The 60,948-nt window shown below is 39.6% G+C and overlaps 2 protein-coding genes and 1 pseudogene across 8 annotated transcripts; 1 reads left to right on the top strand and 2 right to left on the bottom strand.

The window, feature by feature from the left end:
* Positions 1-5,873: 5,873 nt before the first annotated feature.
* On the bottom strand, positions 5,874-8,604 carry LOC131241543 (uncharacterized). The gene is made up of 4 exons (XM_058240302.1): positions 8,236-8,604; positions 7,465-7,687; positions 6,503-6,669; positions 5,874-6,321 (listed from the first exon to the last, which is right to left on the bottom strand). The coding sequence occupies exons 1-3, from the start codon at positions 8,430-8,432 to the stop codon at positions 6,586-6,588; spliced, it is 504 nt and encodes a 167-aa protein (XP_058096285.1). The 5' UTR covers positions 8,433-8,604; the 3' UTR covers positions 5,874-6,321; positions 6,503-6,585.
* A 3,395-nt stretch (positions 8,605-11,999) lies between these two features.
* Positions 12,000-35,822, bottom strand: LOC131241489 (autophagy-related protein 16-like). 7 transcript variants are annotated; one of them, XM_058240280.1, is made up of 4 exons: positions 35,420-35,819; positions 34,926-35,077; positions 33,496-33,845; positions 12,000-12,131 (listed from the first exon to the last, which is right to left on the bottom strand). In XM_058240280.1, exons 2-4 carry the CDS (start codon positions 34,998-35,000, stop codon positions 12,098-12,100), a joined length of 459 nt encoding a protein of 152 aa, XP_058096263.1. In that variant the 5' UTR covers positions 35,001-35,077; positions 35,420-35,819; the 3' UTR covers positions 12,000-12,097. The 7 variants fall into 7 exon arrangements, 3 of the variants coding, with proteins under 3 accessions (XP_058096263.1, XP_058096266.1, XP_058096257.1); XR_009169086.1 differs by lacking the exon at positions 12,000-12,131 and having other exon boundaries at positions 32,735-33,538; positions 33,732-33,845; positions 34,852-35,077; positions 35,420-35,822; XR_009169084.1 differs by lacking the exon at positions 12,000-12,131 and having other exon boundaries at positions 32,735-33,538; positions 33,640-33,845; positions 34,852-35,077; positions 35,420-35,816.
* On the top strand, positions 28,157-31,064 carry LOC131241455 (G-type lectin S-receptor-like serine/threonine-protein kinase At2g19130; annotated as a pseudogene).
* Positions 35,823-60,948: the final 25,126 nt, after the last annotated feature.

Raw genomic sequence — 60,948 nt, 5'->3', positions numbered from 1 at the left:
TCCTGCACGTTCCAGCTATGCCTCCACGGCTGCCAACCCCTGTCCTCTCTCTCTCTCCCTTTTATAGGTAAAGGAAGTCGGTTGGTTTGCTGGAGTGCGAAACTCCTGGAGTCGGTGCGGAAGGTCGGGCGTTTATGCGGAGATAACGCAAAACTGTTTACTTTTTGGACTGTTTTGGAACGGACGACCATCTATCTCCTTTTTTGGCCTTCATGGTGATGGTCACGGCTCCATGTTGATGAGTTTGAACGGTTTGGATTGCTGATCCGATGACAATCTTGATCAAGGAACGGCCCGGAAGTCTCGATTGCGGGCAATAGAGCTTGCGCACTTCTTGCGCTGTGATGTCGGTGGAGTCCATGATCGAGTTCGGTTGAGAAATCCATACCGTCCATTGAAATACTTGCGAAAAACCATTAGGGAATGGTGATTTTTGGAGTGAAATCGGTGGGGTACACAAGATCTTCTACTCGGCCGTCCATCCTGCGTTTAACGGATGGGATCGTGAATACGCTTGCATAGTGGAAAAAAGACACCTAGGCGTTGGTCTTGGCCATCTTATAAGACATGTGAACGGGTCGGATCATCGAACTGAGGAGCGAGTGGGGCCCACTGCTGAAAAACGGACGGACAGCGTCCGTCCGCTGTTGCTGCGGAAGAAGAAGACGGGTCAGCCCGTCTTTGACCAGGCTGACCGTCCCGTGCACGGCCGGTGCGTGTACACTATGTACACGTACTGTATATATAGGGTCCACTGTGATTTTCGTTCGACATCTGCTCCGTCCATTTGCTGTGTCACTCCATTTAAGGCGTTGAGAACAAAATTGAAGCATTTTCAGATGCCACGCGGGCCCTAAATCACTGATTTATGGGCTGATCTGTCCATTGGGCCACTTCCAGAGGGATCCAATGGTTGAAATTTGATGTGTACGGTTAGTTTTTAGTCCTCGATCCATGTATAAAGTTTCAAAATGAAAAGATGACGAAAACCTAGTGATCTTGCATTCTGGCTGACTTTCAGGCCGCTTGAGCTTCAGTTTCTCGATTTTCGCGGATCCCTGGCGTGTAATTCCATCGATCTTGGTCCCCTGGAGTCCATCCCTTGCCTTTAGTGTCATCAGAACGTTAAATCCATGGTTTAGACACCCTTTTTCAGTCCATGCTCGTAAATACACTCTGCATCACAAACACGATTAAATCGGGCCATTGAACGGTATTATGCTTGTAAATCCAGGTAATAATTGGGTCTGATATGCAATATTTGACCCACAACAGATTGGCTTCACCTTGGATGGGGGACAACTGAAAAGTCTCCCATTTCGAATTCCATTCCTTTAATCATCGAACTTTAATCCATTAAATGCAGGATGTCTCTTAGCTTTTGTTTTTTTTTTTTTTGCTGGGGCCATTCTTTTCAAAAGGTTATGATCTTCCAATCTGGAAGATTTTCAAGGCATTCCACATTAGCTGAATGTCTTATCAGATTAATGGTTTGGATCACAGAACCATTGCCCACATGTACAGAAGTTTGCAGTTCAACAAACTGTCCCTTCGCCGAAGAGAGGGATCCTATAATTCCCCAGCCATAATTTTAATGTTTGCAGTAGTTGCTGCCTTTTCAGTTCCATTGAGATGCAATTATGTTTAAAAGAAGGATAAGCAAACACAGCTTTTTAGTTAGATTGATATAAAAAATAAGAGCTTCTTTTCATTCAAGCTTGTACATCTATGGATGCTGCAGCTTTGATGTGTTAGTTGGGTTTTATATTTTGCGCAATGATCATAGTCATATTGTCATAATCTGTTCTTGTATGAATCTTCTCCAAAAATAGACGCTGACATCTTCTCTTACCATACCAATTACTTGACGTTATGAGGTCTTCTCAACCAAGATTAAGAACACTACAAGAAAAGAGGGCTTTAGCCTCGGTTCAAAATTGAGGCTAAAAAGGTTAAAAACTGAGGCTAAAGCCTTTAGCCTCAGTTTTGCCTCAGTTATCCAAACCGAGGTTGAAACCCCCGTGGCTAAAGGCTTTAGCCTCAGTTTTAGCAACCGAGGCTAAAATGACTTTTATGGCCTCAGTTCTTCAAGTGAGGCTAAAAGAACCTTTTTAGCTTCAGTTTTCTCAAAATGAGGCTAAATCAAAATTTTAGCCTCCATTGTTTCCAACTGAGACTAAATCTAAATTTTAACCTCAGTTGCCTCCAATTGAAGTTAAATCTATTTTTAACCTCGGTTCTCAACAACCGAGGCTAAAGCCTTTAACCACGGGAGTTGTAGTCTCAGTTTAGGTAATTGAGGCAAAACTGAGACTAAAGATAGATTTAGCTTTTGTTGGCATCAACCGAGGCTAAATTCGATTTTTAACCTCACTTCTCTATCAACCAAAGCTAACAATATCATAATCAACAAATGATTGAACCTGTGCATATTTCACCCATTTAACATTCATCAAGACAACAATCAGCACAATATCAACAAAACAATTAATGGTCTATTTAAAGTTTTCAAAACAAGATACAAATGCACATGAACTGCCACATAGCCTTCCACATGAACTGTTTCAGTAGGGTCCCCTTCTAGCTCTCCTCTCTCTGCAACCGTTGTCTTTCAGCCTCTCCTTTGACAAGCTCCCCCTAAAAGAAATGGAAAGTAAAAGCTACTTAAGAAAACTTTTAAGTGAATTAAAGCTAATGCAGGAAACGTTTTGAATATATCCCAGTAACCATTGATGAGCTGACTTTGTTTTCCAATACATTTATAGTATATTCTAGCTCTTCCACAGACTTCTCTAACAGCTTCACCTCCTCCTCCTCCTCTTCAGCATAGTTCTTCCTTGCCTCAGCCATCTGAGATCGAAAGGGAAAACATTGAGAATCAAACATGACACAAGTAGGGGAAAAAATCAGAAATAAGGTAATGATAACAAGAATTAGCAAGCACCTGTCGAGCTTCTATAGCAATTGCTTCATTTTCTTCAGCAACAGCTTGTACCATTTCTAGCTGCTCTTTCAAGACAAGTACCTCAGAATCAAGGCAATCCCTTCCCTTAGTAACTTCATTCAGATCACTCTTCAAACCTTCAAGGTTATGATTCATTTGCCCAAGTGAATCACTCATTTCAATAAGTTCTCAAATAGGATTCCTTCCAAATGTCAAATCGATTAAGCATTTTATCAGATTCCAAAAGGAATTCTGATGTAATTGAGCTCATAGCAAGAGTCTCCTGCCAATTGCAAAGCAGAGATGATGGCAGCGATTCTCTGACCCTTTTTGCTACACAGTGTCCCCAAGGGCCATGGCCGTCAAACACACCACAGAACATCATGTCTTCTTGGCATCCGAATTCCTACAACCCATATAGAACCCACATTTTTAAAAAAAATACATAACCTTTGCTAGAGAAGAATGCAGAGCAACCCTTTGCTCAGTTATGGCATCTCCCAATTTTGGTAATTCAAGGGAGCACAGGAAGCATTTGCGCAAGTATCTCATCAGGTCATTTATTGCACCAACTATAGCTACCATATCGAAAAAGAACAAAGTCTTGCACAAATCTAACTCGGGTTAAGTAGAGGAAGAATGCACAACTGAGTTTCTTTATTATAATTCCAAGCCCAAGAGATAATATTGAACCAAAAGGAACCATCTGAAAACAGGATAAATAGGCCAATGTTCAATTGGTATTTTATAAACCTTTTTAACTTACAAATCTGTTCTAATTTATTAGACAATGACAGTTGTTCCACGACCAATATTCAATAAAAAAGACAGTTGTTCCACAACCAATATTCAATAAAGAAGACAGTTGTTCCACGGCCAACGTTCAAGAAATCATGATGGAAATTACATTCAGTTGACACAAGTACCAAAACATTAGATGAGTTAAGAGCAGAATTGAGACACAAGTACCAGAACATTAGATGAGACACATTCAGTTGACAAGGTAGTTTTGGCAACAATTGACTAAATACTAGAGACCAAACCTTTTCATGAGATACAGATTGTTCAGTACTGCTGTTTTGATCAAAACAAAGTTCAGAGATAGGAGATTGCACAATCCTGCATTAAAACAAATCTACAAATACCCCACACTTTCAGAAAAAAAAAAAGAGAGTAAAAAATATAAGTACAGGAGTACCAAACTGATTTTAACTATGTCCAAGATGGTAGGACACGACACAACGCATACTCGACCCCATTTTGATCAGGCTTGGTCCATTGGGTACCTTTTGGACGAAATCCAAATCAAACAGGAGGTAAAGCAATCAAAAGTAGAACATCCATATTGGAGACTGCAATACCTGAAAATGAAGCATGGGCACCTAAAATTAAGCAAACATATTAAAATGTTAAAGCCAAAAACACCAAGCTCTTTGCCAAATGACCAAAAAATACTAAACTGCATGAAGATATTGCCAAATGCAAAGGCAGTCTGAATCCAAGAAAAATGAGTACAGTAGCTCAGGAAAATAGCGAATATTAACAAAAGATATATGATACTTTTGCAGTGTAAGAATATGCTTTAGGATCTAAACATTCTTTCAAAACATTTAATAATATATTTGAGACTCATGAATATGAGTTTCTACTTTCTAATTTTTGTAAAAAGCAGGAGCAGAGAAACAGACCAACCTGATTTTTAGGCCAAGTTATCTACATGTGTTTCACCTGATGCACGCCTCCCATTTCACCTGATTTTTAGGTCCTGCTACTATCTTATATTCTAGTATAAATTGGTCGCCAAGGCTTCAGGACTCCTCTAGAGTCACCAACACATCCCTTAGCTACTACTAAGGGAGCACGACACCTAATTAAATTACAAAACCCCTAAACAACCACACCATGAATGATTGCCATCTCAAAAAAACTAAGTGTACATGTGGCAGCTATGTACATTTGTCTTTCGTTTTAGTTTTGTTAAAACTTACAAAGGATATCCCAAATCCAATATTAATTTTTCCATAACAGCCGTTACGACACCGTAACGAGGGACGGTTACCACCATTACTAAGGATACCTTGAGTTGGAAGCATAACTACTTAACTTGAAACCACAAAGAAACTCAGGATCGTAAGTTGAAGAATAATCATTGAATAGCATTTCAGCCAATGGAAAGGAAACATAGACTTCAAATAGTTTTTAGCTGCAAAAAACAACAATGACAAATTGGCCATCCATGCTCCTAACAATATTTTTGTAGTTCCCATACCTCTTGGATTGCTACTAAAGCTTCAGTCGTCCAACAATTAACTCCCCTAGAATAGAAAGCAGTTAGCTCCCTTACCTAAAACAAAAAAAAACAAAAAAAAAAAAGAAGGACCATGAGACTAATACATGTGCGAATATTAAGACTCTTCAATGTATGAAAATCCATATAAGATTCTTAAAAGCATGGATCGCCCAGCAATAGAAAGGAAAAATGCTCAAAAGTAAAAGCTCATTGAGAACACAAACATAACATATTCCTAAATTTGCCTAGTATGTGTTTATATTATTACATTGTTGTTTAATCCCCACTGGATTCATAGAGAGTAGCCGAAGACACTCATTGATTTCAGGGGGCCTAAGTTGTATAAGCCAGCCATGTTGTAGCGGTTTGTACACCTCAGAGCTCTAACCTTTTGTAGAGTTCTCAAGTTCTTTTAATATAAAATGTTCTTGTGCTTTGATATTTCTAACATGTAAAATGGTATCAAAGAAGTTTAATTGTGTTTCACTATGATTTTGTTTTGAGTTGGATTGAGGTTGACTAGATCAGTAGTAGACATAAGAAGACGAGGAAGAAGAAATTAACAAAATAAATAAATGAATGAAATTACAAGGAAAAAAGAAACAACACAATTGCTATCTTCAGAGAGTGCATAAAAAATTGGCAGAAGCATCATGATATAACTTACAAGTGGGTCACAATAAGTTTTTCTTTTCTTTCTTTCTATAATATGACTGTATAAAAGCTAAAATGATGGAGTTCCTTTTTTTCTCTTTACTCATAGCTAACAAGAGTTAAATGATTAGGCAACAAAATCACAAATGCTGAACATGGAATCCAGTAACAATGTATCATGAATATAAAAGACATCCTATGCAAATGAATTGACTAAATGTCAGCTTGCCAAGTTTGAACTGCATGACCCATACATGTATGTAAAAATGCAGTATATCTGATTAATGTGTCGGGATTTTCCCTTAAGAACAGCTATGTCAAATGATCACATTAAGGTCTGGATTGTTGAGAGCCTTTGGGTTCAAACCTGGGAATGATTTTCCTACCCCAAGTTTGTTCTGTTCTTCTGTTACTTTATGCTCCAAAGAATTATCTGCTCAATCAAAAGAGAAACAAAGACTGTGATGAGGATTGCATATGAAGAAAAAGAAGAAGATGAAGAAGAAAACACCATGAAAAACTCTCTCTGCATGTTTGTTTTAGGCTTAAAATGTAGTTCTGAAGTCGTAGAAAGAAATACATTTTTGAAACCATAAATGTTTGTTTGAGCTTACTTAAGAAATCAAAACAGTCAGCTGCTCTAGGACTTCCCATCTCAGGAATTTCATTGCCAACTTCATTGCAAAAATTCTAGCCTTCAAATGCCACTCTCAATCCATCTCTTCTCATGCCTGGACCACCCACTGCTGAAATATACCTTTGTTCTGTAAAACAAAAGAAACTGAAAGAAAGCATTTTCATCATAATAAACAATACAAAAAAAATGGTTTTCCCTGGATCTTTTCATGCAAGTCTGCTGAGAAAGAGGGTCTGAATACTTCAGAAAAGGGATGCAGCTTGCAGGTGTTGGCCTCTTTTTGATTTTTTTAGTCCTTTTTATCATATGTAGATCTTTGTTGTGTTCTTTCTTCTTGCATTGGTTTCTTTCCTAACACTCTTATTAGTATCTACAAGCAAACAATTGAGAAAATTCATGAAAGATAGCCCCTGATTTTTATTCAAATAAATAAGATGTCAAGTAAAGGCAAGAACTCATCTGTTTTCATCAGACTAATGCAAAACCAGCAGATTCAACACCCTCACACTCATAAGCATCCTAAGCTAGTAATATGAGGCCCACCCCTATAAAACCCTAACAAATAGCACCAAATATAAAATTTTCAAAAAGATGTAAGTGCATTACCTGTAATCTGAAGTAATATCAACACTGATTTCAAATCCTTATGATCTAAAACTCTGCAAACTCTCAATACTAATTAAATGGAAGACCTAAAAATGGCACTTCCCTTTTCTCACTAGCTGTGCATTTAATTGCACCTAATCATGAAATTTCATGATATTTGATGCAACCAAATGCACTCTAAACCGTAAACCATAAACCGATAAAAAAGAAATTTCAGATGAAAGAAAATGAAATTTGTGGCCCTCCCCTATAGTAGCCCCTTTAAAATGAGAATTCAGAATTACAGACAAAATCACATATAAAAACAGGAAATTCGGAACATAGAACCCATACCATGAAGGACCTGAGCTCATTCTTCATGTCAGCAATGCCATTCAGAATCTCAATCTTTTGGACATGACCAAGTTTGCTGAGAAAATTTAACTCCACTCCTTCCTGTTGCTCCAATTTCTCCTTCCTCTTTTCCTTTGCCACCTTTTCATATTCCTCAATTGAGTCCTCATCAATTAGATAGCCAATGCCCTTTTGGACATAGAATTCTGTGCAAGCATTACACCTGCAAAGCAGATTTCTCCATTTCTTAGAAAGAAACATGGGTTTTTTTCTTCTCTAAAACAAATGAGGCTTGACATGGATCCACTCCAAATATACAGTTGGGATTTGAAATGCTACCGTGGGCTGCATCCTGCTTTAAAGCCACATTTTTCTCCAAATTCACTCCAAGCAGAGGATCTCTAAGGAAACAGTTATTAAAAAAACCTAACTATCTGATTTGGACTGAATAGAGCTCACTCTATATTGGCCTATTTATTTTATAATAAGAAATAGGCCTTGGACCGTTCTAGAGGCCGGTCGATTTTGCCCTCCATGTTTTCAGTGAGAACAGCGTATCCCAAATCGGTGCTATCAAATTGACGTGAACAAACTAACAATATTAACAATCTAGATTTAAAACGAATTCCTATTTCTGTAATCCGCACTCAAATTCGAATTCAACAGCATGTATGAAGCCCCATAAACAATCACAAACCTTCAGAAACACTAAATCTACAATCATCTCAAAGCAAAAACCCAATCACCGACGAAAGAAACGAAAATTCATACCGATCATGCGAGCTTTCAAGTTCGTCTCCCTTGGATAGTTTCTGCATTATGCTCGAGAGGGTCCAAGCTCCAGCATCGCCATCTGCTGAACATCTGGATGGGAGAACCCGACCCCGGGGCTTTTCTGGCGGAGTCTCCGTCCCAAAGGCCTTCGGCGGGAGGTCTCTTGCAGTCGGAGCAACGGATTCCGCTGCCATGGAAGGGTTCTGCTTTAGCTGCTTCGGTGGAAACTGCGCCAGGCGGCGGCGTTGGAGAATCTCAGTATAGGAAGAGGAGCCGGAGCTAGGGTTTTCTATGAAAAGAAAGGATGGACAATCGAGGTGTGAAAATCCCAAGGGAAAACCTAGAAAGAGAACGAAGATCTCTCTCACTCGAGTCGGGGAAAAAGCAGCGCGCCTGCGAATTTATATTTCGAAATTAGACTTTTGACCTCGGTTCCTATACTGCCGAGGCTGAAAAGCAGATGTTTGGCCTCGGTTCCTATGCAATCGTGGCTAAGAAGTCCGGTTTCATTTTGACTTTTATAATTTTTTTTCAAAATTTTCAATTATTTGAAAATTCTCAATCTTAAAAAAAATTCTAACTTTTTTCAAGATTCTCAAGTTCAAAATTCTTTTTTTTTTTTCAAAAATTTCAAAGACTTTCAAAAATTTTAATTTTTTTAAAATTCTCAATTAAAAAAAAAAAATTCATACTTTTTCATGATTATCATTTTTTTATTCTTAATTTTTCAAAAAAAATTCTTAATTTTTTAAAAGTTCTCAAAAATTTTAAAAATTCTTAGTTCTTAAAAAAATTCAAAATTCAAACCTTTTTCAAAACTCTCAATTTTTTCACAATTGTCAAAAATTTTAAAAATTATTAATTCTTTCAATATTCTCAATTTTTTTCTTTTAAATATTCTTAAATGTACACTTTTGGCCTCGGTTCTTATGCAACAAAGGCTAAAAAGTAGACTTTTGGCCTTGGCTACTGTGCAACTGAGGTTAAAATGTAGACTTTTCGTCTCGGTTCTTATACAATTGAGGCTAAAAGGTAGATTTTTAACCTCGGTTCCTGTGTAATCGAGGCTAAAAAAATAGACTTTTCACCTTGGTTCCTATGCAACTGAGGTTAAAAAGTAGACCTTTCGCCTCGGTTCTTATGCAACTGAGGCTAAAAAGTAGACCTTTCGCCTCGGTTCCTATACAACTGAGGCTAAAAATTAGACCTTTCGCCTCGGTTCCTATGGAACTGAGGTTAAAAAGTAGACCTTTCGCCTTGGTTCCTATGCAACTGAGATTAAAAAGTAGACCTTTCGCCTCGGTTCCTATGCAACTGAGGCTAAAAAGTAGACCTTTCGCCTCAGTTCCTATGCAACTGAGGCTAAAAAGTAGACTTTTCACCTCGGTTCCTATATAACTGAGGCTAAAGAGTAGATTTTTTACCTCAGTTCCTATGCAACTGAGGCTACAAATTAGACCTTTCGCCTCGGTTCGTATACAACTGAGGCAAAAAAGTAGATTTTTTACCTCGGTTCCTATGTAACTGAGGCTACAAATTAGACCTTTCGCCTCGGTTCCTATGCAACTGAGGCTAAAAAGTAGATTTTTCACCTCGGTTCCTATGCAAATGAGGCTAAAAATTAGACCTTTCGCCTCGGTTCCTATGCAAATGAGGCTACAAATTAGACCTTTCGCCTCGGTTCCTATGCAACTGAGGCTAAAAAGTAGATTTTTCACCTCAGTTTCTATGCAACTGAGGCTACAAATTAGACCTTTCGCCTTGGTTCCTATGCAACTGAGGCTAAAAAGTAAACTTTTCGCCTCGGTTCCTATGCAACTGAGGCTAACAATTAGACCTTTCACCTCGGTTCCTATGTAACTGAGGCTAAAATGTAGACCTTTCGCCTCGGTTCCTATGCAACCAAGGCTAAAAAGTAAACCTTTCGCCTCAGTTCCTATGCAATTGAGGCTAAAAAGTAGACTTTTCACCTCGGTTACTATGCAACTGAGGCTAAAAAGTAGACTTTTAGCCTCGGTTCTGTAGCAACTGAAGCGAAAAATGAACTTTTAGCCTCAATTCCATAACAACTGAGGCTAAAAAACACATTTAGCCTCCATTTTTTCAACTGAGGCTAAAAAATTGAGGCTAAAGGCCTACTTTCTTGTAGTGGAACCTGCATGTTTATGGGTAAGCTTTATCCAGGTTCTTCGATTGGAAATGGAAATCGGATAGATGCCAAGAAAGAAAATTGATGATTCCTCTTACTTGAATTGCTTCCATCATAGTCTTCCACATTCAATGGGAAAAGGCCAAAAGAATGGAAGGTTAGGATCTTCCTATCTGGGATATTTTTGGCAAATCCCTATCCATGATGGGGAACCATCAGATGAACAGTTGGATCACCAAGATCTATGCTCAACTTGTACAAACTTAAAGCTTCAGGGTGGTATGCATACCTGCACCTCTGAAGATCCTACTAACAGTTTAAAAAATGTTGTACATGCTCCTAAAATCCGTTGATGGAATGTGAAAAAGTCTTTCAGAATCCAAACCATTTTCTGGAAGTCATCATTTCAAACTGAAATCATGGCGTCGATGCTTTGAGACCAACATTTCATATCGAATATAGAGCCAAATCAGCAGCATTGATAATTCTCTCGGATGATGTATGGCGTGAATGCCGTTGTGACACATCCCAGTATTCGAGTTCATGGCGCATCAATGTCTCTATATGCTTGACCATTGGAATAACCGCTAATAAAGTAGATTCATGGAAAAACAGAAATTTGTTACAAACTCAATCTGAGAATATCTACAGTATGCTCCAGGTTTTTGGTTCGTACAAGCGGGGGCCATGTTTCAGTGATCCAAACATTAATACGATGGGCCACAGTGGACTGCCCATGCACCAAAATTCTCCTATGTGTGAAAATCCTAACCCTTCAATTGGTCGCCAGCAAATAACCTGTTAAGAAAGCAAATACGGCAATGGGCCACATTCAACTGAAAGGAAATGCAACAGTAGCCATCCATGTTGGGGCCCATATATCAATGATTTCATCTCAAAACCATGAGCCCAAGCTGCATAAATTGAAAACACAAGCATACCATAGTCCTTTATGGGTTCACCATTGTATAAAATGTAAATACAGGAAACCCCATTCATGCATCAGCAAGAAGAGGAAGAAGACATTACTCAATAAAACAGATCTTCCCTTCATCTGATTACTACATAGTGTTGTAGTTATAATATAATAAAATAATGCCACCGACAAAGGGCATAATGGGAAACACATAAGACACAAATGTCTTATTACAGTTATTACCACATGTTCCATTCTCATCAGTGAAGCAAGGGACATTCCCAGCCCACTCCATGAACATGAAAGAACAGGAGCTGTGTGGCCCGTTAAGGTACCCACTCTCTCCCATTTTAATCTCGACCAGACATAAATAGACCCATTGGCCTACCCCGCTGCAACATAATTGTCATCTGGGCTCATGCAGGAACGACTCTGATTTGATGCCAAGCTATGTCCTTTGACTCTAAACTTGCCACAGACTTTGAAAGTTCGTATGTCGAATAACTTGTGCACATTGTCCCTTCCACTCGTCAATAAAATTTGTCCACATCCAGACTGAGAGATTGATGTGATGGAGCTGTGATGAGCGGCAATTTCACGGATACACCATGCTGTCTTTGTACCCCACAAACAAAGCTTCCCATTGGCATGACCCGACCAAAGGATCCTTCCATCATTGCAACTGCAAAGAGGCAGTGTTGTTGTAGTAACCACCCTGTATGTCCCAAATTTTTAGTCATTGATCCTGACCAGCACTGACCACATAGTGCTTTGAAGCATCAACAGTGCAAATCTTATCTGTGTGCCCCTTTAGTGTATGAAGGATCCTACCAGAGCTACACCAAACCAATACAAGTTTGAGCCGCTTGCTGCAATAACAGAATGATTATCATGGGTTATTGCAACATCATTAATAGAACCACAGCACGTAAAAAGAGTGTTGCTCAATGTCATGGTTTTTGTGTCCCACATATTGATTATTCCATCCTTCCCTCCAGTAATTAACTTATCAGAATTGTAATCGAACAGTATAGAACCACATCCACCTTCGTGGGCGTTGACCTTGTGCTTGTGTTCAGAGGGAATAGATGATAAATCCACCACGAACCACACTGTCATCTTCATTGTTGCCGTTGAGCCAATCTATCTTGTCTTTGTACATTGCGTTAGGCTGACAGTGCAATCAGAAGTACAATTAGTTGAAATATAGCAGTTACCTCCTTCTAGGCACACCAGTTAGCAAACCCACTGAGATATAGAAAATCCACATCGGATGATGAAATTCCCAAATGAATGCAGTGAAAAAATAGAATTTGATGATATGAGAAGGCCCAGCAAGAGATGCAAAGCAAAAGAGTGACTCAAGCAGCACAAAGAAATATACAAGAAAACAGAACAAGGCTTTTTGATCCCACATGAGCATATAAGGAAGCTCATCTAGATTCCACAACATGTGCCATTGTGGCACATTGGATCAGTATCAAAGCTGCCACACGGCTTCTGCTTCTACTTTTCATCACAAGGATCATAGATTGAGAAACATTGGATTTCAACATTGAGGTCACAGGTTCTAGCCAAGCTTACCTGTCCAAAAAAAAAAAAAAAAAGAAGGAAAGAAACTAAAAAGAAAAAAAGAAGTGGATAGCCGAAAAGAGAAGAAAAGAACAATATTAAGCTGTCCATTTATTTCTAACATTGTGGTCCACATAAATGACTTGGCACAATTTTTTAGCTAGGGCATCTATAGAGTGGGATTCACATTATGGATAGCTTGGATTTTGCATTCATGTGTCACATGGAAACGTGGCGGAGTGTAGATATGCCACGTTTCTTCAAATTTCAAGCAAATTTCAGAAGATTGAAAAGGATACAATCCAAATGCAGTTTGTAATAAAATAAAACTATAACATGAGTTGATGATTGAAACCACATTGGTCCCAGTAGGAGTACAGAATGCACCATCTCTTTGCTACGTTGTTACACAACTCTCATATGAGCAGATTCATCTCAAAGACATGAAATGGAATTATTTGTTTAACATGAATCTGAATGGTTGATACAAATAGAAATGCAGATTCATGTGATTAGGGATTATAAAGATTTATGACACAAGTATGAATCTTAATGGTTAACATGAATTGAAAATTCACACACCAGAATCAACCATTTTGAATCTGGCATCTACTAGCCTCTACCTTTCTGGGTTTTAGTGTGCCCTCCACTGCTTCTGCTTTGATTATCTGGTTCTTGCTTATCAATCGGTCCATTTCCATATCATCTTCTAAAGTCTCCCTTAATTGGGAGCTTTCTCCCCAGCAAAATCTTGGAATAGGTCTTGATCAATCATGCGGTTCACTGAACAATCAGAAATATGTCACTTGCATGGCTACAAAACGGGCGAGTTCAAACATTTGAAATTCTCTTTTTTTGAAAATTCATGAGCTTCTACTAAAAATTCACATGAATAGTGCAAACAACTTGTGATCTGATCATTATTCCTGAATGTTCAATCAGTAGAGAAAGAAAGAACCAGAAAAATCCATAAAATTTGTATTGTTCCTGTTTCCTCTGAAAATTTCTTGAAATCAGCCTTGTACTTTTTTCTTATTGAATTTTCTGACAACCACAGATGTTTGACTCATCGAGCTTTTCTGAAATCCAGACTTAGTAACAGTGCTACAAGCCTACAAACACCACCTTGCTTGGGTAACTTCATTTGGTAGATCTGGGAACACTTCTTCTTTCTCTTGATCCAATGCTTCTGAGGTACTGGGCTCAACTTCCACTGCAAGCTGCTCAAACAATGTCTTCAAGCTTAGAGACATTGTTCTAGTTGAAGATTCTTCTCCTTTCTCTTTCCACTCTAAGCCCTGCATGGATGTAAGAATCAATTCAATCACAACAGTATGAAATAATAAATCAATAAAACTGTATTCCACTGAAGCATAAAAGACTAACCATGACAGATTGAAAAAGATAGTAGACAATCCAAATTTTATTGGATTAGAATATTTTCCAATCATTTCCCTCAATATCTTGTAGAAAATGAGGGAGACAGTAACTTACACTGAAAGCAGGACTAGATAGTCTACCAAGAATGCTTTCCACCATTCCTTAGTGGTGACTCATCCACTTCACAGAGCATACATGCATGGGTCAAATTGCAGTTGCCAGAGATCACACTGTTCAAACGATCTGTCTAAATTGGTGGTCCTCAATTGGACAGTTTAAAAGGAAAATGGTCAGCTTCCACATTCAATGGATAATATCAGATGGTCTAGCAATCTAATCAGTGTGGTTTCTTTTGCTATGCTCCATCCTAAAAGGGCCCATGATCGATTGTTTATGTCATGGGCTTCACCTTGTACATTCGGTGACATTTTTCAATGTGCCAAACTGTTTATATGATGGGCTTCACCTTGGATAGGGGACAACTGAAAAGTCCCCCATTTGGAATTTCAATCCTTTGATCATTGAACTCTAATCCTTTGAATACGAACATCTCTTTACTTTCTTTTTGTGGCGTCATTGTTCAAAAGGTTATGATCTTCAAATCTGGAAGATTTGCAAGGCATCCCCCATTAGCTGAATGCCTCAACAGATTAATGGATTGGAATACAGAAACATGGCCCACATGTATAGAAGTTTTCAGTTCAGTAAAGTGTACCTTTGCCGAAGAGCGGGATCCTATAATTTCCCAGCTATAATTTTAATGTTTGCAGTAGTTGCTGCCTCTTTCAGTTCCTTTGGGATGCAATTATGTTTAAAGTAAGAGTAAGTAAATACAGCTTTGTTTTTGTGAGATTGATATAAAAATAAGAGCTTCTGTAGGGCTTCTTTTCGATGCTCATGCAAACTTGTACATCTATGGATGCTATAGCTTTGATATGCTAGTTGGGTTTTATATTTTGGGCAATGATCATAGTCTTATTTTCTTGATCTGTTCTTGTATGAATCTTCTACAAAAAGTGACATCTACGTCTTCTCTTACCATACTCATTACTCGACGTTATGAGATATTCTCAACCAAGATTAAGAACCTGCATTCTTTTGCCTAAGCTTCATCCACGTTCTTCAATTAGAAATGGAAATGGGAAAGATGACAAGAAAGAAAGTTGGTGATTCCTCTTACCTAAATTGCTTCCATTATAGCCTTCCACATTCAATGGGAAAAGGCTAAAAGAATGAAAGGTTATGATCTTCCTATCAGGGATAATTTTGGGGAATCCCCTATTGGTGATGGGGGAGGCTGAGTTTTGGACATTGAATGGATTAGCTTATGAACAAAGCTTCATTTTTGTCAGTCCGGCAGGTCTTGACTTGAATGAAGTTCAACGCAAATGCAGCATGTGGGTCAGGCCACGAAGCCATTAGGGATTTCTGAACACAACACTCTGCCCAACATAGTAGCATTTTTTTCTATGATTGTAAAAAAAAGACACAAGGGAGAGAAACTGATCTACTTTGGTAGATCATATGAATGTAGAAAAAACTTCTGATTTGGAGGAATTGGAAACATCTCTTTTCCATTTCCATTTACCCAGTTCATATCTTTGCTTCCTGTGTTCCTGGCAGGAATTCGATTGTCGACCAGCAGATCTTCCAGTCTCCTGACACTCCACTCCCCTGAGAACTGGAAGGCATGATGGGAACCATCGGATGAACAGTTGGATGACCAAGATCTGTGCTCGTCTTGTACAATCTTAAAGCTTCAGGGGAGTACACATACCTGCACCTTTGAGGATCCTACTTACAGTTGAACAATGTTGTACATGCTCCTAAAATCCATTGATAGAATGTGGAAAAGTCCCTCAGAATCCAAACCATTTTCTGGAACTCATCATCTCAAATTGAAAATCATTCTGTCAATGCTTTGAAACCAAAATTTCATATCGAATGTAGTGCCGATCATCGGCATCAATAGGTCAGTGAGATGGTGTGGAACAAATGCCATTACGACATATCCCGGTATTGAGTCCATGAAACAACAATGTTTCTATAAGCTTGACCATTGGCATAACTTCTAATAAAGTAGATTCATGGAAAAACAGAAGTATGATACAAGCTAAATCTGAGAATTTCCACAGTATGCTCCAGGTTTTCAGGTCCTACAAGTGGGGGCCATGTTTCAGTGATCCAAACATTAATTCGATGGGCTACAATTGACTAGCCATGCACCAATATTCTCCTATGTGTGAAAATCCTAACCCTTGAATTGGTTGTCTGCAAATAACCTGTTAAGAAAACAAATACAGCAATGGTCCACATTCAATAGAAAGGAAATACAACAGTAGCCATCCATGGTGGGGCCCATATATCAATGATTCTATCTCAAAACCATGAGCCCAAGTTGCATAAATTGAAAACACAAGCATACTATAGTCATTTATGGGTCCACCATTGTATAAAATATAAATACAGGAAACACCATTCATACATCAGAAAGAAGAGGAAGATGGTACAACAGATCTGATTATCACATAGCGATGATTTTATAAGATATAAAACACATTAGACATAAATGTCTTATTACAGTTAGTACCATATGGAAAATGAAGAAAAATGAAAACTACCATGTCCATATGCATAATTTTCCATTCTCATCAGCAGAAGCAAGGGGCATTCCCAGCCTACTCCACGAACATGAAAAAACAGGAGCTGTGTAGCCCTTTAAGCAGAAGCAAGCAGCGGTGCCCCCGACAAGCTCTTCCTTAACTGCGCTGAGCTTCCCAGGCCCATTAGAGGATCCATGGTCCTAGACAAAACAGGGGTAGGCCTCATCAGACACTATCGAGTTAAGCAAGGGATCGGTTGATCTGCCTCTCCCTGGCCCGTTTTTCAGGCCAATTTTCCTGGCCCTGTCGCCCCGCCTTTCTCTCAGCTTTCTCCTTGCGCCCCTGCCCGATGCTAATACTGGTTCCAATTTTTCTGCTGTCTACCTGTATGTTTTTGGCCACCATGGTAATGCCGATCTCTGGGCGCTGCTGGCTCTTCCTGTGCCAATCTGCTGCAGCTGCTGATTTCGCCTCTCTACAGCTGATCCCTGCTGTTGCAGGCCCCTGCCTCCCGCCTCTCTTGTTCCCCTGGCCCTCCTCTCCTTCCATTCTGTAGTTTTTTTCATCATACGATAGGCAGGACCCGTTCACCTTTTTGTATCCAGGTATGCCCGAATGTCCGTACACTCTGTTTACTTAATTCAAAGATGGTGGCTCTGCCCACTTACAAAAATAAAAAAAATTAAAAAAATTAAAAAAAAATTGTGCTCACTCTATCCCCTTTTAATTGCAACCAGATATAAATAGACCCATCAGTGTACCCCGCCATGACATAATTGTCATATGGGCTGACGCATGAACGGCTCTGATTTTATGCCAAGCTATATCCTGTCACTCTAAACTTGCCAGGTTCGTATGTCGAATACTTGTGCACATTGTCCCTTCTGCTCATCAACACAATGCGTCTGCATCCAGATAGAGAGATTAATGTGATGGAGTTTTGATGAGCGGCGATTTCACGGACATGCCATCCTGTCTTTGTACCCCACAAACAAAGCTTCATGTTGGCATGACCCGAGCAAAAGAACTTTCCATCATTCCAAGTGCAAAGTGCATCGCAGTTGCTGTCTAAGAAGGTGGTCGTGTTGCAGTAACCGCCCTATATGTCCCAGATTTTTAGAATTTGATTATGAGTGGCATTGACCACATGGTGGCTTGAAGCATCAATGAAGCAGGTCCAAGTCCGAGCTGCTTGTTGCAATAACAGATTGTTTATCCTGGGTTATTGCAATTTGCAAGATCACCAATAGAACCACAGCAAGAGAAAAGAGTGTTTCTTAATGTCACCGTTTTCATGTCCCACATTTTGATTGTCCCATCCTTCCATCTAGTAATTAACTTATTGGAATCGTTTTCAAGCAGTATTGAACCAGATCTGCCTTCATGGGTGTTGACCTTGTGCTTGTATTCAGAGGGAACCGTCTAACAGATGAATCCACCACGAACACCGTCATCGTCACTGCTTTTGTTGAGCCAATCTACCACGTCCTTATACACTGCATTAGGCTGAAAGTCAATCAGAAGTACAATTACTTGCAATACAGCGTTTACCTTCTTCCAGGCACACTGGTTAGCAAACCTACTTAAATATAGAAAACACACATCAGATGATGAAATTCCTAAGGGAATGCAAGGTAAAAACAGAATTTGATGATATGAGAAGACCCATCAAGAGATGCAAAGCAAAAGAGTGACTCAAGCCCCACAAACACATATACAACAAACAAAACAGAACATGGTTTTCTTGATCCCACCTGAGAATATAAGGAAGCTCATCTACATTCAACAACACGTGCCAATGTGTCACATTGGATCAATATCGATGCTGTCGAAAAGGCTTCGGCTTTTTTATACATTGTTGTCCCGGCCATTCCTTTCATCACAAGGATCATAGATTGAGAAGCAGTGGATTTCAACATTGAGGTCACAGGTTCGAGCAAAGCTTACCCGTTCACACGAAGCTTGGATTCTGCATTGTTGTGCTACATGGAAACATGGCAGTGTGTAGATGTGCCACATTTCTTCAAATAAATTTCAAGCATATTTCAGAAGATTGAAAAGAATACAATCCAAATGCAATTTACAATTAAATAAAACTAGAACATGAGTTAATGATCGAGAAGTAGTTGGTTTCCAAGTAGGTGTTCAGAATTCTCCATCCATCATATGAGTGGATTCATCTCAAAAACATGAAACAGAATTATTTGTTTAACATGAATCCAGTGGTTGATACAAATACAAATGCAGATTCATGTGATTACGGATTAGAAAGATTCATGACAAAAGTATGAATCTTAATAGTTAGTACAAATTGAAAATTCACACACCTTAATAAACCATTCTGTATCTGGCATCTCCCAAGGCATCCCATGATCAATCAACATATATATATATATATATATATATATATATATATAGCCTCTACATTACCAGCTTTCAGTGTAACCTCCTCCGCGTCTGTTTTGAGTATCTGGTTCTTAGCTATCAATCAGTCCAAAATTCGATTTCATCTTCTGAATTCTCCTTTAGTTGGGAGCTTTCTCCCCTGCAAAATCTTGGAATTGGTCTCAATCAATCATGCCGTTCCCTGAAAAGTCAGAAATAATCAGTTGCATGGCTACAAAATGGGGCGAGTTCAAACATTTGAAATTCTCTCTTCTTCTTCTTCTTCTTCTTCTTTTTTTAATTCATTAGCTTGTAATAAAATTTCACAAGAATAAGGCAAACAACTTGTGATCTGATCGTTATTTCAGAATTGTTCAATCAGTAAGAAGGAGAGTAAGAAAGAACCCAGAAAAATCCATAAAATTTTGTATTATTATTGCTTCTCTGAAAATTTCTTGAAATAATGCTAATATTTTTTTCTTATTGAAATTTCTATAAACCACATATGTTTGACCAATCGAGCTTGTCTGAAATCCATGTTGTTAGAGAAGATGTCTTGAATCTTCTAGGTCGCTCAACCGGTCGTGTGGATTGCTCGACCGGTCGAGTGGGCCGCTCGACTAGTCGAGGCCTACTCGACTCAAAAGTCCAGTAACCTATGTTTTTTGGTGTCCGGGCTGCTCGATCAGTCGAGGGGATGACTCGACCGGTCAAGCGGGTTGCTCGACTAGTCGAGGCCATCCTTCGACCAATCGAGGTTACGCAGATCCTGCGCGGACTGCGTAAATTTGAGGCGGTTTCCGGACTTTTCCGGACTAGGTGCGTAAGTGAAGTTTCCTAAACTATAAATAGGGGTCCCTAGGGCTATTCTAAGATATTCAAAAGCTTTCTAAAAGTTTTCCAAGGGTTCCTAAAGGGTTCTAGGATTATCAAAGGGTGTAGCAAGTGTGAGATTCGAGGTTGTTCGAATCGGGTAAGTCTTTTCTCTTATAATTTCTATTTCATAGTGGATTTCTGTCGCTTTGTGCCATGGTTTTTTCCAGCAAGGGTTTTCCACGTTAAATCTTTGTGTTCTTTTGTGATTGCTTAACATTATTAGATTGCTATCCTAGATCTAGATCTGTGTGATTCCACAGTACAAATCCCCAACAAGTGGTATCAAAGCAATTGATGGGGTACAGATCTGAATCTGCAGGATTAGTAATAATGGGAAATGACAAGTTTGATATTGAGAAGTACTTAGGCAAAAATAATTTTGAGTTATGGAAGGTTAAGATGATTAGCTTATTAACCAAGCAATGCGAGATTAAGGCTCTTGAGGAGCGAAAATCTACCATGAAAGATGATGAATGAGAAAACCTTGATAGTAATGCTTTAGCCTCTATCCATTTATGTCTCATGGATTAGGTTCTCTATAATGTTTTAAGGGAGAAAACTGTGGCTAGTTTGTGGGCAAAGTTAGAGAACATCTATGCAAAGAAGTCCCTTGAAAATCGCCTACACTTGAAGCTACAGTGTTATACCTTCACGATGGTAGAGGGTGGAGATCTAGAAGCCCATATCAGCAACTTTAATAAATTGATATGTAAATTGCTAGATATGGAGGAAGTGGTCAAAGATGAGGAACATGTATGTATATTGTTGAATTTTCTTCCTGCATCATATGAGTCTTTTAGGAACACATGTGCACCGCAAATAAAACCCTAAGTGTTGACACCGTTATCTTAGCCCTTCAAGGGAAGGCTATGAGAAAGCTAAATGGCGACATGGGGGCATCTTCCGATGCACTGATTACGAGGGACAGAGATTTTGAGCGAGGTACAGGATCCTCAAGACTTAAATATAATCCTAGGGCAAGGGCAAAGGAAAATTAAAGTGTTAGAATTGTGGGTTGTCTGAACACATGAAGAAGGATTGTAGAAATCCTAAAAGTGAAGAAAGAAAATTTAGCGGCTTCTTCCAAAGAGGCCAATGTTGTCACATCTGATGAAGAGACTAGTGGTGGTGAAGTTCTGTCTGTGTCCATGATCGGACATGTTCACGACAATCATGCAGATGAGTGGATCCTAAATATAGGAGCGTCATATCACATGACTCCTCATCGGAGTTGGTTCGTCAGTTACAAGGAATGCGATGGTGGACAGGTTTTTATGGGCAATGACAATGCCTGCAATGTTGTGGCTATTGACACGGTGAGCATTAAGATGTTTGATGGGATGGAGCGTACCCTAACTGATGTCAAGCATGTTCCTGGTATGAAGAAAAATCTGATTTCTCTCGGTGCAATCGAGGCTATAGGGTGCAAGTTCACCGGTATTGATAGTGTCCTCAAAGTTTCAAAAGGGGCACTCATGATTATGAGAGCACAAAGGTACGGAAACCTTTACAGGTTGATTGGAAGCACTTCAGCAGGTGGAGTAGCAACAGCTATTGCAGACTCCACGTTTCTGCATATGTGGCATGCTCGTCTGGGCCACATGAGCGAGCAGCGTATGAAGGTACTTTCTGATCGATGTTTGATTCTAGTTTTTAAAAATTCTAATTTAGATATATGTGAGCATTGTATATATGGTAAACAATCTAGATGGTCTTTTAAATCTGAAAAATATGTTTGTAAGGGAGTGCTTGATTATGTGCACTCTGACGTATGGGGGCCATCGCCAGAGGTTTCCATTGGGGGGTCGTCATGGTTTGTTTCATTCATTGACGACTACTCCAGGAAAGTTTGAGTTTACTTCATGAAACATAAATCCGAAGTTTTCACCATATTCAAACAATGAAAGACAATGGTGAAAAAATAGTCCGGGTGAAAAATAAAGGTTTTAAGGACTGACAATGGTGGAGAATTTACTTCCACTGAGTTTAATGAGTATTGCAAGAATAAAGGGATCATCAGGCATAACACAGTGTGCCATACGTCCGAGCAAAACAGTGTGGCTGAGTGAATGAATCGGACTCTCCTGGAGAGGGCCAGATGCATGTTAAGTAATGCTGCGTTCGGCAAGGACATATGGACTAAGGCCATTAACACAACCTGTTATTTGGTGAACCGGTCTCCTTCAATGACAATTGAATGTAAAATCCTAGAGGAAGTATGGAGTGGTCAGAAAATCGACTACTCAGATCTATGCATATCTGGTTTGAGGCTTACTCTCATGTACCGTCAGTTGAAAGAGATAAGCTAGACCATAGAGCCAAAAAGTATATCTTTGTTGGCTATGGCATTGGTGTAAAAGGTTACAGGTTATTTGACAAGATCACACGCAAGGTCATCACTAGCCGTGACGTCAGATTCGATGAAAGCTTCTTATTTCGCAAGAATGATCAAAAGGAGCAAGAGGAACCAGAAAGGGTGATCGTAGACGTTCAGATTGACACAAATAATACTCAGGCAGAGACAGATGCGAAGGCAGAGGTACAGGATCAGGTGGAGCAGCCACTTGTGAGAAGGAATCCATCGTGTGATCGCAGGTTACCGGCAAAATACAGGGACGATTCTAATATTGCATATGCCCTCATTACAGATGAGGGGGACCCGTCTACTATTCAGGAGGCTCTTGATGAGCCTGATGCAAAAAAGTGGAAGGCGGCTATGGACGATGAGATGAACTCGTTACATAAAAATCATACATGGGAGCTGGTGGAGCTCCCAGTGGGCTGAAAAGCAATCGGATGCAAGTGGTTATTCAAAAGGAAACAGGATAGATACAAAGCAAGGTTGGTAGTGAAGGATTATACTTAGAGAGAAGGAATAAACTTCACAGAGATATTTGCGCTGGTGGTTAAGCAAGTACTTATCAAATTCGTGTTGGCGCTGGTTGCCCAATACGATCTCGAGCTGGAACAGATGGATGTGAATACTGCATTCCTCCACGGGAAATTGGAAGAGCAGATCTACATGAAGCAACCAGAGGGCTACGAAGTTAAAGGGACAGAGAAAAAGGTTTGCAGGTTAATGAGGTCGTTGTACAGCTTGAAATAGTCGCCTAGGCAGTGGTATAAAAAATTTGATTCTTTCATAGTGAGTCAAAAATTTACTCAGAGTGAATATGATTATTGTGTCTATTATAAGACATTGAGTGATGAAAAATTCATCATCCTAGTACTGTATGTTGATGATATGTTGATCGCCTATCATGATATGTCTGAAATCAATGTACTGAAGACTCAGTTATCAGGGACATTTGAGATGAAAGATCTGGGGGCTACAAAGAGGGTTCTCGGCATAGATATTCATAGATATAGGAAGAAGAGCAGGCTATGGTTATCATAGGCAAAATACCTTGAAAAGGTATTGATCAAGTATGGGATGGACCAAGCAAAGCCGGTGAGCGTTCCCCACGCGGCTCACTTTAAGCTTTCCTTAGAACAATGTCCTAAATCAGATGAGGAAAAACAGGTTATGTCTCATGTGCCTTATTCGAATGCGGTTGGCAGTTTAATGTATGCCATGGTCTGTAAAAGACCAGACATTTCACAGGCAGTCGGTGTTGTGAGCAGATACATGTCAAACCCTGGCAAGCAACATTAGGAAGCGGTAAAATGGCTACTTCGATACATTCGAGGTACGAAAGACTACGTCTTAACTTTTGAGAAAATAGGGACAAAGTTGGTAGGGTAAGTGGATTCCGACTACGCAGGCAGTGTGGATTCCAGAAAGTTTACTTTTGAATACTTGTTTGTACTAGCGGGTGGAGCAATCAGTTGGATGTCGAAGCTTCAGTCTGTGATGGCTCTTTCCACGACCGAAGCAGAATATATGGCAGTGACGGAAGCGTTTAAAGAAGGTGTTTGGCTCAGAGGCATGATAAATCAATTGGGATTTCAGCAGGAGGCCGTGCCGGTTAACTATGAAAGTGAGAGTGCTATCAATTTGGCTAAAAATTCTGTTTATCACTCACGTACTAAACACATTGATGTTCGTCACCACTTTATCCGACAGGTGCTTGAGGAAAGAGGCGTAACACTGGAGAAGATTCATACCAACGTGAATCCAGCAGACATTCTCACCAAGGTCGTTCCTACAAAGAAGTTCAAGTTCTCTGCAACTTCTCTGGGCTTAGCGATGGCGTAAAAGAAGGATGAAGTGTGCACGAGAAGCATTGATTGAAGCTATGATGTGATGTAGAGATAAGAGAAGAGGTCAAGGAGCTACACGTTTGAAGATTGCAGACATGGTGGAGATTGTTGTCAGAGAAGATGTCTTGAATCTTCTGGGTCGCTCGACCGGTCGTGTGGACTACTCGACCAGTCGAGTGGGCCGCTCAACTAGTCGAGGCCTGCTCGACTGAAAGTCCAGCGACCTATGTTTTTTGGTGTCCGGGCTGCTTGACCAGTCGAGGGGATGGCTCGACCAGTCAAGCGGGTTGCTCGACCAGTCAAGGCCATCCTTCGACCAGTTGAGGTTACGCAGATCCTGTGCAGACTGCGTAAATTTGAGGCGGTTTCCGGACTTTTCCGGACTAGGTGCGTAAGTGGAGTTTCCTAAACTATAAATATGGGTCCGTAGGGCTATTCTAAGATATTCTAAAGCTTTCTAAAATTTTTCCAAGGGTTCCTAAATGGTTCTAGGGTTATCAAAGGGTGTAGCAAGGGTGAGATTTGAGGTTGTTCAAATCGGGTAAGTCCTCTCTCTTGTAATTTCTATTTCATGATGGATTTCTATCGCTTTGTGCTGTGGTTTTTCCCGCAAGGGTTTTCTACGTTAAATCTTTGTGTTCTCTTGTGATTGCTTGACATTATTAGATTATTATCCTAGATCTAGATCTGTGTGATTCCGCAGTACAAATCCCCAACAATCAAGACTTTATAACAGTGCTACAAACAACACCTTGTTCAGGTAACTTCATTTTACAGATCCGGGAACACTTCTTTAATTCTCTTGATCCAATGCTTCTGAAGTACTGGGCTCAACTTCCACTGCAAGCTGCTTAAACAATGTACTTAAGCTTAGATACATTGTTCTAGTTGAAGGCTCTTCTCCTTTCTCCTTCAACTCTAAGCCCTACATGGACATTACAATCAATTCAATCACAGCAGTATGAAGTAATAAGACCGGTGGTCCATCTGTTCACCTCCTCCTTCCATTTTAAAAACTATTTTTGGCCATTTTTTGCCCAAAAACCTCAATTTCTCCCGCTTTCTTTCCAAATTCCTCTTCTTCTTCTTCAATTTTTTTAATTCCCTCTCTTTTCCATCATTTTCATCCTTTCTTCTCACCTTTTTTGAGGTCATGGACGGAACTAAATTAATTCCAACTTACTGCTGCAATTCACTAGAGAGAAGTGGACGGCCTAACTAAGCTACACTAATCAATCCAGACTTGTTGCAGTGGAGAGGCTAAGTTATGCTAAGATAAATGTCCATGTTGGACAAAAAGATTTGATAGATAGCATTGAGCTAAATAAGAGATTTGTTGTATCTAAATTGGCAATGGCCTAGAGTTCTTTGTTCTCTGCTGCTTTTTATCAACTTATGTTAGGTGATGGCCTTGCATATGGTCCCTTGGCTTTCGGGATCAACGGTTCAATCAGTTAGCAGCCTTGGCGTGATATGCTTCTATTTTAAGAAGTGGCAGGTCAACAATTACATTATCGTGTATACTTATATCTCCAATTTTAGATAGCCTTCTCTACTTAGTGCACCCCTTAGTGATCCATGGGTGTGTGTGACCAATTAAATCTTACCATGTGTCTCTAGATATCATCGCCATTAGGGTTATTCTAGATTATGCATGCTCTCTAGGTGCTTTCTGTCTATGTAATTTGTGTCTTTTGGCCATGTGTCATTAGCGGAATGACCGCCTCTAGGGTTTCGGTCGTGCTTATGTCTCTGATGTTATAATCCCAACATGACACACGTGTCACTAAGAGAATGAGTGCCCCTAGAGTTTCAGTTGTGTGTATGTCATTAGCGTTATAATCCTGGTGTAACACACGTCTTCAACAGAGGCATCATTCAATTCCTTGCGATCTCTCGGCGCTCTATAAATATTATTTCCTAGTTTTTGTACTAGTGTTCCAACACATGGCAACATCTTATTCACTGAAGTTGGCCATGACAAGTGGGGTGCAAACATATGTTACAACGTGTGTGACCTGAACCACCCAAACTGTGGAATCCATGGTGTACGTGCTACCGTGATGAAAGAACGTTGAACAAATGGTCTTGACTATTTCCATCTTAAGGTGGCACTTACAACAAAGGAAATTTTCAATGGCTAGTAATTTAAAATTTAAAAGTTAGGATCGCCACGGAAGCATAATTATGGGACTATGGAGTTGTTTGTTTACCACTTAATATGTCACTGAAATCTTAAAATCAGATTTCAACCACTTAATATGTTATTTTGGATTTTCATTTAACACACTTAAAAAGGTTCTTAATGAAAATTAATCACATAATTAATTCAGGGGTGGTGTATGCGGCGAAGGCGGCAAGTAATTTTGACAAGATGCAGTAAGTGATTTTAAGCCAAAACATTTTTTTATAAAGTACTGCTTTACCTTCGTTGAAGTAACTTCCAATGAAAGCTTTTAGGGCTAATTGCATAGTTGTTGTGTGAACGTGACAAAGGTTTTTGGGCCCTCCATTTTGTATGTGTTATATCCACCAGGTCCCTCTATTTTGCCCCATCATTTTAGGGTATTAACCAAAAATGAGAAAGCTCAAGTGGACCACACCACGGAAAGTTGTGGGGACAAGGAAGCGGATTGGCTACCACACACCAGCTATATAGCTGCTGTATGTACATGTTGTGCAAAGACGATCACTGACACTCCTCGGGCTTCAAGTTGTTGGAACAATTCAAAGGAGATCAAAGTTACATGGCCCCACAGTGATGTATTTATTATATCTACACCGTTCATCTATTTTAAGCAGAATCCAAAAAATGAATCATATCCAAAGATCATCTAGACCACACTACAAATAGTAGCGGATATAATGATTTTCACCGTTAAACAATTCGTAAGGCCCACCATAATGTTTATTTTCCATCCAATCTGTTCATAAGGTCACAAAGACCAAAATTAAGAGGAAAAACAAATTTCATATTGATCCAAAACTTCCGTGACCCCAAAAAGGGTTTCAATGGTAGACGTTCAATCCCCCACTGCTTTTTGCACTGTGGTCCACTTGATCATTAGATCTATCTTATTTTTCGCCTGAAGCCTTAAGACAAGCTCGCCAAATGTATGGATGGTTTGGATATAACACATACCTCATGATCAGACCCACAGAACTTGCTGACGTCAATACAAGCAGCTATATAAATGGTGTGAGGTACACTAGCCAATCTGCTTCCATAAGGAATGGGCCGTGTTTGTTACCTAATGATAACGAAAGTTTGAAAATTGGAGTCTAAGTTTGAAAAATGGAGTCAGTTAACCATAAACTCTGGGTGTTTGGATTGAGACTGAAATTTCTTCTATTGACTTGAGTTTCCAATGTTGGTTGATTAAAATGGCATCAAGCCTAAGAAATGGGGAAGGACAGCTTTTCGTGCTCCTCCTGCGTACAACATCAAAAATTCACGGTCGAGATCTGCTGCAGTTATATGCATTGCATCAATGCAGGAATCAAACTCATTTCTTCAAGTGGATAAAGGGATGCATGGATCCAAAATGATCGGCACTCGTAGCTCACCTTTTGATATGCGTGTCTACAGATTTAGCATTTCCTATGGACTACCATAATTCGAACGCGGCGTTTGTCTCTCTCCGAAATTTCGTTGGAAATACCCAAACAGTGGAAAACGCGGTATTTAACTGTCGTTTTCCTCCCTTGAGCCAAGACGCAAAAGAGGTTATCATTCACAATCATTTTAAAATCAAAATCACCAAAATTAATTTTCTCCGCTCAGGAAATATCATCCATAATTCCATTTAAGACTTCCTATTCTTCTTGTTCTTATATCTTTCTTGTCTGTTCTTCTCCTCTTCATGAAAAGATGGAAACCACAAGCAGGCCATGGTTCTTTCTTGCTGTTTTTCTCTCCTTCACTTTCAAGATCCATTTCTCCATGGCAGCTGATACCATCTCTCTAACCCAACCTCTCTCTGGAAATCTCAACATAACCTCCAAAGGTGGCAAATTTGAACTGGGTTTCTTCACACCAGGCCACTCCCAAAAATACTATATAGGCATCTGGTTCAAGAAAGTCTCCCACAAACCATCGTTTGGGTGGCCAACAGAGAAACACCCCTTCCTGATGCTTCGTCGCAGCTAAAAATATCAGAACAAGATGGAAATCTAGTCCTCATCAACCACACCAAAATCCCAACTCGGTCGTCGAATTCAACCTCTAAAATCTCAAATCCCACTGTTGTTGTCCTTCTCGATGCTGGAAATCTTGTTCTGAGAGAAGTGTCCAATTCGTCTGCTGTGATTTGGCATAGCTTTGATCACCCAACTGATACATGGCTACCTGGTCAACGATTTGGATTGAACAAAATCACTGGACTACGCCAGCGCCTTATTTCTTGGAGGAATTCAGAAGATCCTGCTCCAGGTGCCTTCTCTCTTCAGATAGAACAAGATGGAACCAATCAGTATTTTATGCTGCAGAATGATTCTTATAGGTACTGGAGTAGTGGTATATGGAACCGTAATTACTTCCCTTCAATGCGAGCACGCGGCTACTGTCTAATTATAGACTGGGTCAGCTTCAGTTACATCACAAACAGAAACGAGAACAACTTCGCCTTTCTCTGTAGTAATGCTTCCATAATTGTAAGAACAGTGATGAGCACGTCAGGGCAGTTGAAGCAATCGATGTGGTCTAAGGACAACAGGAAGTGGACTTGGTTTTGGGTCCTTCCACAAGAACAATGTGAGGTTCATGGTTCCTGTGGATCTTTCGGTGTGTGTAATGCAAACAGCTTGCCCTCCTGTCACTGTTTGCAGGGTTTTCGCCTGTGCTCTTCGAAAGATTGGGGAATGGAGGACTGTAGTGGCTGGTGTGTAAGGGAGACTGATTTGCAGTGCAGTGATAACAGCTCCATTGGTGGAGAAAACGATGTGTTTCTTCCAATACCCAACATGCGATTGCCTGTAAATCCACAATTCTTAACAGTAGGGAGAGCTGAAGAATGTGAACTAGCTTGCTTCGATGACTGTTCTTGTACTGCTTATGCCTACAACAGTAGTGGGCGTTTTATATGGAATGGAGATCTGTTGAATCTTCGACAACTATCCAACAATGATGTTGAAGGAAGTGATCTTTATCTCCATCTTGCAGCATGGAGCACTAGAGCTAATAAGGGAGTGGCGATTGGGGTTATTGTTGGCAGCATCATTGGGGTGGTAGCATTTTTTGTCATTGTTTTGGTGATAATTTGGAGATGCCAAAGGAAATTACTGAATCGTGCATCAACAGCGGTTACTGGTTCTTTGGTTGCATTCAGGTATACAGATTTACGAAGCACAACCAATGATTTCACAGAGAAGTTAGGAGGAGGAAGCTTCGGTTCTGTTTTCAAAGGGACTTTGCCGGATTCTTCTGTTGTAGCTGCGAAGAAACTGGAAGGCCTTAGACAAGGGGAGAAGCAGTTCCTGTCAGAAGTGAGCACGATTGGGATGATCCAACACATTAATCTGGTTCGCTTTCATGGGTTCTGCTCTGAAGGCAGTAAAAGGTTGCTGGTTTATGATTTCATGCCAAACGGGTCTTTAGATTCTCATCTGTTTAGGAAGGATTCCGATGTCTTAGACTGGAAGACGCGGTATCAAATTGCACTCGGAACTGCTAAAGGATTAGCTTATCTCTATGAGGAATGCAGAGAATGCATAATACATTGCGACATAAAGCCTGAGAACATACTTCTGGAAGCTGTGTTTTGTCCGAAAGTGGCGGATTTCGGCTTGGCGAAGCTCGTCGGCAGGGATTTCAGCTGAGTACTGACGACCATGAGAGGAACCATAGGGTATCTTGCACCGGAATGGATTCATGGGGTAGCTATAACAGCAAAAGCTGATGTTTACAGTTACGGAATGATGATTTTCGAACTTGTATGGGGAAATAGAAACATCAAGCATTCTGGAATTTCTGGGGCTTCTTATTTCCCTGTTTGGGCAGCAGGCAAGATCAAAGAAGGTAATGTCCTCTGCTTATTAGATCACAGATTAGAGGGTAATGCTGATATGGAAGAACTCAACAGAGCTTGCAGAGTTGCTTGTTGGTGTATTCAAGAGAACGAGGCATCTCGACCGTCAATGGGTCAGGTTGTTCAAATTCTGGAGGGAGTATTAGAGGTAAGTGTGCCGCCAATTCCGAGATTTCTTCAAAATCTTGTAGACAATGAGACAGTAACTTAACTTACACTGATAGAAGGGTTATATAGATTACCAAGAGTGTATCCACCATTCCTTGGTGGTGACTCATCACTTCAGAGAGCATACATTGCCAGAGTTCACACCGATCTAAAGATCTGTCTAAATTGGTGGCTGTCAATTGGATGGTTAAAAGTAAATGGTCAGCTTCAGCATTCAATGGATAATATCAGGTCTGGTAATCCAATCAGTGTGGTTTCTTTTGGCTATGCTCCATCCTAAAAGGGCCCATGATTTGGACAATCTGGATTGATTTCCATAGTCCATTTATGTCATGTGTATGGTGGATGAATCACCATTATTCAAGATAAGGGTAGCAAATGCATACAGTTGTCTAGTCCATTTGCTGTTTTTTTAATTTTTCTTTTTTCACTTTCCATTTAAATCAATGAGGAATTATAAGGCCCTGATCATCAACAAATGTAGTGTTTACTGACATGCAGGATTCCGTACACGTGGTGACATTTTTCAATGAGCCAAACTGTTTATATGATTGGCTTCACCTTGGATGGGGGACAACAGAAAAGTCTCCCATTTCGAATTCCATTCCTTTGATCATCACACTCTAATCCATTGAATACGGGATGTCTCTTAGCTTTCTTTTTGTGGGGCCATTGTTTTCAAAAGGTTATGATCTTCCAATCTGGAAGATTTTCAAGGCATTCCATATTAGCTGAATGTCTTATCAGATTAATGGTTTGGATCACAGAACTTACCCACATGTACAGAAGTTTGCAGTTCAACAAACTGTACCTTTGCCGAAGAGAGGGATCCTATAATTCCCCAGCCATAATTTTAATGTTTGCAATAGTTGCTGCCTTTTTCAGTTCCATTGGGATGCAATTATGCTTAAAAGAAGCAAACACAGCTTTTTAGTTAGATTGATATAAAAAATAAGAGCTTCTGAAGGGCTTCTTTTCATTCAAGCTTGTATATCTATGGATGCTGCAGCTTTGATATGTTAGTTGGGTTTTATATATTGCGCAATCATCATAGTCCTATTGTCATGATCTGTTCTTGTATGAATTCTCCAAAAATAGATGCCGACGTCTTCTCTTACCATACCAATTACTCGACGTTATGAGGTCTTCTCAACCAAGATTAAAAACCTGCATTTTTATAGGTAAGTTTATCCAGGTTCTTCGATTGGAAATGGAAATCGGATAGATGACAAGAAAGAAAGTTGATGATTCCTCTTACTTGAATTGCTTCCATCATAGTCTTCCACATTCAATGGGAAAAGGCCAAAAGAATGGAAGGTTAGGATCTTCCAATCAGGGATATTTTTGGCAAATCTCTATCCATGATGGGAAACCATCAGATGAACAGTTGGATCACCAAGATCTATGCTCAACTTGTACAAACTTAAAGCTTCAGGGTAGTATGCATACCTGCACCTCTGAAGATCCTACTAACAGTTGAAAAAATGTTGTGCATGCTCCTAAAATCTGTTGATGGAATGTGAAAAAGTCTTTCAGAATGCAAACCATTTTCTGGAAGTCGTCATTTCAAACTGAAATCATGGCGTAGACGCTTTGAAACCAACATTTCATATCGAATATAGAGCCAAATCAGCAGCATTGATAATTCTCTCGGATGATGTATGGCGTGAATGCCGCTGTGACACATCCCAGTATTCGAGTTCATGGCGCATCAATGTCTCTATATGCTTGACCATTAGAATAACCTCCAATAAAGTAGATTCATGGAAAAACAGAAATTTGATACAAACTCAATCTGAGAATATCTACAGTATGCTCCAGGTTTTTGGGTCGTACAAGTGGGGGCAATGCTTCAGTGATCCAAACATTAATACGATGGGCCACAGTGGACTGCCCAAGCACCAAAATTCTCCTATGTGTGAAAATCCTAAACCTTCAATTGGTCGCCAGCAAATAACCTATTAAGAAAGAAAATACAGCAATGGTCCACATTCAACTGCAAGGAAATGCAACAGTAGCCATCCATGTTGGGGACCATATATCAATGATTCCATCTCAAAACCATGAGCCCAAGCTGCATAAATTGAAAACACAAGCATACTATAGTCATTTATGGGTACACCAGTGTATAAAATGTAAATACAGGAAACTCCATTCATGCATCAGAAAGAAGAGGAAGAAGACATTAAGACATTACTCATTAAAACAGATCTTCCCTTAATTTGATTACTACATAGCGTTGAAGTTATAATATGATAAAATAATGCCACTGAGAAAGGGCATAATGGGAAACACATAAGACACAAATGTCTTATTACAGTTATTACCACATGGAAAATCAAGAAAAATGAAAACTATCATGTCCATATGCATAATGTTCCATTCTCATCAGTAGAAGCAAGGGGCATTCCCAGCCCACTCCACGAACATGAAAGAACAGGAGCTGTGTGGCCCGTTAAGGTACCCACTGTCTCCCCTTTTAATCTCAACCAGACATAAATAGATGCATCGGCGTACCCCGCTGCAACATAATTGTCATCTGGGCTCATGCATGAACGACTCTGATTTAATGCCAAGCTATGTCCTTTCACTCTAAACTTGCCACAGACTTTGAAGGTTCGTATGTCGAAAAACTTGTGCACATTGTCCCTTCCACTCGTCAACAAAATGCGTCCACATCCAGACTGAGAGATTGATGTGATGGAGCTGTGATGAGCGGCAACTTCATGGATACACCATGCCGTATTTGTACCCCACAAACAAAGCTTCCCGTTGGCACGAGCTGACCAAAGGATCCTTCCATCATTGCAACTGCAAAGCGCATTTCAGTTGCTGTCTAAGTAGGCAGTGGTGTTGTAGTAACCACCCTGTATGTCCCAAATTTTTAGTCTTTGATCCTGACCAGCACTGACCACATACTGCCTTGAAGAATCAACGGTGCAGATCTTATCTGTGTGTCCTTTTAGTGTATGAAGGATCCTACCAGAGCCTACACCAAACCAATACAAGTTCGAGCCGCTTGCTGCAATAACAGAATGATTATCATGGGTTATTGCAAGATCGTTAATAGAACCACAGCAAGCAAAAAGAGTGTTGCTCAATGTCATTGTTTTTGTGTCCCACATGTTGATTGTTCCATCCTTCCCTCTAGTAATTAACTTATCAGAATCGTAATTGAACAGTATAGAACCACATCCACCTTCGTGGGCGTTGACCTTGTGCTTGTATTCAGAGGGAATAGATGAACAGATGAATCCACCATGAACCACACTGTCATCTTCATTGTTGCCATTGAGCCAATCTATCTCGTCTTTGTACGTTGCGTTAGGCTGAAAGTGCAATCAGAAGTACAATTAGTTGAAATATAGCAGTTACCTCCTTCTAGGCACACCAGTTAGCAAACCCACTGAGATATAGAAAATCCACATCGGATGATGAAATTCCCAAATGAATGCATTGAAAAAATAGAATTTGATGATATGAGAAGGCCCAGCAAGAGATGCAAAGCAAAAGAGTGACTCAAGCCCCACAAAGAAATATACAAGAAAACAGAGCAAGGCTTGTTGATCCCACATGAGCATATAAGGAAGCTCATCTAGATTCCACAACATGTGCCATTGTGGCACACTGGATCAATATGGAAGCTGCCACACAGCTTCTGCATTTTAGAAGTTGTCCAAAAACCAGGGCATACTTTTCATCACAAGGATCATAGATTGAGAAACATTGGATTTCAACATTGAGGTCACAGGTTCTAGCCAAGCTTACCTGTCCAAAAAAAAAAGAAGGAAAGAAACAAAAAAGAAAAAAGAAGTGGATAGCCAAAAAGAGAAGAAAAGAACAATATTAAGCTGTCCATTTATTTCTAACATTGTGGCCCACATAAATAAGTGACTTGGCACAATTTTTTAGCTAGGGCATCTATAGAGTGGGATTCACATTATGGATAGCTTGGATTTTGCATTCATGTGTCACATGGAAACGTGGCCGAGTGTAGATGTGCCACGTTTCTTCAAATTTCAAGCAAATTTCAGAAGATTGAAAAGAATATAATCCAAATGCAGTTTGTAATAAAATAAAACTATAACATGGGTTGATGATTGAAACCACATTGGTTCCCAGTAGGAGTACAGAATGCACCATCTCTTTGCCACGTTGTTACACAACTCTCATATGAGCAGATTCATCTCAAAGACATGAAATGGAATTATTAGTTTAACATGAATCTGAATGGTTGATACAAATAGAAATGCAGATTCATGTGATTAGGGATTATAAAGATTTATGACACAAGTATGAATCTTAATGGTTAACATGAATTGAAAATTCACACACCTGAATCAACCATTTTGAATCCGGCATCTACAAAGGTATCCTTTGATCAGTCGACATCTGTTTCTTAGCTCTACCTTTCTGGGTTTTAGTGTGCCCTCCCCTCCTTCTGCTTTGATTATCTGGTTCTTGCTTATCAATCGGTCCATCATCTTCTAAAGTCTCCCTTAATTGGGAGCTTTCTCCCCTGCAAAATCTTGGAATAGGTCTTGATCGATCATGCTGTTCACTGAAAAATCAGAAATATGTCACTTACATGTCTACAAAATGGGGCGAGTTCAAACATTTGAAATTCTCTTTTTTGAAAATTCATGAGCTTCTACTAAAAATTCACATGAATAATGCAAACAACTTGTGATCTGATCATTATTCCTGAATGCTCAATCAGTAGAGAAAGAAAGAACCAGAAAAATCCATAAAATTTGTATTGTTCCTGTTTCCTCTGAAAATTTCTTGAAATCAGCCTTATACTTTTTTCTTATTGAATTTTCTAACAACCACAGATGTTTGACTTATCGAGCTTTTCTGAAATCCAGACTTTGTGACAGTGCTACATGCCTACGAACACCACCTTGCTTGGGTAACTTCATTTGGTAAATCTGGGAACACTTCTTCTTTCTCTTGATCCAATGCTTCTGAGGTACTGGGCTCAACTTCCACTGCAAGCTGCTCAAACAATGTCTTTAAGCTTAGAGACATTGTTCTAGTTGAAGATTCTTCTCCTTTCTCCTTCCACTCTAAGCCCTGCATGCATGTAAGAATCAATTCAATCAAAACAATATGAAATAATAAATAAATAAAACTGTATTCCACTGAAGCATAAAAGACTAACCATGACAGATTGAAAAGGATAGTAGACAATCCAAATTTTATTGGATTAGAATATTTTCCAATCATTTCCCTCAATATCTAGCTGGATGTTTTTAGCTTCAAAAGAAAAATAATGTATTTCTTACAATATTGAGGAAAGTTTTTTTTTAAGTCTACTGACTAGTTAATTTCAGCTTTTCGAGAAAAGAACCGAGTTACAACATGGTTGTCGTGTAACAACGATTGTCATGTTCACAAAGGGCCAAAGAAGACTAAAAATCAATAAGAGCATTAGGGCGAATAACCATTGTCATAAAAAAAGCTATTCAACCAATCAGTACTATCCAAGACCCAAAGCCTTCGTATCCCTTCTCACCTCCTTGATCCAAGTTCTTTTAGGTCTTCCTCATATCTTCTTTTCAGGTAGTTCGACCCTTACCAAAGTCCACTCCTTACCAAGGCCGTCTCTGGTGGCCTTCTTTGCACATGGCTGGACCGTTTCAGTCTACTCTCCATCATTTTCTCTCTTACAAGGACCACCCCTAGTCTACTTTGGATGGCCTCAGTCCTTGTTAATCTTCTAACACACTCATCTCAACATCCTCATCTCTGCAACACCTCCTCCCCATGCTGTCCTAAGCAGCAGCAAAACACATCAAGCTGTGTTACAAGAATTTCTCATATTTTTCATACACTCCAGAGATAAATCCCCACTTCATCCACCCATCTCTCTAATTCTTGGAAACATCCTCACCAATATCCATTATTTTGAATGATTGCCTATTGCACTTTTAAATAGAAAGCCTTGAGATAGATGCAACTTGTCAACACTCTCTATGAAGTCATCGTACAACTTGGAAGACGGAATATGGATAATTTCCGAAAATCAGAGAAAATAAAAGGACAATTTTACAAAAAAGAAAAAGAAAAAAAGAATCAATGTCTTATTCCCATTGATAGCCTCAACACTCTTGATGAAGAACTTGAGATTCGCCAGTAACTGTGGTGATTGTTCCTATTGTTAACATCCATGCGATAAATTATGCATTGCAATGTAGTTATGTATCATATTCCTACAAGTAGGCTTCCATACTCCTATTTTAATCCACCACCTACTTCCAATGGGACCCATAATATCTTCAATAGGTTGATGAAAAAAAAAAAAAGATCAAAGATTCTTTGTATTTCAAGTGGAGCCACATCATAGAAAATAATGCAAAATCACCTAAAATGCCACCAAATTCAATTGTTGGGGCCCACCGGATGGTTGGAATGACCTGATTTCTGGAGTGTCCCATCATCATGGTGGGGAGATGGATGTGTTGGATGTCATGTGCAAACGCCATGGGATGCACCACTTGAATTTCTGTGATTGTCGCGTTGAGAAGATTTTCAGGGAATGGTCCACCACAGTGAGGTCCAACAGACAGATGGTTTGGATCACTGAACAATGTGTCACATTCCTATCTGACAGCCCAAGCGAATCTATCAGATTGAATGCCACAATTATAGTAAGATAATGAATCTTTCTTCTAAGGGTCTATTTGGGAACTTGGAAAGTATTTGGGTAGAAAATACTTTCCCAGAAAATGAAATTTTCCCCTATTGAAAATTCTCTTGTTGATGGAAAACATACCCCAAGAAAGTGTAGTCGTGAAAATTTTATTTTCCAAGCTCCCAAACACGCCCTAAAAATATTAAGCGGCAGAGAGAGAGAGAGAGAGAGAGAGAGAGAGAGAGAGAGAGAGAGAGAGTACTTGCATTTGGAAGGGGGCAATTGTTTTTAAATTGCAGTTGATGTGGAGAAAGTAATTATTTTTTTTCCTTTTCTGTTTCGCGGAGTAAACGGAATAAAGAGTAACCGGCAGTTGAATTTCGCGGGATTATTTTAAAGGAAGCGGTTTAGTAGACCGCAGGACTAGATATAGATCGTAGTCCGTGAGCTACCTCAGTGGGAGGGGCTGATGTTCTTCCATTCAGTTCGGTGAACTAAACGACTAGACCATGTCTCTACGTAGCTATTGCTGCGATTAATGGCTTTGTAAAAACATTTTAGTTAGAATTAGAAAACCCATCTTTAATAAGATAAGCGTTTTGTACGGTTGAGATCCCTTCTTGAACAGATGCGTCGACTGCATCCTTAGTGCAAGTACCTGCCTATACTCTGACCATTAACCATTAATATAATCTGGTATGGTGAATCGTACCACAAAAGGCCAGGAATTTAAACCGCCTAAATTGAGTAAGATCGATGGATCTTCCAAATCGAAGGCATGATATAATACTCCAATGCAAGTGCTCAGTTGGCCCAAACGCCAAAACTTCTTTCTCGTTTGACATAAGGCGAAGCCCCATTGCCCGAATGGTGGAGACCTTCCATTGTCACCGGTAGTTTTTACTCATGGTTCAGTGGTAAACTCACAAGAGTTACAATACTAAAGACATGTTTGATAGCTTAGATGCAATTAGGTGGGATGGAATTACATTTGATTTTTTGTAAATTTAAATTCTATACTGTGTTTGGGGAGGATGGGAAAGGTTGGAATTAGGTAGGATGGAGTTGCATTCGATCCTGACTGAATTTTCACCGGATTTTGAAATCCACTACAAATATGGGCCCCACATTAATGCATGTGTTTTATTCATGTTATCCATCTATACACGCTCTTTATACTTGATATTCTAGGTTTTTGTTTTTTTACACACGCACACACACCACACACACTCATGCTAGTGGAATTTCACCACCTATGGGAACTCGAACCCTTGACAAGGAGTTGAAACTCATAAGAGTACCACCCGCGCAAGAGTCTACCACCCAAGTTGATATTCTAGTTATATATGTGTACATATGATTGACATCCACCATTATTTTGGTTCATTGATTACAACTCCATGGTCCATCAAATGGGGTTTTGCTTAATTGTGTGTTTTTCTCATAGTATGAATTTTATCCAGACCGTGGGGATTGGATGGCCAAAATAGTACAGTATTATTTTCACACAAGCCATCATTTTGTAATAACAATAATTATCTTATCTAATACAATTCCATACCATTTAATTCTACGGACCAAACAGGCCTAAGGTCATCAGTTCTAGTACTTATTGTGGTATGTGTAAGGGTGTAATTTAAAAAAAAATAAAAAATAAAATAAAATAAAATAAATCAATGTTTTACATATTACCAAATCTCACAACCATAGTTGTAGAATACAACTTTTCTTAACTAGTAGCCACTGTCCAACCTCACATTCTCCAAGGAATTGGAGAAATCCTTTCCTATACGGCTATAACCCATGCTTAAGTCCCTGTGCATATAAGACTTATGAATGGACCATTTTAAGTATCACCCAGCCTCTGCCTTAAATCCAGCCTACAAGAGGCTTGGGCGGCCATGGTTAGCACCCCACTTCACATGTTCCCACACTACCCTTGTGTGGCTCTCCTGAGCCCACATCCAAGCCTCTCATCGGGTTTCTCCCACCTTAAAAATAAAAAATAAATAAATAAATAAATAAATAAATAAAGGCTGCCTCTATCCAGAGCGGGTGCACGGTTAGGAAAGAAATAGAGGGAAAGGAAAATTAACTAGTCCACGTTCGTTCGTTGTGCAGGCGTGGCTCATTCCACAATTGGATAAGCTCAACCCTCTTTCTATATCAAAGTCAAGGAATCTGCGAAGCTGGATCCCTGCGATTCTCTGATTTCTTGGGGATCGAAACCTCCAAAAACGGTTTGAAATGTATTTCGAAATTGCTTAGCGTAGAACATAGCAACAAGGCCGCTACCGTGTTTAAGTGGCAATGTTTTCTGGGCCTCACCATGATGTATATGTTATATCCACACCGTTCATCCATTGTTTCAGATCATTTTGAGACATGAACCCAAAATTGAGATAGATCCAAAGTGCAAGTGGTACACGCCACAGAAAGCAATGGGGACAATGAGGCCCTGTTGAAACCTTCCTAGGGCCCACCATGATGTTTATTTTCTATCCAACCTGTTCATAAGTATACACAGACTGGATGAAGGGAAGGCACAAATATCAAATTGATCCAAAACTTCTGTGGCTCCAAGAAGTTTTCAATGGTAAGTGTTCAATCCCCACTGCTTTCCTTGGTGTGGTTCCCTTGAGCTTTCAATAAGCCTAATGTTTGGAGTCATTGGCTTAAATGATCTGTAAAAATGGATGGACGACATGGATATAACAAAAACATAACAGTATGTCCCACAGAACTTTGCCACGTACACACAGTGCGGACCTCGGAGTCGGAGCTGTGTTCCAAATTACGAATCCTAGTGACCGCGCTAGCTAACTAAAGAGCCACAATACTGAAAATGTCCTGAGATCCACACCGTTCATCATATATATCGACTCATTTTAATCAGTGGAACGCAAAAATTATGATAATCGAATACTCAGGTACGCCACAACATATGAAACAGTAAGGATAGAACACCCACTATTAGTTTTTTTTTGTTTTGTCTAGATAGCGTGTGGTTTTTATGTCATCCAATCCATTCCTCTTTATGTAACACATAGCATGAAAGAATAACTGAAAAAGTAAAGTATTCCAAAATTTAGGTGGGCGATGACAGCGAATTTATAGGTTCTGGGCATAAGTTTCATGGCGTGGGCGCTTGAGTGTTGAGTCAGCCTGATTTTTTTGGAAGCAGGGCCAAAAAAATGAGTGGTGTGCCTGATGGACGGCGTGGATTTGAAGCGTATTAAGTAATTTCCCCACATTAGAGAAAGTAACCCGATTACGTGCCAGCAAGGCGCCGAAGCAATTTTTGTGAAAAAATAAAGAGTGCGAATCCTCTGTTTCCAGCGCACCCTGGCTCCCCGTATTCTGGAATTTAATTGGTCCACGTCATTTGTACTAACATCAGCGCAACTCTTTAATAAAATAAAAATATAATTTACAAAATACCGCTTGTTCTGGAAGAAAGGTTACGTTTCCACCGGCTGATTCAAGGGGACGCGGATTAGATACTGACAGGTTAAGCAGCGGGAATGTACACTGAAATGACGTCACCAATTTCTATGGGCCCTACCATCATGTATGTTTTGTATCCACACCGTTCATCCATCTGAAGAGATCATATTAGGGCATAATCCAAAGAATGAGTCAGATCCAAAGCTCGAGTAGACCCCACCACAGAAAAGAGTGGGGAGAGTGACGAATACCATTAAAAAGTTGTAATGGCCACGAAAGTTTTTGATCAAGCTGATATTTGTGTTTTCTCTTCTTTCATATTTTCTTTAACATATGAACAGGTTGGATCTGAAATAAACATCATGGTGGACCTTCAGAAGGTTTCAATGGTGGGTGTCACTCTCTCCATTGTTTTCTATGGTGGGGTCCACTCCAGCCTTGTATCTGCCTCATTGTTTCTATCATGCCCTAAAATGATCTCTCAAAATGTATGGACGGTGTGGATACAAAACATACATCATGTTGGGGCCCACATAACTTGGTGACGTCACTTCAGTAGCGAGTCTCTCGCTACTCAACATGTCAGTAGCTAATCCGCATCTGATTCAAGGGCGTGTAGCTGCCGCCCAGGATAGGTAAAGTTGGTGGGACCTGACCGTGGCCCATCTCGATGTATGCTTTATATATTTACGGGAACGGATTGGCTACTCCCCTGACACCAGCCATTGGCTGGTGGTCGGTGCTCTTTGGGGCCCACCATGATGTATGTGTGTCATCCATGCCGTCCATCTATTTTTATATATCATTTTATGACATGAGAAAAAAAAAATGAAGTATATCTCAATCTCAAGTGGACCACATTACAGGAAACAGTGTTGAATGAATTTTGACCATTAAAAACGTTTTGGGGGCCATAAAAGTTTTGGATTAAGCTGATATTTATTGTTTCCCTTCATCTGGGTCTTTATGACCAAATCAACAGATTGGATGTCAAATAAACAGTACAATGGGCCTTAGGAGGATTTTAATGGTGAATATCCACTCATTAATTTTCTCCTGTGGTGTGGCCCACCTAAGATTTATATCCCTATAATTTTTTGTATCAAGCCATAAAATGATCTGTAAAAACGGATGAACAAAATGGATGAAACATGTACATCATGGTGGGGCCCACAGAGCACCGACCACCCGCTACAGGGCTGGTGTCAGGGGGAGTAGCCAATCCGTATCCTATATTTACACCCTCAATACGCTTTTTCTTTTTTTTTCTTTTTCTTTTTTTTTTCTTTTTTCTTTTTTTTTTTTTTTTTTTTTACATTCATTGTCCAAAAAATGAAGAAGATACAAATCTTAGGTGGACCACATCACAGGAAATATTGGTCACCGGACGACCACCATTGAAAACTTCCTAGTGTCCACGGCTATGTTTATTTGTCACCAAACCTGTTGTTGACGAGGTCACACAGAGCACGTGAAGGGAAAATACATATATCAGCTAGATCCAGAACCTTTGTAGCCCAAGGAAAAATTTTAACAGCAGGTGACTACTATTTCTTGCGGTGTGGTCAACATAAGATTTGCATCAATTTCGTTTATTTATTTATTTATTATTTTGAAATTTTTTCCATTCCTTAAAATGAAGTAACAAAACAAATAAACAGCATAAATATATAATACATACATCAAAGTGTGCCCATGCTCAGGTCTCACTCACATTCAAATTGCCAACAAAGTTGCATTACTTTTTCAAAACCAGATTGCATGGTATCGCAAGCAGCACCCATGTCCGTATTGTGTGCTCCTAAACATTCTTCACGGGGCCACCATGATAGATGTGTCTTATCCATGTTGTCCATCCATTTTTCACATCACATTAGGGCATGAGCATAAAAATAAGGTGGATCCAAATCTCAAGTGGATTACACCATTAAGTAATTGAAAGCTCACCATTAAAAACTTCTTAGGGTCCAGTGTAATCTGTATTTGCCATCCAACCTCTTGATAAAGTCACAAAGTCATGAATATAGATAAAATACAAGCATGAGCTTAATCCAAAACTTTTGTAGCCACCAAGTTTTTTTATGGTGGGCATCCCATCACCATGTGGTGTGGTCTACCTGAGATCTAGATCAACCTCGAGTTTGTGCTCATGCACTGAAATGATTTATAAAAATGGATGGCTGGTATGAATAATACACATACATCATTATAGGGCCTGCAAAGCTTTTCCTGTAGTACACAACTGTCCACGGGGCATGCTACCCTAGGCAATCTAGGTACCATCCCTTACAACCATCTACAAGAGGAAATGGTTAATTTGTAGATCATGTGGGGCTTACTGTGATATTTATGTAAAATAAACCCCAACCACTAGGTTTTTCACTCATGTTAGGCCATGGACCCAAAAATCAATTTCATTTATGATTCACGTTGACTTGGACATAATGTAAAGGGCTTTGCCAAACTATTTCCATTGATGTGGCCCAAGTGATTCATGTCCAGTTACAATTTTAGGGCACAAGCCTAAGATTTTTTATTTTTTATTTTTGGTGCAATTTAGTGGTTGGAGTGGCTTTCATACAAGTATCATGGTGGAGCCTTTAAAAATCAAGGGTATACAACTCTCCTAACCATTTCTTTTAGTGCGGCCCACGAGAATCATAATTCGATCTGATTTTTTGTCTTTATACCCAATATAATACTTAATAACAAATGGTCATAGTGGATCTTACAAAAACATCATGGTGGGCCCTATCTAAGTCAATAGCTATGTCCCATACAAAGTGATTGGATTGTCAGATAAAAGAGTTCCACTAGACAAAGTGATAGGCTTACTGGATAAAGTGACAAGATTCCACCAAACAAAGTGACAAGCTTACCGAATAAAGTGACAAGACTCCACCAAATAAAGTGACGGGATACTGCAAGACAAACTGACGAGGTTATTGGACAAAGTAACAAGGTTTCACTAGACAAAGTGATAAAGTTCCACTACACAGTGACAGGATTGTGGCTCAAAGTGATGGAGTTCTACTGGACAGTCTCCAGACAAAGTAATGTGGTTCCACCAGACAAAGTGATAGGGTCTTATTTGACAAAGTGACCAGATTAGCGGACAAAGTGACATGATTCACCAGACAAAGTGATGGAGTTGCTAGACAAAATTCTAGTAGACAAATTGATGGGACTGTGAGATAAAGTGTCGTGGTTAAAGTAGACAAAGTGATGAGTTTTATCAGAGAAAGTGACCGGATTGTCCAACAAAGTGGTGAGGTTCTACTAAATAAAGTGACTGGGTTGCCGAAAAAAGTGTAATGGTTTTATAAGAGAAAGTGACAGGGTTGTCGGACAAAGTGACGGGATTCAACTAGACAAAGTGACAAAATTACTAGACATAGTGATGGAATTGTAGACAAAGTAGTGTGGTTACACTAACCAAAGTGATGGGGTTTTATTAGATAAAATGACGAGGTTTTACCTAACAATTTGACGAGGTTTTATTGGGTAAAGTGATGGGGTTACTGAATAAAATGACAAAATTCCACAAGATAAAGTGACAGAGTTGTAGGACAAAATGACAGGGTTATCAGACAAAGTGATGGGATTCCACTACACAAAGTATGAGATTATTGGAAAAAGTGATATGGTTCCATTAAACAAATTGACGAAGTTCTATTAGATAAAGTGATGAGGTTCTCCTTAGTAAAGTAATGAGGTTCTATGAAACTTCTACATATGAAATCCACTTCAACCACTTGGATTTACTTTTTTCTTTTTTTCTTTTTCTAAAGGCATGTCGCTAAAAAATTGTACCAATACTGTGTACGTTGGAGGGAGGATTTCCTAAGGGGACAGGAGATTAACACTCTTCTTTCCACTAGTTGCCTCACTTGAGGGCTTTTGTTTATGAGTAAAAATGGTGTTATATTTAACTAGAGTCGCCACTAACCAATTATTACTATCAGATGGACTAGATCTTTTCCAAAATCTCAAAAAACACCAACAACGATTGTGATCGTCAACTCCCAATCCCATGGATTGGATCTGCTAATAAAAGCCAGCATCGATCACGACCGTCGATTTGTGATTTGATGGACTAGATCCTTTTTAAAATCTTTAAAAAAAACACCAGCATCGATTACGACTGTTTCTTGGCGAAATGGAGCACAATTAGCAGATAGGGCTTGGATCGATAAGGGCGTGTTTGGATGCTGGGCCCAGATCGTACAACATTGTATATTTTAATAAAATATACATTTCACTGCATGTCTATCCAAACATCACCACGTGGTACGCTGGCGGGCCGAGTAAGTCGCCAAACCATTTTTCATGCTCCACACGTCTCGTCTGTCAGCGTACAATGTAGGCCGCAGTGCAGTGCTTTCATTGCACTGCACCGCCACAGTAGACGGAAGTTTTAAATAAAAAAAAAAAAAAACTCCTTTTCAGCAGCGTGGTTCAGCGGACCACAAGACAACTCTACTCTCTCTTCTCTACAGTGTGGATTTCTTCTACTTCTCACACCCTCGATGGTGACGATCGTCCTACGGTACACCTCTCCAGAAACCTCCACCACCGTATGTGGTTAATGCTTCACATAGCGATCATCGAAAATTTTTGAAGCTTCCGTTCCTTTGTCCTCCTTCCGTCCAGAAATTCTTATGAGTGATTTGGCGAATACAAGTATTGCCTTATGATTCAGTTACGGAAGGTGTAATATACAACCTACTTGCTCGATTCGGGGAGAGAGTATTCACGTTTGATGGTGTAGGATGTTATGTAGAGATTGTATTTCTCCATCTCTCGGTTTACTCCCCAAATGCAGAGATGATTTGGATATGCATGCGTGGGTGGAGTACCCACCATATTTTTAAATCACGCTACGACGATGGTTCCGCAGACGTAGGATTTCGTCGATAAGATTTTCCTAGCAGATGAATCTTCCGGGTTTATTGCATATCTGCAGTGTATCTGGGAGATGGATGCACTATACCGTCACATGCAACTTGACCTATGCATGTCAATGAACTGGGCGTACTCATCTGCACTGCTCCTCATAACCATTTCCAGAAAGTTTATATAAACTATTCTTTTCTTCCTTCTTCTCACATTCAATTCTAAATTAAATAGTTACCTTCTGCCCTAAGTCCAGGTCTTATTCATTAGGCCAGGTATTAGCTCACTGTCTGTGTTAGCAATCTTTTCTACTATATCGAACATGCTTCTTCTCATTTGAAATGTTCCATATATTGGTTGAAGAAATCATTGTAGGCGCAGATTGTATTTTAGTTTTAAGAAAATTTCTCAGTTTTTGGGCAGTATAAAATCTGTTCATATATTATCAGACTTATACATTGTAAACTATAAGGTATCTTTATACATTCCAAAATCTACGATGATTTGTAGAGTTATGAGGTCTAATTGACGTCAAACTATGCATATCTTAATTTAAGTGCGTTTGTATTTTTATCATCCATCGTGTGTGTTAGGAACATTTCAGATGTAGTATTGTCTGTTACTTCCAATAGTATTATTTTTCTTTTTTAGTAATTGTAGATTCTGATTTTTATTTAATTGCAAAATGATGTAGAAGATCTATATGTCTCCATGTTCTGTAGGCCCCACCATGACGTATGTTTCACATCCATTCCATTCTTCCATTTTAACATGTCAATTTAAGGCTGGATTCTAAGATTGTGAGGGATATAAGTCTCCGGTGGACCACTCCAAGTGACGACATATCTTAATGGATATTCACCGATTAAATCCACTCAAAACCATCTCATGCCTTTTATTTCACATCCACACTGTTGATTATGTTATACAAGCCCAAATGAAGAGTAAAAAATGGCTGATTAATGATGATCCATAACCGTTGTGGCCCAGAATTGTAACTGAAATCATTGACCCTCGATCAGTCACACTTCTTGTAATGTGGTCAATCATGTTGTTTGGATATACCTCTGATCGAACTGATAGTATACATGATATATAAAAAGTAGTTGTATGGAATGGAATTAATTAGAACATCATGGTGGGGCCCACTTAGAGTGTGGACAGTAATTAGATCATTTACAGCTCGGATGTCCTTCAACAATTTCCATTTCACGGGAGGTTGGACGTTAATCATGGGTGGGTGGACATTAATTCCATACTTCATCACTTAGATGACAGTGTAGCACGAAGAAAACTCCACTCTCAAACACTGATTTTGGAAATCCAGAATTTCTCTCAATACAAGTGTTCTCTAATCCAAACATCGTGAGTGGTTTTCAAATTGCAGCTGCATTTGCGCTACAGTACCACTAATACCTTGATGGGACAGTTTTACATCCCAGTACAATACTATACGTGAATCCAAACAGACTCTAATTGTTGATAATTCATAAGTTGAATTCAGCTCTCCTATCCAACAGGCAGGAAATTGGAGGTTACTCAAACAACTCCTACAGTTGTTGGGAACGAGTTAACTCAACCCAAGCAATGCTTGAATTTGAGTCGATTCAAACGTTAGGACACTGATTCCAAATCAAAGCTCATAATCATACTAACCTGACTTGCGTGGAGGAGAGGATGATTTCCTAAAATGGAAAAAATGGAAAAAAGAGTTTTGATAACTCACAAACTCATTCTCAAAGCTATGATTATAACTAATCAGGGGAATAGTTTAATGGTCTTGAACCTCTTATGTCTTGCGTTAGGGGGAGTAAGCTAATATCGTACTTGCATGGGGTTAATCCAGTATTTGGGATATACTCCTTGTAGTAGGGTCTACCGGATGAATGCTTTAAGTCGAGCAATGGGGCCCAATTCATCTCAATGGGTTATCGAGATTAGTCACAATCATACTAACCTGTCTTGCGTGGAGGAGAGGATGATTTCCTAAAATGGAAAAAATGAAAAAAAGAGTTTTGATAGCTCACGAACTTATTCTCAAAACTATGATTATAACTAATCAGGGGAATAGTTTAATGGTCTTGAGCCTCTTATGTCTTGCGTTAGGGGGAGTAAGTTAATATCCCACCTGCATGGGGTTAATCTAGTATTTGGGTTAGACTCCTTGTAGTAGGGTCTACCGGATGAATGCTTTAAGTTGAGCAATGGGGCCCAATTCATCACAATGGGTCTTTCGCTCGAATGAAGAAAATGAAATCACCAAGTATGACAACTTTTTATGCGTGGTCCCATCTTCAGATCTAATGCTTTTGAATGGATCAGATGAGTCCTCTGATCACCATGGGGCCCACCATTTTCTACAACTTCCCCACATGTATGGTGAGTTTTGATAACTTCAGCCACGAGTAATTTCTCATGCAAAGGAGGATCTAGCCCAATGAGATAGGCTACTTTTAGCCCTACAACTGACACTAGTTATGCGTCGGAAGAGCTTCTAAAAGCTCTTGGGTTATTGAGATTGAGCCACGCATTGTCATAGGAAGATTCTTTCTGCTTCATGATAAGCACGTACGAGAACCCTAAAAAACAGTAGTAAATGGGTGGCCGGGATGGATGTTCTTAAAAGGAAGGGCTGAGATGATCAATTGTCGTAGAGTGTCAGGAGAGTTGATGTCATTTTTGGTAAAATGACCTCTTGTAGTCCCCCTCCCCCCGAATTGCATGAAACCATACGAGTAGTGATCATGCTTTAGTCAGGTCCATCCTCAAGGTCAAATAGACGGTTCGAATCATCTAGTCTGATAGTGTAGATTGGCCACCGATCGAAGAACATAGACACTATCTGTTAAAAATTCTACTAAGCAGAAAAAGGGGAGAGGAGAGTTTCCTCTTCAGGTGGCATCAGGTTAAAACCAATTTAACCACGAGCTTGGCTCGATGAGCAGCGGGATCACTCAAGTTGTGCGCTTGCAACCACTGTGTGGTGCTCACTATGCTATCTTAAATCTGGACCGATAATTGTGTTTTGTTGTGTAATGCCCCGTGTTTTCAGGACCCAAGTATATGACCCGTTTCCAAAAAATCCCAGTGTTAACATATAGAGAACCAAATTCTATATAAATTTTTTTCTTTCATCAGATTTAGCAGTTTAGTGTAGAATGGACAAATCAATATAAAGGAAAATTTGTAATTACATTTAGCATATACAAGAGGCTGCCTATAATGACTCATACAAACCAATGTCCAATACTTACAATTACAAAATGAAATAACCTCGTATGTTAAACAAGTAAATCATAACAAATCTCGAACTGTAAAAGCATGTAGCAACTCTTGGCGACACAATCAGGCATTTTTGACAATGGTACCCTGCTCCTCATCAACATGAACATGAATATCATCTAGGCCATCTGCTCTACCTGGATGGTTAAATATTTGATTGATGAGTGGCCAACTTAGTGTGAATGCTCTTCAAAATTACACACCGCCACCTTAGCTAAGCATAGTTAATGTTTATTTGTCATTTAACCTATTCATGAAGTCATAAAAACATTGATAAGGGGTAAACACAAATATCAGCTTCATTCAAAACTTCTGCAGGCCACATAATTTTTTATACGACAAGCATTAAATTTCCACTGTTTCCTGTGGTGTGGTCCACTGGAGCTTTGGATCTGCCTCATTTTTGGGTTCATGGGCTAAATGAGGTTGACATATAGGATGAACGATGTTGATACATCACGTACATCATAGTGGCCCCTATATTTATTTGGCAACCATCCTCGGTTTTAACGTCCAAAAGTTAAGCCGTCAACATTGGCGTAAGAAATGATGCGGTAATTACCTGGTAAGTAATTATTACTCATTTACCAGGTAATTACCTCTTACCTCAAAAATCAAATAAGCCCTAAGGGAATTGAATTGACCATGAAGTGAAGGGGAAACGACGGAATTGACCGTGAGAAGTAAAGGGAATTGACCGTGAAGTGAAGGAAATTGACCGTGAAATGCATGGAATTGATCATGAAGTGAACGGGATTGACTATGAAATGATTTGAATTGAACGTGAAGTTAAGGGAATTGACCGCGAAATGAATTGAATTGACCGTGAAGTGAGGGGGAATCGCATGGAATTAACCGTGAAATGCATGGAATTGACAGTGAAGTGAAGGGAATTGACCGTGAAGTGAATGTCTTATTGGAAATTTGAATCGTAGTGGCAAGAAATTCGCAATTTCAAAGAAAGCAACAAATGTATTCAATATATAACTCACTTCACAATCGTATTACAAAAAATGCACTACAAATTCACAGTTGTATTACAAAAATGCACTACAATTTGACTGTAAAATGCGTGAAATTGACCAAGTAGTGCATGAAGTTGACCGATCAATTCAGTAAATTGACGGGGAATTGAGTGAAATTGACGGCGAAACTTTGTCAAATTAACGGCGAACTTCTTGAAGTTTATTGGATAACCACACAAAATTGACTTAATAATGCATGAAATTGACCATGTGAAATTGACCACAAACTTCTAGGTAATTTCTTAAGAATTTAAACGTTCTTACCTCCCATAGCTGCTGTATCAATGAAATCCGTGTTCGAGAAGAAGAATAAAGTACGTTGACGTGAAACATGTTCGTCAAAGAAAAGTTTTCAAGATTTCACGTTTATCAATACATTCACGTCATCTCAGAAAAAGAACGCAGTTAGCCTTGAGTAAAATGCATTATGGAAGATATAATGTGATAGTAGGATGGACATTCTATGAAATTTTTATGAAGATTTAATAAAAAAAATGGGTGAAAAGAAGGAATAGGGATGGCAAAGATGAATTCCATTGTGTATTTGAGTGTAAGGGAATTGAATGGAGTGAAATTGATATAGCAGGTGCATGTTCGACCCGTGAAAAGCTGTCCGTACAGCTGGGGAAGCTAAAAATAAGTAAAGATTCTTGGGCCATAAATGGGTCGTACAGTAGGAAATTTTCCAACGTGGATTTCCTGCCAGAGCATTTGGCAGGAAGTTACTTCCCAAGGATGTTGGGTGGGACCCACCACTATATTTGTGAGAAATCCACTCCGTCCATCCGTTTTGCAATATCATTTCATGGCATGTAACCAAAAATCAGGAGGATTCAAAATTCAAGTGGGTTGCAGGAGAAGAAAAATTGGGGAAAGAAATTCCCACCGTTGAAACCTTTCTGGGCTCCACCTTGATGTTTATATGTCATCCAAACTGCTTATAAGGCTATTCCCACTTGGATGAAGTTAGAACACAACAAATTTAGGCTGATACAAAACTTTTATGGCCAGTAGAATATTTCAACGTGGTCGCTGAAAACCCACTATTTTCTCTCGTACGACCCACTTGATTCTGGAATCCTACTGATTTTTTGTTTCTTATCATGAAATGAGATGGAAAAACGGATGGACGGAGTGGATTTCACAAAATCATAGCGGTGGCTCCCAACCTGCATCCTTGCGAAGGAACTGGAAGGATTTCCAGGAAATCCGCGTCCGTGTGGCAGCCCGGCGTTCTTGAATCAGCTGTGGGAAATGGAACGTTTCTTCTTAATGGAGCAGTATTTTGTAAACCGGTTATCATTTCATTAAAGTGCTGCGATGATGTCAGCATAAATGACGTGGACCAATTAAATTCCAGAATACGGGGAGCCAGGGTGGGCTGGAAACAGAGGATCCGCACTCAAAAATAAATGAAAGAAATATGGACTCGCTGGCGTGAGATGGTCGATGAACAACTGCATTGTGGTACATGTGTGAGCTGTTAATATGTATTAAAAAAAAAAACTCAATGCATTTTAACAACTGCTCTTACTGCAGTGGTAGAGTCTCAGGAGTCAGGAGTTTCAACACCTGGTCGAGAGTTCGAGTATGTGAAATCCCACTACCGCGTGAGTGTGTGGTGGTGTGTGTGCAAAAAAACTGCTAATATGGAAATGAAAACAGAGGAATCCAAATGCATTGAGCTTTTTTTTTTTGCAAAGATGGCATTTTTGGCAGTGGCATGAACCCAAACATAGATTACATGCGTTTCTGATCTGACATGAGATACATTTGGATTCCTTTTCTTTAGTGGGCGGGAAAGCATTGTCCATGGCTCCAACAGCATCCTCAAACAATAGGACCCAGATCATACAGAAATCTCTTTAACTGCCCAACTCAAACTTCCCAGCACTTCTCCAATATACACAATCTTTGAATGCAAAAAATCTCCAACCGTAAACTTCTCCACCATTCCCTGCACTTCAATCAGGCTATGCCCGGGTTCCTCAAGGCGTTCAGTCATTTGGAGGGATTTCACTTCTCATGGCATTGAGTCATTTTATCAAACAAATGGTGAGTAAACCAATGGCAAAGTAACCGAGTCACCAAACTAGTTTGATCCGAGTTCGATTCGAGCTGGATTCAAGTTGGATTCAATCCGAGTCGAGTCGAGCTCGGGCCTGCTCAAACTTGGCTCGAACTCATTTTCGAGCTCAAAAAATCAGCTCGAACTCAGCTTCAAACCAAGTTGAATCGAGCTTTTTCGAGTCGAGCCGAGTGAGTTGACCGAGCTAGCTCGGTTTGTGTACACCCCTAGGTCTGGCCACATGGACGCCGGGCATGGCTCTATGGGGCCTACAATGATGTAAGTGTTTTATCCACGCTGTTCATCGATATTCTCAGATTATTTTAAGTATGATTTGAAAAACTAAGTAGGTCCACGGCTCCAGTGGACCACACCAAAGGAAGCTGCCGTGATAATGACATCCACTGTTGAAACCTTTCTAAGGGCCACCGTGATGTTTTTTAACCATCCAACCTATTAATAAGTTCATGTAGACGTGGATGAAGGGAAAAAACAAATATCGGCTTGATCTGAAACTTCTCAAGCTCCCAAGAAGTTTTTTATGGTGGAAGTTCAATCCCAACTTTGTGGTCCTCTTATGCCCTGGACCTGCCTCAATTTTTGGATCATACCTTAAAATGATATGAGAAAAACGATGAATGGCGTGGATAAAACACTTACATCACTGTGGGCCCCACAGAGCCCTGCCCGGATGGATTACCATCCAGGCAGGGGCAGGACGCAATCAGCGTCCCTGACCACATGAGTGGCCCATGTTGGAAGTTGGCCTCCACTAATGGATGATGGCCCCACTTGATAAAATTCTAGAATTATGTTGATGAGATATAAATTATCACATAAGAAAAATGTAAAAATGCATTGGAAAATGAATAAACCACTAGTAGGCAATGAAACCCATTGAAAAATGAAAAGGGTCAAATGAGATTGAATACCCTCTATTAATGTACCATGGGAGAATGGATCCCATCATTACTGGGTTTGGATCTAAAAAACAGGCTCTCCCAATCATTTGTTAATTAGTATCCACTGATCATTTCAACCATTGAATTCGGGGGGTGAATTAAGTACTTCTTTCCCTGGTGGTTGTGATTTTGGACTGTCCTTTTGATTCCATTATTTTAGCTCTTGATAATCAAGGTCCATTGGTTGTAATAATCATGTAGATCCATGTTGATTATTGATTGCGTCTGTACGTGTGGTCCATTTCAATCTTCAGTCTGGATCTTGTACACTTGTGCTACATGTACTGAGATTAAGTAATTGATAACCTTTTATTAGCAGTTATTTCGCACTGTCACTTTTCCAATTCTGAAAAGAAATTCTTAAGAAAATAAGGAAACGACTCTTAATTTCTAGAGATTATAAAGAACCACCCTTATTTATATGGTAGGAGTTTATTTCACACATAAGGTTTGCTCGAATATATCCCAAGGTATCACAACAAGATATGAAGGACTTTAGGAGTTGGATTTGAGCTTTTTTCAATGAGGGATTATTTATTTGATAGGGATCTCTTTGATGGGGGATGGAAAAATAAAATAAAATTGATTGCACGGAAGGTTATGGTGACCTTTCATGTTGGAACCAAAACAACCAAATTGTCAAAGGGTTGAAATAGTTAAATTGAGAGCTTTAATTTGTGATGTTTCTAGCATTCAAAGTGAAACTCCACGTATTAACAGTTTGAATCATTGAAGGATGACCTAAATTCAAAGGCTAAAGTCCCAACAGATGACACAATTTCCTCGCCAATGACTGCCATTACAATTGGGCTTGACAGCATTATCCATATTGGTACAATGAGAATTCTTCATCCGTCTCAAATTGTGGAATTCTAGGCATTGAGGCAAGTTTTGAATCTGAAGCATAAATACGACATCCGATGCTTCTTCTTTATACTTATGACATCTGATGCTTCCTCTTCTTCTTCTTTTTTCCTCAGAATCCGCAGCAATCCCAAACTCACCTCTATGTAGAGGTTGTTTGGGAGCATGGAATTCAAACCTTAGTTTCTAAATCTTATATTTAAAACCCCAAATTTATAGTTGTGTTAGGTATTCTCAATTTTCAAACTCCTGGAATTTAGAAATTAGTGTTTGGCAGCTTGGAGTTTCCCTTTGGGGATTCCTAAAATTATTGTGTATGGTCACAAGGTAACCAATGTGATGAAGTAAATTGTCACAAATATTACAACATGATATATGTTTATACGGAAACGCTCACCTGCGAACCCGTACGAACTTTTTTGATAACTCATCCTACGTGATGTGGATCCAAAATCTGAACCGTTCATGTGAAGCAGCACCTCGTGAAACCCCCCAGCCCCAAGTTTTACTTTGATCTAAAACTTTGATGGCCCATGAAAAATGAAAACATTTTCTTCCCTTGATTTGCATTTCTCTTTGCTATGGCCCAACAGAATTTTAGATCAGGGTGAAAATTTGTCACATGGGGTTTCATGGAATTCCGCATCACATGGACCGTTCAGATTAGACACCCATGACACGTGTGCAAAGGTGCGCACGTCCGTAGGTGCGCAGGGGAGCATGACTCTATGTTTATAACGTATAAAATAATTATTATATTGAGTCCATTATAAGATAATTTTGGTTCCAAAATAAAGTAATTTCAAGTATCAAGTTGCCTAAAAGAGGGGCAACCCAGGTTTGAGTGGGGGGGGGGGGGGGGAGGTGTTTGCCGGGATCATCAAGGCAATCTTATATTTGCTTTCCACAGAAGCTATGGCCAATCGACTAACACCATTGCTGAGGCTCAAGCCATGTCAGATGGCATAAAGATATGCTACAACCTGGGTCTCTTAAACATTATTGTCAAAACGGACTCGATGACCATATTTAAATCGGTTGAAGATCCTCTCCTCTTGCTCTTGGCATATTTGGTATATGATGGGAGTGATTCAGCACTTTCGGCGATCACTTAACCTTATTTTCAGCCACATTCATCGTGAAGGAAATTCAGTTGTTGATGCCTTAGCCAGATTGGCTACTGAAGGCTGGCCGAACAGATTGTATGAATCTCGTGCAACTCTCCCGAGACAGGTGCGAGGTAACCTCGTCATTGATAAAATTGGCATAGGAAACATTCGGCCCATGTAATTGGGGCTCCTTTCCTTTTCAGTTATGTTCCTTTTCCTTTTTCAGGTAGCTTTTGTGCAGATTGAGTTATACGATAGGAGTAGTCCACCCTTTTTGTCGGGACACTTCCGAATGATTGTTCATTTTCTAGAGTAATGAAAGGAAAAGTTTGTTTTTTTTAAAAAAAAAAAAAAAAAAAAAAAAAAAAAAAAAAGTTGCCTAAAAGAGTGATTCACTAATTTCATAATTGAAATAAAATTTCATATTTCTTTTTTAGGGGTTGTCAATTTTTAATATGGTGTAACTCATATGAATGATTGTATCAGCTAGATTTCTGTAGCATCTTATCATCAGAGTGAATGCAAGTGAAAAAATCTTAACTATGTGAATAAGTATAAATGCCTGGTTAGGATTTGTTTAGAAATTGAAAAAAGAAAAAAGAAATCAAAATTGTAATAATTACCTAATGATGATTTTCTAAGATTTCCATGAGACATATTCCCTAAGATTTTTTATTTTTATTTTTATTTTTTAAAAAAAAACACACACACTCACGCCGTAGTGGGATTTCACCACTTACTCAGACCCTTGACTGGGTGTTGAAACTCCTAAGAGTCTACCACTGGAGCAAGAGTAAGGATCCGATTCCCTAGGATTCTCATCTTGAGATACCTCTCAAAAACTACCTAGTTATCCACCTTAACCGAAATACTAATCTACATTTTGCCATGGCATGAGGACAACTATTATGGAGCTGAGTTTAAGAATTGTACTGAGCAACATGGTGTATGTGAGTCTTTGTATAAATAAAGAAGGGACAAAATGCCAGTCAGGAGAGAGCAATAAAGCTCTCTTACTAGCATGGGTGAGCTGCGTAGAAAGAGAGACATGGAAAAGGCCACCGACTAGGATTTCTCAGAGAACTTGACAGGAAGAAATCAGATTTAGCTCGGGGTAGCAAAATAGGATGGGAGCATGTATTTCATCAACCTGGTACTCTATGAAGACTAAGGCATGGTTGGAAGGACGAAAAACCTCAGGAAGAAATGGAAACAAGGGAATTTTCCCAGATTAGATAAAAGGAAAAGAATATCCATCTTTGTCCTCAGCAAGGGAATATAACTGTTAAAAGGAAAAAGGAAAGCACTTTCTCTAGCAAAATAATCAGGTGCAGATTTCCCTGGTGTTGATGTCAGTTTACTACATGCATATCTCACAACTTTTCTTTTCCTTACCTTCCGCTAGCTTTCTGTCAATCCAAACAGGCTCTTAGTAGCTCTCTTTTGGCTTTTAGAAGCCAGAAATGTTTCCATGATGTTGATCCATTATGTTCCTTCTTATTTTCCATCATCTCCTATGCTCTCAGGAAACTGAAGTTGAAAGCAATGGTGGATCTGGAATCACAGGGGGCTTCAACATTCATAACACTGGACTCAGAATCCCACATTTTTTATTGGCAGATGACACTCTTCTTTAGTGATCATTCTAGAAGGTTATGAGAAGTTCTTTGGCCAGAAAGTTAACTTGGTCAAAAGCCTAAAAGCTTGATAATTCGGATTAACATGAACAATAATCAAATTGAGGTAGACTATTGATTTGGTTGGCCATGATCGTTACATGATATGTTGTGTACAAGGGTAGTTTTGTCATTGTCTAATATACAGTTTGTGATGCTCATACAAGGTCATTAAGAGAACTTGATCATTGATAGTTATATGCATGTATGAATACAAAAACAAGTTATAAGAAGGAAAGTAACTTATAAAGACTTGCCATATTTAACACTTTTATCAACGAGGTTTGCTAATTCTACATGAGTATTGTGGCAGAAAGTTGCTACACGAGTCCAGTGCGTCCCACATGGTCAATAGAGTTCTAGGCGTTTAGACAAGGGAGCTTATGATGTCACTGCACGATGGGACACTGATGTGACTTGTTGTATAAAAATAAAGAAACTTGGATTTTCTTGTTGAGTATTAAGTAGTTTTATCTTGTTGGGTCTTTGGTTTTCATCTTATTCATAAACTTCTTAATCACATAAAAATAAAGAAACTTGGATTTTCTTGTTTTAGAGTATTAAGTAGTTTTATCTTGTTGGGTCTTTGGTTTTCATCTTATTCATAAACTTTTTAATATTTTTTTCTTAATTTGATAAGGGATTTTGATTGACTTCTTGACGTTTATGTTTGTTGGATTTTTCTCTTTCAGTGAATGTTTTTATGAACAGGAGAATTTTACCAAATACACTGGAGGAACATAATAAAATTTAAGTAAGATCCATAAGGAAAACAAAGAGATTTTGATGCAAGACATGAAATTAACCATGGAGTGCAAGAAATCAAGTTTGTGATTAAGCCAATATTAAACCGTCACAAAATTCCACATCCTACATACTATCAAACATTCAAGAAGGGGAATCTACAGGGATCCAAGCCTATACAATCATTAGGGCTGGATTAAATAAAATTATAAGTCAAACAAGCCCAAATGAGTGTAAGAATCACTCATTCTTGCATAGGATTGTTCCCGACTTGAGAGATTCACTAAGTTTCAATTTAGGGGGAAAAATCTAGGATTTGAAAATTGGAAAAATTTGAGATTTGGGACCCTTTTGGGTTATGGATTTCGGATTATGAGGTTTTCTAGATGACGATTAGGGACCGGTCAAGGTATTCGAGGGTATAGGGACTGATTTAGCAATTTCAACGTTTAACAATTCCGTTGTACCGCATGTTGATCATGTTTAGGAGTGAATATTAAGGGTAGATCTAAGGGGGTTTAGGTAGAGGATTAATGGGGAATCCTATGGGGAGGTTTTAAGCTAAAAAAGAAGAAAGAAACAGAGGGGAAAAGAGGACATGAGATGGGCCATGCACGCTGGACAGCAGGTTGACCTGGATGCACGTGTGACTAGGCATCCTTACGTGTGTGGGGCCCACGAAATCGGAAAAGAACTCCTAGGCTAGGATCGGCCAAGGGTGGGTTGTTTCCATAACAAAAATCACTTCGATCCGGCACATAGTTTGTGCGTAGTACTCCGTTGAAGTTTCAGCCCTGTATATGCGCCAGAATCTGAAAACCTTCTTGTGCACTACTGTAGGAGGGGATTTTGATGCGAAAAATTGGTGAATCTGATGGTGGATGGGGTGTTGAGGATGATGGATGAGATGCGGAGGAAGATGATGGTGATTTGAAGCGGGTGTGGCTTCACACCGCGGTAGTTAACCCTTTAAAGAAGGGAGAGCTTCGCACCCAATTTGATCCTTCAACTCAATATGAGAGAGAGGAAGAAACGCAAGATTTTTTTATTCATAATATCATAAGAGTCCATATATGGGATTGCTTTATTTATAAGAAAACCCTAAATCCAAAAAGACAAAACTACCCTTGTGCCACGTGCGTGCATTAATACCAAAAGTAAAATAAATAAAATAACTAATCTAAGCAATCAAAGCCGTTCATGATGTTTCTAATAATAAAAATAATTAAAACTCAAAATCCTAAATCATCTAAAGTAGTGAGCCACGATCATAAGATTCGAAGGTAGGATCTATGTGATGATCGGGTCCACTCCAATGCTCCATAACGCAGCCCCCTAATTATGAGGTCCTCCAAAGATGTCGTTGCCGATCCAAATCGAAAGTGGGGCCCGCCTCCTCCTCGAATACATGCGTAGAGGGGGCGTGTGCATGATGTCCTTATCAACTCTCCTCGGCTGCGAAGGTTTCGCCACTTGCGAAACAAAGCTCCTGAACCGCTCCAAGATATCTGGATCAAGTCTCTAAAGCTCCTCCTCAGTGAGCTACGTACTATCTGAAGTTGGGCGTGACTTCCACTTGACAAGGAACTTTTGAAAACCGCCGTCTACCGTCGATACAATTTGATGGCATAGAATATTCTCTAACTCCTCTCTGGATGTGGGAAGGGTAGGTATAGGAGGTAGAGGCTGAGAAGATGGGTCGGGAAGAGGCCATGGGTCAAGGGAAAGGTCTGGGGATCTGAGATGGTTAGGTAAAAGACTGGACAATGTGTCAGTGGTCCCCTGAAATACAACTAGATCCTCCACATTAAATGTGGAACTAAATCCTATAAAAGGTGGAAGATCTACCACATACACATTGGGACTGCTTCGTTTTATAATTTTGAATGGTCCAGCGTTACGCGCGTGTAATTTCCGAACGGTTCCCTGAGCATATCACTCTGGCATGATGCAGATCATCACAGAATCCCCTATATTGAATTCTTTGAATCGTTTATGTTGGTCTGTAGAAAATTTGTATTGTTCATTACTAGCATTGATCATTCGCTTGATTTCTTGATGTAATGAATGAATATAATGTGCAAAGGACTCTGCAGACTCTGATGTCCTATGAGACAGGGACATAGGGACAAGATCAATAGGCTTTCTGGGTTTGTAACTAGTAACGACATCAAAAGGACTCAAACTTGTGGATCTATTGACAGAACTATTATATGCAAATTCGGTGATAGGTAGTACAGTGTCCCACATCCTGGTGTGCTGTATATCCCTCATAGGGAGAAGCTCATCCAGTAGATCATCAAGAAAGACATCACGAAATTCATCCACTACCGGAATGACCTCAGTGGATAACTCTACACTAGCCTTTGGTGCACTCTCCCTAGTCATAAGGGCGTACACCATCGAGTCCGACTCAGTCTCTTGCTCAAAGTCTTTGGCATTTAGAATATGGAGAGGCTTAGACTTGGACTTCGACTCCTTCAATTCCTTCGAGCCGCTCACACCACTCTTTGTGGTGGACTCATTTTCAGTCGTATTCTTAGGTGGGAGAGGATTTAGCTTGACTTTCTTGCCTTCAAACCATAATATACATACATTCGAACGACCAAATATGGTGACATCCCTGTCATAGAACCAGGGCCTACCCAAAATGATGTGACCAACATCCATGGGAACAACATCACACCGGAGTGCCTTTATATGATCAAAACTGAATAGGAACAAGACAACGGTGAAAGACAGGAATTGAAGTCTCATCAACCCAAGATACTCTATAAGGTTGAGGATAGGCTTCAACCTTGAAGCCCAAACGGCTCACAGTGCCAATTGAGGCCACATTGGCACAACTACCACTATCAACAATCATCTTTCAACTCTTATCACCACATTTTGCGCAAGTATAGAAGATTGTGTTGCGGCACCAATCGTCGGTATCCTTTGCTTGTGTAAAGGCGCAACGACCAATTGCAAGTGTCGCAATCTCTTGCGCTCCCTCTTCCTCATCACTAATGCTCTCCACTGGCTCGTATTCCTCCTCCTCACTATTACTTTCTGGGGGCACTACTACTTGCCTATCAATAAAGAACACATTAGTGCCCTCTTTCATGTCACACTGGTGAGTAAAGTGACAAAACCCTTGACATTTAAAACACCTAGTCGCATCGCCTCTATGCAAGCTAGACCCAACAACTCTTATTTCCCTTATCATCCTTAGGCTTAGACTGAGAACTCTAGAAGGCTTGTATTGATATCCAGTGCCAGACTTAGCCCTAGAAGGGTTGGCCTTAGCGCCAGAATCACGGGACTCAAACCGCCTTCACACAGGTACCTTGAGGTATTGCTTGACCTCCAACACCACTTGATACATCTGTTCAAGGGTGTCTATGTCTTTGGCGAGCAATTCTCTCCTAATGTCAGAACGGATGCCCATCTTAAATCGAGCAAGAGGGAGCACGGGATCCTCTTCAACCTCACACTAGGTCAAGTACTCTTCGAACTTCTCAATGTATTCAGCCACACTCATGGAACCCTGTCAAAGAGACTGTCAATCTTCAACCACCCTCAAGTGATAAGAGAAAGGGAGGTACTTCTCCATTAGAATTTCTTTCATTTCTCCCCAATGGATTATTGGGGGCTCCATCAACCTTTTTTTTCTTTCACTTCACAAAAGCCCAAAGCCTCTTTTGCTTGGCCCACAAGCTTCATCTTAGCAAATCGGACTC

The sequence above is a fragment of the Magnolia sinica genome, chromosome 1 (genome assembly GCF_029962835.1).
Source record: "Magnolia sinica isolate HGM2019 chromosome 1, MsV1, whole genome shotgun sequence".
NCBI classification, from domain to species: Eukaryota; Viridiplantae; Streptophyta; class Magnoliopsida; order Magnoliales; family Magnoliaceae; genus Magnolia; species Magnolia sinica.
The sequence above is the reverse complement of the archived record's forward strand: the minus strand, read 5'-3'. Positions and strand labels throughout refer to the sequence as shown.

Bases quoted from the DNA above. Each gene is read 5' to 3' on its own strand.
- LOC131241543 (XM_058240302.1), bottom strand. From the start codon at position 8,432: ATGGCAGCGGAATCCGTTGCTCCGACTGCAAGAGACCTCCCGCCGAAG. The intron at 7,688-8,235 runs GTATGAATTTTC...TCTGCTTTGCAG, and splicing joins CTTGAAAGCTCGCATGATCG to GTGTAATGCTTGCACAGAAT. The intron at 6,670-7,464 runs GTATGGGTTCTA...GCTTTCTTTCAG, and splicing joins ATGAGCTCAGGTCCTTCATG to TTTCTTTTGTTTTACAGAAC.
- LOC131241489 (XM_058240274.1), bottom strand. From the start codon at position 34,878: ATGCCGGATTCAAAATGGTTGATTCAG. The intron at 33,846-34,851 runs GTGTGTGAATTT...TTGCACTTTCAG, and splicing joins ATTCAAAATGGTTGATTCAG to CCTAACGCAACGTACAAAGA.